This window comes from Plecotus auritus (genome assembly GCF_963455305.1).
Source record: "Plecotus auritus genome assembly, chromosome: 7".
In the NCBI taxonomy this organism is placed as follows: Eukaryota; Metazoa; Chordata; class Mammalia; order Chiroptera; family Vespertilionidae; genus Plecotus; species Plecotus auritus.
The window spans coordinates 90695361-90766197 of NC_137774.1; the positions used below are offsets into that span (position 1 = coordinate 90695361).

At 46.1% G+C, this 70837-nt stretch overlaps 3 protein-coding genes across 5 annotated transcripts in view; 1 reads left to right on the forward strand and 2 right to left on the reverse strand.

Annotated features, from left to right (window-relative positions):
* Nucleotides 1-6750: 6750 nt before the first annotated feature.
* RFC2 (replication factor C subunit 2) lies at nt 6751-26688 on the forward strand. The gene is made up of 11 exons (XM_080677307.1): nt 6751-6887; nt 9251-9320; nt 12907-12948; nt 13168-13274; nt 16403-16504; nt 17524-17624; nt 20533-20690; nt 20931-20996; nt 22467-22547; nt 24012-24125; nt 25517-26688. Exons 1-11 carry the CDS (start codon nt 6784-6786, stop codon nt 25625-25627), a joined length of 1056 nt encoding a protein of 351 aa, XP_080533433.1. The 5' UTR covers nt 6751-6783; the 3' UTR covers nt 25628-26688.
* Nucleotides 26689-27495: 807 nt separating this feature from the next.
* Nucleotides 27496-41376, reverse strand: LAT2 (linker for activation of T cells family member 2). Of its 2 annotated transcripts, none has more exons than XM_080679121.1 (13): nt 41272-41376; nt 36961-37083; nt 36486-36525; nt 34128-34171; nt 33921-33954; nt 33608-33645; nt 33315-33350; nt 33205-33235; nt 32601-32656; nt 31416-31478; nt 31030-31092; nt 30351-30471; nt 27496-28349 (listed from the first exon to the last, which is right to left on the reverse strand). In XM_080679121.1, the coding sequence occupies exons 2-12, from the start codon at nt 37052-37054 to the stop codon at nt 30368-30370; spliced, it is 603 nt and encodes a 200-aa protein (XP_080535247.1). In that variant the 5' UTR covers nt 37055-37083; nt 41272-41376; the 3' UTR covers nt 27496-28349; nt 30351-30367. The 2 variants fall into 2 exon arrangements, with proteins under 2 accessions (XP_080535247.1, XP_080535246.1); XM_080679120.1 differs by having other exon boundaries at nt 31030-31119.
* Nucleotides 41377-49492: 8116 nt separating this feature from the next.
* The window catches only part of EIF4H (eukaryotic translation initiation factor 4H), a 30890-nt gene continuing 9545 nt past the window's right edge, over nt 49493-70837 (reverse strand). The window contains exons 2-7 of one of the 2 annotated variants that reach the window (XM_080678061.1): nt 61659-61846; nt 57155-57219; nt 56970-57066; nt 56616-56675; nt 51795-51932; nt 49493-51530 (exon numbers count right to left, since the gene is read on the reverse strand). In XM_080678061.1, the coding sequence (XP_080534187.1) occupies nt 51391-51530; nt 51795-51932; nt 56616-56675; nt 56970-57066; nt 57155-57219; nt 61659-61846 (688 nt within the window). In that variant the 3' untranslated portion in view covers nt 49493-51390. The remainder of the gene's footprint in view (nt 51531-51794; nt 51933-56615; nt 56676-56969; nt 57067-57154; nt 57220-61658; nt 61847-70837) is intronic. The other variant, XM_080678062.1, reaches the window with a different exon arrangement.

The following is a 70837-nucleotide window of genomic DNA, read 5'->3' on the forward strand; positions in this document are numbered from 1 at the left end:
CATGCTAGCCGAAACCGGTTTGGCTCAGTGGATAGAGCCTCGGCTTGCGGACTGAAGGGTCCCGGGTTCGATTCCGGTCAAGGGCATGTACCTTGGTTGCGGGCACATCCCCATTGGGAGGTGCGCAGGAGGCAGCTGATCGATGTTTCTCTCTCATCGATGTTTCTAGCTCTCTATCCCTCTCCCTTCCTCTCTGTAAAAAATCAATAAAATATATATTTTTTTAAAAAAATAAACATCATGCTAAGTGGGTAAAAATAAATTGGAAGTTATTCATAGAAGGATTCAATTTATGGAAATTTTGAAACCCACCCAACAATAGTACATCATGTTAACAAATAATGTATGTCTCATCAAAGTACAAAAGTACATGAAACATATAGGTCCTGCCGAAACCGGTTTGGCTCAGTGGATAGAGCGTCGGCCTGCGGACTGAAGGGTTTCGGGTTCGATTCCGGTCAAGGGCATGTACCTTGGTTGCGGGCACATCCCCAGTGGGAGGTGTGCAGGAGGCAGCTGAATCGATGTTTCTCTCTCATCGATGTTTCTAGCTCTCTATCCCTCTCCCTTCCTCTCTGTAAAATATCAATAAAATATATTAAAAAAAAAAAAAAAAAAAACATATAGGTCCTGGGCTCAGACCACCTCGTCTAGATACAGAGTCTACTTCCTACTCACCAAGACACCCTGGGGACCACAGCTTGACCTCTTTGTGCCTCAGTCTCCTCTTCTGTAAAGTGAGAGTGAAAAGGGGAAGAGAAAAGAACATGGTGTTTGTTTATAAAAGGAGGCAAAATTTAACAGCTGTCTTGACTGTGAGCACATGACTGTTGACATTATTTTCAATATGTTTTAAATGTTTTAAAATTTAAAATTTAGAGATTAAAAGATCATAAAACAACCCTAGCTGGTTTTGCTCAGTGGATAGGGCGTTGCCTGTGGAGTGAAGGGTCCCAGGTTCGATTCCGGTCAAGAGCACATTCCCAGGTTGTGGGCTCAATCCCCAGTAGGGGGTGTGCAGGAGGCACCCGATCAATGATTCTCTCTCATCATTAATGTTTCTATCTCTCTCTCCCTCTCCCTTCCTCTCTGAAATCAATATATATATCATAAAACAAAACCAAACACTTCTACACACCTTTCCTCCACATGCACCCTTGTCTCCTCCAGACTACTTGCCACTTGGCAACCAGAGTGACCTAAAATGTAAACTAGGTCATTTAGCTTTTACCTGGCCTTCTCCAGGGGCTCATTGCCTTGTCCTGTACTAGGCTCATCTCTCTCCAACCTGACTCCCACTCATCCAGATCCATCTGGCTACTGGGTGCCCCTTCAGAACATATGGTGCACCAATTCTGGGCCAGCCATATAGGCAACAGGGTACCATGGTGACCAGGACAGAGACAGTTCCTGTTCTCAAAGAACTGCTATTCTGGAGGGGTGGGGGGGGGGTGGGGAGGAAGACAATAAACAGGGCAATAAACCGAGATAATTATAGATTGTAGGCAAGTACTAAAGAAATAAACAAGGCCATAGAGGAGAGAGCAGCAGAGACAAGGAGGTTGTTAGGAGTTGCCTTCCAGGCAAAGCCCACAGATGTTCAGATCTCAGGTTCAGGGTTCAGATCTTGGGTCAAATGCCTGTCCCCAGCAAAGCCCTTTCAGATCTCCTAGGTGGGGTGATATCCGATTGCTGATATCCTAATAACCAATCAGTGCCTTTCCTAACACATCATAAGTATAATAAGTAAACGTATGATTGGCTGCTTGGTATCCGTTTCCTTCCCTACAATGTAAGTTTCTTGAGGGCCAGAAGCTTACCCTGTTCATGCATCCTGTGCCTATCACAGTGGCTGTAGGCACTAAATCAATATTTGTTAAAGACAGAAATCAAGAGTCAGGCTAAATGATTACTAGCTTCCAAATTCTCCAAACCTATTCAGAGTGATTTTTAAGGACAAATATTACCCAAATGACAAACATTTATACCATAGATATACTTAGGAAATATGCTTTTTTCACTACATAATGAAACTTTTAATATTGAAAATGGAAATGTCAGCCCGGCTGGGGTGGCTTAGTGGTTGAGCATTGACCTATGAACCAGGTTCGATCCCAGGTCAGGGTACATGGCTGGGTTGTGGGCTCCATCCCCAGTGGGAAGTATGCAGGAGGCAGCCAATCAATGATTCTCCCTCATCATTGATGTTTCTATCTCTCCCTCTCTCTTCCTCTCTGAAATCAATAAAAATATATTAAATAAGAAAAAAAGAAAATGGGAATGTCAGAAAAACTCTCATGGTGATGGAACACTGCTGTGTCTGAGAGAAAACAATTATTTCAATAATAGTATCACCTTTGAAAATAGCTAAAATTAATAAAGAAATCCACTGGGAAACAAGCGAATTTTTAAAAATTCAATGTCAACAAGGCAAACAGCATCAAGCAGGCTCAACATTCTGTGCTAATGGGTGGGTGGAAGCAGGGGTATCCAATAGTCCTGCTCTTGAGATGCCACCAGATTTTCAACCCCATCCAGCAGCAGGGGAAGTGGGCTATCATCTATTGGTAAAAGCCAAGGTGTTGTTTTGTTGTTGTTGCTAATCCACACCCGAGGATATTATTTTCCCATTGATTTTTTAGAGAGAATGAAAGAAGAGAGAGAGAGAGAGAGAGAGAGAGAGAGAGAGACAGAGAGAGACAGAGAGAGACAGAGAGAGACAGAGAGAAACATCGATGTGAGAGTGACACATCCATCGGTTGCCTCTCGCATGTGCCCTGACTGGGGCTGGGGATCAAACCTGCAACCCAGGTATGTGCCCTTGCCCAGGAATGAAACCCACAACCCTTCCACCTGGGGGTCAACAGTCTAACCACTTAGTAGCACCAGCCAGGAGAAGGTGTCATTTTAACCAAGATTTATTGCCTGTCTCATGTGATAATTTTACTGGAAGGCTCTGGCTTTAGATAAGGATTTTTGTTTTCTATTTTATCTCCTTTCCAATCTTTCCTCTTTTGTATAACGAATTGCCCTCTTGTGTGAAAATAATCTGGAAGTTTAGCCTGGTGGTGAATTCAATATCCTGGGATTTCACAAATCTTTGGTGGTAAGAGTAGTAATTGACTTTGGCTCATCTTTGCTCTTTCACAAGAGCCTGCGGATTCCCCAACACTCCCTGGCTGCTGTGTGGCCCTAGAGGGTGCTGTGTGATGCTAGGGGGTGCTATGTGGCCCTAGAGCTATGGTTGGCAAACTGCGGCTCACGAGCCACATGCAGCTCTTTGGCCCCTTGAGTGTGGCTCTTCCACAAAATACCACGGCCTGGGCGAGTCTACTTTGAAGAAGTGGCATTAGAAGAATTTTAAGTTTAAAAAATTTGGCTCTCAAAAGAAATTTCAATCGTGTACTGTTGATATTTGGCTCTGTTGACTAATGAGTTTGCCGACCACTGCCCTACAGGATGCTATGTGGCCCTAGAGCAGCTGTGGGCAAACTACGGCCCGCGGGCCGGATCCGGATCTGGCCCGTTCGGCTGTTCTATCCGGCCCGCGGAGCCGAAAGAGCAGAGGGTTCTCTTGCTCTCCCCTCCGCTTCTTTACTTTGAATTTATATTAGTTCACACAAACACTCCATCCATGCTTTTGTTCCGGCCCTCCGGTCCAGTTTAAGAACCCATTGTGGCCCTCGATTCAAAAAGTTTGCCCACCCCTGCCCTAGAGGGTGCTGTGTGGCCCTAGAGGGTGCTGTGTGGCCTACGGGAGGCTAAAGTTCTGAAGCTCTTAGCTCTGTCTGGGCCTAAGTCCAACAAGTCACAGAAGGCTCAGTATAGGGAAGAGAAAAATGTCCTGATAGTGCAGTTCTGCCCCAAAGGTCACCTCCTTCTCTGATCCTCCTGGTATTCCAAGCACATCATTGAAAGCAGAGTGCCAACAGGCCTTTTGTAGACAGGGGTTTGTAGAAAAGAACCATAAAGGGGAAAAGAATTGTGAACTGTTTTCTACATTTTTTGAATATGTTTAGTTTCTGCCCTAACCAGTTTGGCTCAGTGGATAGAGCATCAGCCTGCGTACTGAAGGGTCCCAGGTTCGATTCCGGTCAAGGGCATGTACCTTGGTTGCGGGCACATCCCCAGTAGGGGGTGTGCAGGAGGCAGCTGATTGATGTTTCTCTCTCATCAATGTTTCTAACTCTCTCTCCCTCTCCCTTCCTCTCCGTAAAAAATCAATAAAATATATTTTTTTAAAAAGAATATGTTTAGTTTCAAATCACAAACATCCAGTGTATGTGGTGGAGGTGTGTGTATGTCATAGCTGACTATAAGGAAAATACGAATATTATTACCAAATGGGAACAATCTCAAGAGAAAAATATAGAGACATTTCAAGAAAAGTTTATTTCAATAACAATTTGTATTTTCTCCTTCAGAGACATAAAGGACCTGTGAATAGTGGTTTTACAAATATGCAAGATGGCCTGGCTGGTGTGGTTCAGTGGTTGAATGAACGTTGACCCATGCACTAGGACACTGGTCGGCAAACTCATTAGTCAACAGAGCGGCAAACTGCGGTTTGCCAACCACTGCACTAGGAGGTCAGAGTTCAATTTCCGGTTGGGGCACATACTGGGGTTGGGGGCTAGATCCCCAGTGAGGGGGTGTGCAGGAGGCAGCCAATCAATGATTCTCATCATTAATGTGTCTCTCTCTCCCTCTCCCTCTCTAAAATCAATGAAAAATATGTTTTTTAAAAATATGCAAGATGGTTCTATCAGTTTAAAGAGGAACGGGAGAGAGACAGCTAACCTCAAGAATTTTTTCCAAATCATATATAAGGAAGAAGAAAAACACCAAGTAAGTTCTGAACCTGGAAACTTTAATAATTACCATCATGAAAATAAACTGCTTCAGAGTTTGAGTCATTTGAGGTTCCTGCCAATTGGCAATCACTTGAAAAGAACGAGGAAGCACATGTTCTGGTCCCATCTCAGAACACAATTGTGAATTGTGCCTGCTGCTGGGACCTTGCTGGCCTGGCTGTATAACTGGAAGGAGCAATCGGCAGACATCAGCTCCACGCCCACTACCCTACTGCACGTACAAGGGAAGAAACTAGGGGGTAGGTACTATATCCTCAAGGAGAGAAACACTCAGGTTGGAAAGATGGATCACAGAATTTACAGATGAAAAATAAATATAACAGCAATATTGTCTTTCCCAATAAATTTCCACAATGGACAGGGCTTTGGGGGGGTAAGGAAAACGAAAATGTTAAGGATAAAAATAGAAAAACAATCGCTCTGGCCAGTGTGGCTCAGTTGGAGCGTTGTTCCATACACCAAAGGGTTGCTGCGGGTTTGGTCCTGGTCTGGGTGTGTAGGGGAGGCAACTGGCCCAAGTTTCTCTCTTGCATTAGAGTTTCTCCCTCTCTTTCTCTCTCCCTTCCTCCCTCTCTATAACCAATGAATATACCTGGGGTGAGGATTTAAAAAATAAAAAAAATAGAAAAACAATCACCTACAATATAGATTCTGGAGCCCATATTTATTTGAATGACTGCTCAATCACCTAGAAGGCAAAGTCTACATGTTATATATTGTGGACAAAAAAGGGGCCATATACTAGACCTGACAAGTCATGGCAGGCCTTACCAACATAAATTCCTAACTAATGTGGGTCATGGTGGGTAGTCACATCCAAGGCCTGTAGCTTCCTTGATAAAGATCAGTCTTTAAGTGAGCCTGTCTATCGTCTTTTTGCATCTAGGGTAACATTTAAAATGCCAGAGTAATCTTCTTTTCCAGACCCCTCAGGGCACAACTGCTGGCATCAGCGCAGGAGACCACAGAACCCTTGTTATCTCATTGCCCCAATACTACCTCTATGTGCTGTAAATGTTAATGATTAACTGTCCACCAATGGAAAAGAAGTATGTTTCTTTATTTTCCCTTTTTACCCAATCCGACAGATTTCTCCGCTTTGCTTTCTCCTGCCCCCTTAATCTACCACCAAGAGATTTCAAGTAATAGTAAATTATATTATTCATATTTTTATTATTCATCATTATTATAACACGAGCTATGGGAGGAAAGATTAGTAAAATAGCTAGAAAATCAGCCTAAAAGAATGCTCAAATCAGTTGTGAATAAGAAGTACCTGTTTCTCTGAAAAGAAATTGAGTCACATCTTACAAAAGGACAGCTCCCACCCGGCAGTATTAATAAATGTCAAGTTCCAGGGCGCGCAGAGGAGCCCACCCAATGGGTGCTGGTATTGCATCGGAACATCCTGAGCAATCGGGAAAACTGGGTGCCGGCGGGATCCAGACGTCGGCTTTCTGCCACCCAGCACCACTGGACGTCAGTCCTAGTCCGTCCGCCGCCGGCTCCTGCATTTGGATGGACTCTCCACGGGCCCCTGCTCTCTGCACGGGCAGCATGCTCCTTCCCACCTTGGCGAAGCTGTTCTACTGGTCGCGCGGAGAGGGCCTCCCAACAAGTCACACGAAGACGAAAACCGCCGAACGTCCCTTCCTGGAGCGACCTGCTTTCTCGGAAGGCAAAGCGCTCGGGTCTCGCTTTCCTCTCTCTCCCAGGCCGGACCCCAGGTCTCCCAGAGCAACCGCGGCCTTGCGCAACCGGACTCCGGCCGGTGCCATCTGCGCAGGCGCAGAAAGAGAAGGCCAGACAGCTTCCGCTCGCCCCCGCGTTCCTCGCGTTTCCAGGGGCGGGGCTTGCGTGATGGCATCATGGGGCGGGGCCTCGGGCGGCGGGAAGAGGCGGCAGGAGAATGGAGGTGGAGAGCTACAGTGGGGCGGCCGAGCACGGGGCCCAGGACCCTTCCTCTGCCCCCAGCAAGGCCCCCGGCAGTGCCGGCCACTACGAGCTGCCGTGGTGAGGGCCCAGGCCATAAATAATGGGTTCTCTGGGAGCGTAGGTGGGCGAGAGGCGGGTCGTGTCCGGGGGAACCCAGGAGCGGGAGATCGTGGGGGGCAGGGGGACCTGAGCGGAGCTGGAGCCTCCAGGGTGGTATCCAGGAGATTCTGTGAAGAGGGGGAGGGACATGGGTCGCTTAGCCCACCCGGAGTGGAGGGTGGCGGGTCTGACCCCTGGAAACGCAGTGTTGGTCAGAACATTGCTTATTAGAGGAAGAGGAGGGGAGAGAGAAACATCGGTTGGTTGATTGGTTGCCTTCTGAAGGTGCCCAACTCTATGGACTGTCAACCTTTTCTGTGCACAGGAAGACGCTCAACCAACCGAGACACTCTGGCCAGGCCCACCCCTCTTCATGATGAGAGCAGATACCTAAATGGAGTGCAGTATAATTTATTGGAATATCTACAGCTGCGTTATGTAGCCCCCAGCCACTAGCCACATGAGTCTGTTGAGCCCTGGAAATGAGGCTAGTCAGAATTGAGATGGTCTATAAGTGTACAACATACATCTGGCTTTTGAGGGCTTAGTATTAAGAAAAACTCATTAGTAATTTTTATGTTGCTACATGTTGAGAATGACAACATTTTAAATATATTAGGTTCAATAAATAATATTAGTAAAATTAACTTCATCTGTTTTCTTTTACCTTTCATAATATGGCTATCAGAAAGTTTAAAATTATCCATGTGGCTGGCATATTTTTCATGCACAACACTACATGCTTAGGCTACTTCAGTATACAAAACAAACTTCGCTCTCATGGAGCTTACATTTGATAGAGAAAGACAAAGTAAAAAAGCAAGTGCTGTGGGAGTAAAGAAACAGCTATGGTGTTCAGGGAAGGCCTTTGATGAGATGACATTTGAGCAAAGACCGGAACTCAGGGAGTAAGGCATGTGACTGGAGAAACTTCTCAGGTAGATGGAGCAGCTATGAAGGCCCTGAAAAAAGAGCATCTTTGCCTTGTTCAAAGTCCAGCACAAATTTCAGCTCCTAACATTCCCAGGTGGTGATTCCCTCCTCAGCGTCTGCAGCCCTTGGTTTCTGTAACAAGTTTAGCACTGTAGTGGGTCTTGCTAAGCTCTTATCTCCCTGCCATTTGGAAAGCCCTTCAGAGCAATAACCATCTCTTCCTTATTTCTGTATCTTCTGCTTTCCTCCCCTTGAGATCTCTGCCTCCTTTCACAGTGCTTGGCACCTGGAAGGGACTGAGTATGAAGAATAAATGAATAGGAAGAAGCATGCTTCATCTGCTGGTCTTGGAGGGGAACTGTCTGTTTACTGTAGTATGTGACAAACAGGCTTCTTTGCATGCAGCTGTTTCTGGAGCACAACTAGTACCTGCATAATAAATCAGGGAGAGTTGTAAAGGACTGAGGAAGTCCTGATGGTTAAATCATTGTATATCTTCCCCTTCTAGTCTCACTGAAGAAATTCATTTTCTCTCTAGCATAGTTTGCTTATTTATTTAAAAGATAAGCATTGCCTGGCCAGTGTGGCTTAGTGATTGAGTGTTGACCCATGAACCAAGAGATTACTGGTTCAATTCCTAGTCAGGGTATATACCCAGTTTACAGGCTTGATCCCCGGGGAAGTGGTGGGAGGGGTTGTGCAGGAGGCAGCCAATCAATGATGTTTCTCATCTATGTTTCTATTTCTCTATCCCTTTTCCTTCCTCTCTAAAAATCAAGAGAGAATTACTGGTCTGACTAGGCCACTAGCCTGTCCACTCCACATAGCCTAATAGGGTCACAAGATAGGCCTGTGGTTTCTGTCTAGCCAACCCTGCTGTGCGCACCTTGCCAAGTCTGCAGAAACTGGCAGGTAAACCATGAGGAGGCTCGGTTACATCCATATCTGTCAGATCAAATGATGTCAGTGCTGTGCTCGCTTCGGCAGCACATATACTAAAAATTGGAACGATACAGAGGAGATTAGCATGGCCCGTGCGCAGGATGACACACAAATTCGTGAAGCATTTAAAAAAAAAATGTCAGTGCTGTGTGTGCTGGATCTCTGTTGTGACGGCCAGACTGTTGCTGCACATAGGTCCAGATGGCCCACTCTGGCCCTTTTCCAGCAACAACAGGTATTTCTTTGCTGTGGTGAGTTTGGAGCTTCTGGTGTGTAATTCTCATGCACTTAACTTTTCAAATGGCACTTGGGCACCCCCTTAAATTTAAAACCTGCCACCATTTGGTGTATTTTTTTTTTAATGTATATCACCTGACAAAGCTGAGGATTGCTGCTCTTTAGTGCTTCCTTTTGTGTAGCATGAAAATAGTTATGTCAACATCTTTTATGCATTTTCTTAAAAACAGGGTTGAGAAATATAGACCAGTGAAGTTGAATGAAGTAGTCGGGAATGAAGACACTGTGAGCAGGCTGGAGGTGGGTGTGTTTTTTTTTAAATTTATATATATATATATATATATATATATATATATACATATATATATGTAAATGCTGTCTTACGGCATTTGGAGTAAGACAGCCAAGGTGGGGGATGGGGTTAAGCCATGGATCCAGAAGAGTTGAGGGAATAGGAAACATTCAGTTTGGAGATGCCTAGAAGTGGTGGGTAACTTCAGATGTTTGAAGGGCTGGCTTATTGGAGAGGAGTTATCAGACAAGAGCAAGGTTGGCAAACTTTCTGTAAAGGCAATTTAATAGATACCATAGGCTTTTTGTAAATATCTATATATATAAAAGGCTAATATGCTAAGTCTCCGACTGTCCAACTGGTCACTATGACATGCACTGACCACCAGGGGGCAGATGCTCAACGCAGGAGCTGCTGTGACGCACACTGGCCATTTACAGAGAAATGGCACCATGGACCTGGCGCCCACAAAGCAACACTCGGCTTCCCCCAAGTGGGACACAGGCCCTGCTTCCACCCTAGAGCGACAGCCCACCAAATCGCAGCCAATGCTGCCGAGACCCCATGGCACAAAATGCGGCCCACAGCCCAATCCGGAAATGGTCTCTGTGGGCACCAGGTAATGACATCACGTAGCAATGCCTGGCTTCCTCTCCCTAGCGACTAGCCTCTTTGGAGTTTCTTCAGCCCAGGAACACTACTTGCTTTATAGCCAGGTGCAAACATTTTACACTTTAACCAAATGTCTGTGAAGCATTTTCCCATGCCTCATCTCATTTGATCCTCATAGAAGTCCTGGAATAGGTAGATAGGAGACTCAGTGGAATCCTATTTTCTTTTCATTAGCCAGAAAAAGGAGATTTAGAAAGCTTAGAAACTTGACCCGACTGAAAAGAAGTAAGAAATGGTGGACCTTGAAAATGACTTCAGGTTTTCTCACTGAGCAGAATATAGTCAAACACTGCTGCAGTTAAATATTTTACCCTTTGTTCTCGCTGTGTGATCTACAATAGTAATCTGCTTCATATTGTGAGAATAAACAAGTCATCTTTTCTATCAAAGAACAGTTTAGACGGCCACCATTTTTGGACTGCGTGACTTGGCAGCCGCCATGTTGGCCGCATGGCTTGCAGCTCCCCTGGGAGCTGCCATCTTGAAACAGCAAAGGCCAACCCCTCCCTTTGAATTAGCCAGTCGTGAAAGATCCCGCCTGAGCTCCAATCAAGAGCAAAGGACAGGTCACATGCATAAGGGATTATAAACCCAAGCAGCCCGCCTGCTTGGTGTGCATGTGCTTCCAGACCATGTGTGTGCACCCTTCTACGTAGAAGTAAATATGTTTGCCTTGTTGCCTGGCTCCCAAGTGTTTTGTATTCTACCAGAACCCCTGACTTGGGAGGCTCGCCTTATTTCTAGCAATGTTGATATTTACTGCTGTGTTGCTGACAATTACCTGAAAGAGAAGTTGGAGTGCTTCACTGGGCTGGAAAAAATTTAGCTAAATCAGAAAGCAGGTCTAATTAAGCAAGTTTATCTATATATATAAAGCTCTTGCTGGTGCCAATCACATGTGTCTATTTTGATTTGTCATTGTTGATAGTGAATTTGGTTGATACTTCTATTATAGAGAAAGGGCAGATAGTGATATTAAAATATTTCTTCTAATTAATTTCCTTTCAATGTGCATGAATTCCTGCACCAGGCCACTAGTATAACTATATTTGACAAATATTCTGTTTATTTTTTCAACAATCCTTTAAAAATGTGAAAGCCATTTTTAGCTAGGGGTATCATAAAAACAGGCCTCAGGCTAGATTACCTCCACTCCCCTCATGCCCTTCCCACCACAGTCTGCCAGCCTCTGCCTAGAGGAACTAAGTGACAAGGCAGCTGGCTTCAAAATGGGCAGGCAGAAATGTTTAGCAGTAAAGCAAGCTTTGAATTCCAAGCCATCTTTAGGCAGAATCTGGAAGTCCAACTATTTGAGTCATGACAAAGACAATCTCTGTAGTAATCAGTGCTTACACTCTTAATAGCTAACAAGGTATTTATTTATTAAAATGCATTCATTTTACAAATATTTGAGTATGTTTTCTGGGACAGCTATGGTGCAGTGTTAGGAATTATTGATATAAATAGATATGATTCCTGCCCGAGTAAGATTTTTAGTCTAATGGGGTAGCATTAAAGTCAGCAGGCGACGTGATAAGCACTCTGCTAGAGGAGGACAGGGTGCTGTGGGAGCACATGGGAAGAGTTCAGGGAAGAGTTAACCCTCACAATATCTTTATTCCCAAGTGGAAGAAGTGATACCAAAGCTTGAGTGGGAGTTAGCCAGACTTGGAGGGGAGGAGTGAGAGAGAAGAGGTAGCAGGAATAGCAGGTGCAAAGGCCCCCAGGTGAGAAAGCTTGGCTTATTCTTGGGTGGGATGCCATCTGATTGGAATAGTGCTTTCCAGACATTAATAGGCATTTGAATTGCCTGGGGATTTTGTTAAAAGCAGATTCTGGTGCAGTAGTTCTGGAGATGAGGCCAGATTCTGCATTTCTAACACGCTCCCAGGGGATGCTGATGCTTCTGGTCCATGAGCCCCTGATAGCAAGGCTGTAGAGTACATGTATTGGGGTGTGTGAGAAATGAGGCAGATTGCGCAGGGCCTCATGAGCCATGTTTGAGAGTTTGGGCTTTATGAAGCCAGCCTAGACATGCCTTAATTTACACTGGAAAATCCCCAGCTCCCTTCATCTTTTTTCTCCCAGCCCCACAACACACCTCCTCTCTGACAGCTGTCAGTCTGTTCTCTGTCTGTGGGTCTGTTTCTATTTCGTTGATTTATTTTTTCCATGAGATTCCACATATGAATGAAATCATAAAGGTGAAAGGATTAAGCAAACAGACAAAACCAAAACATAGACACGGTGATTACCAGAGGGGAAGAAGGGGAGGAGGAGGTAGAAGAGGGTATAGGGGATAAATGGTGATTGAAGGAGACTTGACTTGGGGTGACGAACACACAGAATAGTATACAGGTGAAGTATTTTAGAATTGAACACCTGAAACCTATATAATTTTATTAACCAATGTCATCCCAATAAATTCAATAAAAATAAATAAGAAAAAAAGAGTTTGGGCTTCATGATGAGAGCATTAAAGAGTCATACAAGGGTTTCAGTCAGGTAAAAATGTTATAATTAGATGTATGTTTGAGAAAATTGGCTGTGGTTACTGTATGGGAAATGGGTTGGGGTGATTAGTGGCAAGGAGACTAGGAATGTCTGAGCCTTTGTAATTAAGGTGCTGTGTGGGGTGAGGAGGAAGGCCCTGTTAACAGTGACAGTGACCTCCAGGTTCCTGGCTTGGGTGGTAGTGTTGATGGCATTGACAGTCCATGGAAGGGGAAATGTGGGTGGGGCCTCAGGTTTGTAGGGGAAAATGATGAATTCAGTTTAGAATATGCTGAGGTGAGTGTTCCATGGGGCATCCATATGCAGAAGTTTGTAGCCATGTTTACTACACAGGCCTATGAGGCTGGGGAGGCTTGGCTCCTTATGGTTTACAGGTTAACCAGTTTTAATGAACATTTTTTCTTTCAGGTCTTTGCACGAGAAGGGAATGTGCCCAATATTATCATTGCTGTGAGTACTTAGTCCTGGCCCTGGTGATGTCTTGAAGTCTCATTTTCACTTCTCTCTTGAGTGCTTTCTTGTGCACAGAGCTCCTTGGTCAGGAGGCTTGTGGGTTGGGGTGGTGGGTTCGAGGGGGAGGTGAATGTGAAAAGTGGTGAACAGTCCATCAGGAGATATGATAAGGTCATTCTGCTGGCTTGGAGCACTTATTGGAGATCTCATTCCTAGGGCCCCCCAGGAACTGGCAAAACTACAAGCATCCTGTGTTTGGCCCGAGCCCTTCTGGGCCCAGCTCTCAAGGATGCTGTTTTGGAACTCAATGCCTCAAATGACAGGTACGTCTGTGAGTTAGGACTGAAGGGCAGCGAGTGTTTTACATTTTGAATTGTTATAGAAATGGCCTTTTTTTCGTTCTATGTTGTATGTGGAGCTTGCCTAGCCAGCTTTATGTTTTCCTTTAATCCTTCCCAGTGAAATAGAATGGGAATTGCTGGCTCATCAAGGTGGCATCATAGGCACTAGACTTGATGGCTTAACTTTGTTAATGGGAATTTTAAATATCATTTTTTTAAAAATATATTTTACTGATTTTTTACAGAGAGGAAGGAGAGGGATAGAGAGCTAGAAACATCGATGAGAGAGAAACATCGATCAGCTGCCTCCTGCACACCCCCTACTGGGGATGTGCCCGCAACCAAGGTACATGCCCTTGACCGGAATCGAACCTGGGACCCTTCAATCCGCAGGCCGACGCTCTATCCACTGAGCCAAACCGGCCAGGGCTAAATATCATTTTTAATTGTAGTAAAATACACAATATAAAATTTACCATCTTGCTCATTTTATTTTTAATCCTCCCCCATATTTTCATTGATTTTTAGAGAGAGAGGAGGAAGGGAGAGAGAGAAAAAAACATCACTGTGAGAGAGAAACATTGATTGGTTGCCTCTCATATGCGCCCTGATCAGGGATCGAACCTGAAACCTAGGTATGTGCCCTGAATGGGAATCGATCCCGCAGCCATTTGGTGTATGGGGTAACGCTTCAATTAATTGAGCGACCAGGCCAGGGCCAGCTTACTCATTTTTAAGTGTACAGTTCATTAGTTTTAAATATATTCACATCGTTGTATAGCCGATGATCTCCAGAACTTTTTTGTCTTCCAGAACTAAAACTCTGTACCCATCCCCCTCCCTCTGCCCCTGGCAACCACCATTCTACTTTCTGTATCTATGAACTTGATTTTATTGTAGATGCCTCATATAAGTGGTTTCATACAGTATTTGTCTTTCTGAGGCTGGCTTATTTCACTTAGCTTATGTCCTCACGATTCATCCACGGAGCCAAAGTGTAGCATCTGTCAGTCTTTCCTTTTTAAGGCTGAATAATATCCCTTTGTAAGGATAGTCCACCACATTTTGCTTATTCATTCATCCATTGATGGATGCTTGGGTTGCTTTCATCTTTGGGACATTTGTGAATTGTGAAAATGCTGCTATGACATGGGTGTATAAATATCTCTTTAAGACCCTGCTTTTAATTCTTTTGGATATATACTTAGAATTGCTAGATTATATTTGGTAATTCTGTGTTTAATTTTTGGGGAACCTCCATGATGTTTTTCATAGTGGCTGCACCCTTTTACATTCCCACCAACAGTGTTCAAGGGTTCCAATTTCTCCACATCCTCGCCGACACTTATTTTTTGGTTTGTTGTTGTTAGTAGCCATCCTAATGGTATGAAGTGCTGGTTTACTTTTCAGACATGAAATAGAGTATTATGAAATGAGGACTTGTTAAATAAAAAGTCTGCAAAGTCTATCTTTGGTTATTCCTTGAGGATGCAGATCTCAGCTCTTCAATATTATCCTAATCTTGAAGATCTCTGTAGACTTGAAACAGGCAAATGTCCTTGGAATGCAACTAACTGCTCGTCAGCTGTCATGAATGAGCCTGTAATCAATCTATTTTGTCAATGCTGATTCTTACTACCTCTTGTTCTTCTCACACTTGCATCATCAAACTCATTATTTTTGAAAACTTTAGTGACTCATAATTTTGTTGAAGAAAGAATAGCCCATAATTATAAAATATTTTTAATTTTAGATTTATAAAAACCTATTTGAATGATCAATACAGTGACTTTTTTGCATTTCTATGTCACCTTTGTATACAAACCTGCTGTCAGCTTTTGATCACTTACAAACTGTACCCTATAAATGTTGGTATACAAACATAAAAGATGAAAGAGTGCTGTCATATGTTCTTTTATCAAAACAGAAGGTCCAAATTCTTATCAGAGGATATTGGGGAATGAAGTTCTTCCTGTTAAGTGACTAGCTAGATGAAAATATATTTAGTGTTTGTCCTTATTTAACATTTATACACCTAATGGAGTGATCACCGTGGTAAGTCTAGTAACCATCTGACACTGTACAGTATTATTGACTATATTCCCTATGCTGTACATCACATCCCCATGACTTACTGATTTTTAAAATACGGGACATTTCACAAATTTGCATGTCATCCTTGTGTAGGAGCCATGCTAATCTTCTCTGTGTCATCCAGCTTTCACATGTGTTGCCAAAGCGAGCACACGCCTTGATTCTTAAGTTTGAGAAAATTCACCTAGGATTTTGGCATCTGAGGAAGCATGGTCTGAGATGTTGCTTATGTGATCAGTTTCACCATCATTAGAGTCTAGAGTGCTATTCGCTTCTCTGCAGTCATTTTCTGATTTGTCTAATAATTATGAAACGTCTTCCTGTCAATTTTTTTCTCTTTGACATTGTGCATGGAAAATGAAAAGTTTTGATTTTTTTTTAGTTGTGGTCAGTGAAAACTTTAAAAAAGATAGCAAGGACAGAGTATCTGAACTTCTTTTATGCCTTCTAGAAAGACAATATAGTACCTCTCTGAACTTCTTTTATGCCTTCTAGAAAGACAATATAGTACCTCAAGAACACACAAAAAATGAAGTATGAGACAATAGTAATAGTATTTTTCTCCCACTATTACATTATTCTTTTAGGCAATTCCATCATTCTTTCATTTTCTTATTATTTTAGTTGTTTTTAGCATAGTTGGGAATAATTGATGAGTAACGATGAAATAATTACTAGGATGATGAAATACCAAACAGTTTTAAGATACAGGAAGAATAAGATTACTAAGACTTTAAAATAAATCTGAGATTGTAAAATAATTCAGTGGACCCATAGGTAATTGCAAAATAAAATGAATCTCATTCTATTTTAAGTAGCAAATTTTTCCTTTGTTCTGAAAACCTTCAGAAAGGAATAAAAATAATGAAATTTCAATTCTTGAAAATAGAATTGCTCAAAAAGGAAACTTAAAAACTAAAATTGGGTCTATGATGATGAATGAGGGTTGAAGTTCCCATGAAGGTAACTGATTTTGCCTCAGAAGGTGACAGTTAAATTCTGGCTTGTTGTTTCAGGGGCATTGATGTTGTGAGAAACAAAATCAAAATGTTTGCCCAACAGAAAGTCACCCTTCCCAAAGGACGACATAAGATCATCATCCTGGATGAAGCAGACAGGTAGAGTGCTTTGCCAAACGTTTGACCTTGATCTCTAAATCTCTTATCTGGCTTTATTAAATCCAGAGAAAAAGCTTTGCCTTTGCACTTTTGTGGTATATTTGCTTATCTTCAAAAGCAATTTAATAGGAGCCTGAGCCCTAAAGTCAACTTAATTAACTTACAAACATTTGTCTAAGACAGTCAGCTAATATGTTTGTCCCAACATCACTTATGTGATGAATAATTCAAATGTTTTTTTATTGTGGTGAAATACACATAACATAAAACTTACCATTTTTAATCATTTTAGTCTATAATTCGGTGACATTTAGTACATTCACAGTGTTAGCCATTACCGGTATAAATGAAAAGTTTTAAATGACATTTTAAAAAAAGTAATTCATATTCTTTGAAGAAAATTTAGAAAATATTGTTAATATTTTGCTTTATTTTCTTTTTCTACGCTATATATTTTTACATGGTTGAGATCATAATATATGTAATTTTTGTGTCCTGTTTTTTCCCTTTACTATAAAAAGCAGTGCTCCACATTATTATAATCTTGTTTGGAACATTGTAATTGCCATGTTATAGTACATAGTTTATTACACCTTAACCTATTTTACTATAACATTATAGCAATAATAACCAACATTTATTGAGCACTTATATGTAAGCATTACATTATCCCAGGTACTCTACATGTTATTATCTCACTTAATTGTCATCAACAACCCTTTGACGTAGGCAGTATCATTATCTCCTTGTAGGTGAGGACACTGAGGCTCAGATAATGTACCTGTGGTCCCCAAACTAGCAGATGAAAGAGTTTCAAGGTGAGCCAGGCAGCCTGGCCGCAGAGCCTCTGCTCTATGCCCACGTGCAGCCTGCCTGTGGAAGACCCAGACAGGCTCATGAGGAGAGGCTGAGCATGCCCAGTCAGGAGGTCAGGGTTCCCAGTCTCTGTAGGGAGGGATTTGTGTCCCGCGGGCCCCAGGTCACAGTTGCCAACTGCACTCTTATATTTTTCTTCTCAGCATGACTGATGGAGCCCAGCAAGCCTTGAGGAGAACCATGGAAATCTACTCCAAAACGACTCGCTTTGCTCTTGCTTGTAACGCTTCAGATAAAATCATAGGTGAGGGTCAGCTCTGGGTGTCTTGCGGTCTGCATGGGGCTCATTTGGCTCTTTAGCAACAGAAGAGTAGGGACTTTTTGATTGCCTGTCGTGAATGAAGCACTATGCTGTGTAATCAACTTTTTCATTTAATCTTATATAATTATTTGCAGAGGTATTATCAGCTCCACATTAGAGATGAAAAACTGGAGCTCAGAGAGGTTGAGTAATTTGCCCAAGGTCACATAGCAAGTGGAGGAGCTGAGGTTGGAACCCCACATCTTTCTGCCTCTTGCTCCATCACAAGCACACGTGACATTTTGATATCCTATGCACAGTGTCATAGTCACTGCCTCTCTCCAGACATGTTCCTGCACTTTCTGTGTGTCTGAGTACTGCACATGCACTGCGTCTGCACACCGGACTTGGTTATTGCCAGCAATTGCTTCACCTGTGAAGCCTTACATGTTAGTCTTCTCTCTGACCTGGCATTTGTTCTTCCAGTCCCCGCTCCATCAGTTTGTTTCCTCACGATTTTATCCCTCCTCCCTCCCTTTCAGCATCTCAGCTTCCTGGTGGTTTCACATCCTTCTCTTTCTTTTTTTTGTTTTGTTTTGTTAATCCTCTTCCCAGGATATTTTCCATTGATTTTTTTAGAGAGAGTGGAGCATGGAAGGGATGAGTGTGGAGAGAGAAAGAGAGAGAGAGAGAGAGAGAGAGAGAGAGAGAGAGAGAGAGAGAGAGAGAAACATCAATGTGAGAGAGATACATCAACACATCATTTGGTTGCCTCCCGCACAAGTTCAGACTGGGGCTGGGGTTTGAACCTGCACCCCTGTACATATCCACAACCAGTCATGGCTCATATCCTTTCCTTTCTGATGCAGACTTCGGCACAGTCCAGCTTTCTCTGTCCCACCATTTCTCACAGCTCTTTTGTCCCGCTGTCCTTGCCTCACATCTGCCCACTAAACCCCACCCTGTGTGAGCTCAGCCATCTGACTCTCCCTTCTCTCCCTCCCCCGCCCCCACAGCCCACATCTCCCAGGGCCATTGTGCACTGTTGCAAACAAGCTGGTTATCAATCATGAGGCCCCCACAAAGTTGGTGGGCTCTTTGTGTTACCAGGAATCCTTTATGTCCTTTTACTCTATCTAGATAGTCATTATTTGTTTATTAATTTATTCAGCTATTCACTCAATAAGCATTTACTCTGGTCTCAGTAGGTGGCGGGTACCATCAATGCAGGTCATATAGCGTTTAATGAGAAACATTCTCTACCTTCAAGACATCAGTGGTGTGGTGGAGGAAACTGCGGAAAGTTTTTGACTGATGGATGTGTATGGAGCTTGTCTCCGTAGCCGTGGTAATCTGTGAGGGCAGGGGCACTGTTATACTTAGAGGCCTCCCCCAGTGCGTTTTGCTCAGGGCTGTGTGATCTGAAACTGCACGTGTTGGTGGAGACAGCTCTGGCCTTCACTTTTCATGAAAGTAATTTTTGTGATACATACAGCATTTGGATGAACTTTAATTTTTAAAGGGATGTAGCAAACAAATGAAATCTCTAAAGGAATTTATTTCTCAGCGTTAGAGGAAATGGTTTATGATCAAATTGCTGCAGAGCTAACTTGTGAAACTTAGTAGCCCAGTCTCTCTTTGGTTCCTGGAGCCATGCGTTAAGAGATAGGTGTACTTTGAGGAAGGCCACGCTGCCTTATTCTGACATGTATTTAAATTCTGTGAATTCAGCTTTTGGAATGTCTCAAAAGATAAAAATTGACTAAAGGAACCTTCTATTGTAGTTAGAATATTAATTGCTAATTGCTCTTTCTCTTATCTGTGCTGATAAATCAAATATGCTAATAAGGTTCAGTTGTGATGCTTCCTGCTTTCAGATAAGTCAGCAATTTTCATCGGGTGTGTAAGACTTTTTAAAACATGCAATACCTAGTTAGTCAGGGACACTGACCTCTTTCCCTCGATTGTCAAATAAAAAAATGACAACCCAGCTGGTGTGGCTCAGTGGTTGGGTGTCGACTCATGCACCAAGACGCTGCTAGTTAGATTTCTGTTCAGGGCGTATGTCCGGATTGCGGGCTCGATCCCCCAGTAGAGGGTGTGCAGAAGGCAGCCGATCAGTGTTCCTCTCTCATTGATGTTTCTGTCTCTCTACCTCTCCCTTCCCTCTCTCTCTCTGAAAAATCAATAAAAACTTTTTTAAAAGTGACAACAGCCAACACAGCAATAGCCATCCGGTATGAATGAATCAGAATTACACCTTTTTTTTTTTTTTTTTTTTTTTTGTCGGATCAGCAAAAGAATATATTTTTGGTGTGCCGCAGAACTTTAGAATTAGTTTATGTGTGCCATGAAATGAAACAGGTTGAAAATCGCTGAGATAAGTTGAGGTGGACTAACGCTTAGGAAAGCTGCTCTTTGAAGCCTCATCCACTTGACAGATGTGTACACAGCATCTACTCTGCACAAGGCATAGTGGAGGCTACAGATCTGTGTGAGGCTCTGTCCTGCCCTCTAGGAGCTCATGCTTGGATAGGGGAGGGGCCCCCCAAACAGCAAGCCATGACCCACCCAGCACACAGTGATTTGGGGGCCACCTGGGCCAGCACTGGCTCACTGCTGGCTGTGGCATGTGGATGTCTCTATCTTAAAGGATCTTTCCCTTCTGGAAGCCATGGCCAGCCCCGGTCATCCCAGGCAGTACTGGCTGAGGCCTCTCTTGTTGCTTATTGGTTAATATTTTGAAATTTAGTTCTAAATACTCAGTCACTGGTGAGCACCTGCTGGGTAGAGAGTGGTGCCTGCACGGCTGGGCTGTGCAGGTTGTGCAGCTGCTTCCGAGTAACTAAAGAACCAGCAGGGCGATGCCATCCTTGGCCAGGGGGCCTCACTTTCTTCCTGTCTCATGCAGAGCCCATTCAGTCCAGGTGCGCAGTCCTCCGCTACACAAAGCTGACCGATGCCCAGGTCCTCACCAGGTTAATGAACGTGATCGAGAAGGAGAATGTGCCGTACACTGACGATGGTCTTGAAGCCATTATCTTCACTGCCCAGGGAGACATGCGGCAGGTGTGTGCGGTTGCTGCCCGAGGCGGGGACCTCCTGGGCTTGCCATGCCCCTTATTTTAGGGGGAAGAAGGAAGTGACGGCTGTGCAGAGTCGAGCATAGACAGAGTGGGGAGTGTTGATCCAACACACTGATGGGACCTTGGGCTGATTGACAGCAGGCTTGCAAGGAGGGTGCTCAGTTAAAGAGGTGGGGAAGGGCCAAGACAGAAAATCACCCTGGTCGTTTTTGTTCCTCAACAGGCATTGAACAACTTGCAGTCTACTTTCTCAGGATTCGGCTTCATTAACAGTGAGAATGTGTTCAAGGTACAAAAGCTGGCTTGGGCATCACAATCTTCAAAAACTGTATTTATCTGCGGGGCCAGTGGAGTGGAGGTGGGAAGGTGCTGGAAGGAAGGGGATGGACATGGTGCTGCCGTTGGGGCTCACCCTCGGAGGGGGGGTGCTTGCCTGCCTCCCTTGTGTCCCCCTGACTCCCTCACTGGAGAGTCGGGAAGAACTTTGGGATGCCACCAGGGTGCGATCAATGCAAGTGCTGCCACTGCTGCCTCAGGCTGGTGCTGGGTGCTTTCCCGAGTGCTCTGTTCCACACAGCACCCCTGCACATGTGCGTTCTCGTCAGCATTTTGTGGCCGAGGAAACAGGCCCAGGCAGCCTGTCTGAGACCATCCAGCTGCTGGGGCCAGGAGGGAGCACAGCGCTTTCCCCTCTGCGGGCCTGGCTGCCACCTGAGACTTCCCCTCCGCACTGCCTGTGCCTGGTGTGGGTATCAGAGCTCTTTAAGGTCGAGCCAGAAGATTCTCACTCTCCCACATTTCCTTTTGGGAATACGTCTGAAAACTGATTGCCACATCCAACAGCTCAGTGTCTGATTTCTCCCTAATTTGGGGGTAAAAATTGGGTAGGGCTGTCCATGCGTTTCTTCTGTTGCTTTTTCTTACCAAGTTTGGGATAAAGAAAGCTGTGCTAAAAGCCTCTGCCTAGACCTTGGCAGTGATGTATTTTCAAGGGCACTGAGGGGAACTTGCTTAGTCACCTGTCATGACAGTTAAGGTCTCATTTCCTCCTGGAGCAAAGCATTGAGGGCTCTGCAAACCAGGATTCTGAGGGAAGTTCATTGAACTGGGAAGAGAAGGCTAAGGGCAGGTATATGCACTACCTGGAGATATCAGAAGGCTGTCATTTAGATTTACATGTTGACCTGCGGTAGAGGGTGGAATCTAAGGCCAGTGGAGGGAGTGGCAGGAGGCAGCCTTTGGGCTCAGGGAGAGTTGCACCGGCACTCAACAGGCTGCTATTCAGGTCACGAGAGGCTGGGACCCTGTCCCAGGAAAAACAATTGCGATTCCAGTGGGAGACCGGCCCAAAAGACCTCCCAAGTCTTAGTGGGTTCTAAGTGGTTCTGGGCAAGTGATCACCCAAGGGCTCTGAAATGTGACTTATAATGGCTTTAATGCTGCCCCTGAGTGGAGATTCTTCAGTGGCCCTTGTTAATTCATCTCTTGTTGGAGAAATTGATAACAGAATTGGTGTCAGAAGCCTTCCTCACTACAGTAGGTCGACATCATATTCTTTTTACTTGGTGACTTGTTTGGTGGTGAAGGGCTTTCCTCCACCTGGTTCTGTTACTGGAGAATTCAATGGAAAAAAAACAAAAACAAAAAAACCCCCACGATTTGAGAGGTTGGTTACATAGATCGCCCAGAAGTCAGTGTGTCAGGGTCCTCCTCAGATGGTCCCCTCAGCGCTGACTCACCTTCTTTTCGGTTTGGTCAGGTCTGCGATGAGCCGCACCCCCTGCTGGTGAAGGAGATGATCCAGCACTGTGTGAATGCCAATATCGACGAAGCCTACAAGGTTTGCTTCCTTCCGCCTCTCCTGAAACCAGAGGGACCTTTCTCTTCTTGAGTAGGGCTGAGGGAGTTCCCTATGCTAGGGGCTTACATGCATTGCTCCCCTGAATTCTTAAAACGATGCTAGGAGTTGGTACACCCTACAGATGAGAAAACCATGACAGAGGCTAAATTCCGTTCTCTATATCAACTCTTTAAAAGTAGTAGACCTGGAATTCAAAATTATGTCTTTGTACTATAATTATATTCTCTGCATCAGGAATTTGTTCACCGTCCTAACACATGAGGGAAGACCAGCCCAACTCCTTGCTTTGCAGTGACGCTGTCTTTCTCTGTTAAGGGGAGGTTTTCCCTCCATCCTCCCGAGGAACATGGGAGTGAGCATACTGGGACCCAGCAGTCCCCAGTCAGCCAGGAGAGGAGAACCCAGGGGGTTTCGGGCCTAATTGTAGAGTCATGTGAGCAGGTTCCAGTGGGCACCATGTGGTTCAGGTGACCTCAAGTCACATGGGTGGCAATGGTGTGATCTGAGGTCATTGGACTGATCACAGCCAGTTTCCCTGCTCCCACTAAATTAGGCTAGAAGTTGATTGAGTTTAGGGCTGAGTTAGACCTAAGGTGAAATGAGTGCAGGGCAGGGAGACTGAGGCAGAGACCCAGGTACCCGGATTGGGTCACCGAGTGGGCCTGAAGGAAGCCTTCAGATTTAGGCACATAGAGCTTCCCTGCCCCCTGAGTTTATCCCAGGATGCTGAAGCAAAGGCAAAAACAAGTGATTCCAGACCCTGCAGTCCAGGTGGCATGGAGTGGGGGTGTTGAGAAGGCAGGAGGCCGAGACCACTGCTGTAATCCCTGCCCTGGCCAGGATGTTCAGGGCTGCTCCTGCAGGGGGTGGGTTAGGACTCTAGCTGGGAAAGCACAGCAGATACTACAGGGATGGGGAACCTTTTTCTGCCAAGGGCCATTTGGATATTTATAACATCATTCATGGGCCATACAAAGTTATCAACTTAAAAATTAGCCTGCTATATTTGGTCAAACATTTAATTAACTCACCCCTGCTGCCGTGGCAGGGCCAGACCAAATGATATCGTGGGCCTTATACAGGCTGCAGGCCGGACGTTCCCCACCCTAACAGGGTTCTCCTGCTTCTGCTCTGGGGTATACTGGGATGATTAATAAAGTGCTTAAGAGGCTCGGGGACAGTAGTAGACCTTGCAATACATTTAAAAACATTTAGTATTTGCAGTATTATCTGTGTGCTGGAAAAATCAGTCGAATTATCTCCATGTGATCTATAGGGCGTGGCCCACCAGCTCCATGGTGCTCAGCTGATTCTCAGAATCGCTTGGGTTTTCTAGGATGAGCAATGTGACCCGCCCGAGATTTGTGTGGCTTTAACCTCATTTCCCAAGTATCCTTGTCGTGTACGGAGTTCAGCAGCCTCAGCATGTTCTCTTTTATGTAGATTCTCGCTCACCTGTGGCATCTTGGCTACTCACCAGAAGACATCATTGGCAACATTTTTCGAGTGTGTAAAACCTTCCAAATGGCAGAATACTTGAAACTGGAGTTCATTAAGGTCAGTAAGGGTGTAGCCGGGCCTCTCTCCTCAAGGGTTCCGGCCACGCTGTGGCTCCCTTTGTTTCACTCACAGGCCTGGCATCAGGAAGGTGCTCTGTAGTGTCCCCAGCTCCGATGGAGGCGGGCAGCTGCCTGTCCTGGGGCTGGGAGTTTGTTTAAGCCCATTCTACCAATCAGTGACCTCCTGGTCCTTAGGATGACTCTTCATTAGAGATTTGTGTGTTTATTCATCTTTAAGGTCAGATTGATTGAGGTATAGTTTACACAGAGGAAAATTCAGCCTCTTTAGATGCATTCTGTTGACAGAAGCATTCAATCGTGTAAACACAACTCTCTAACCCCCCAACTTTACATGCCCCTTTCCTCTATCACCTGGAAACCACTGATCTGCTTTCTCTTTGGGGGACAGAATTTTCCAGAATATTATACAAATGGAATCAAGCAGAAACATAGTCTTTTGAACCTGGCTTTTTCACTTAGCTGAATGGACTTTGTATTTGTTCATATGTTTGCTGCGAGGGTCAGTGGGTTATTCCTTTTTATTACTGAGTAGTATTCCAGTGTATGGAGGTGAGGTTGCTTGGTCGGATGATAAGTCTAAGTTTAACTTGATAAGAAACTGCCAAACTTTTCCAGAGTGGCTATAGCATTTTGCATTCTGTCAACAGTGATGAGCATTTCAGCTGATCCACATCCCAGCCAGCACTTGGAATGCTCAGTTGGATTTTTAGTCATTGCCATAGGTTTGTAGAGGCTTTCATTTGCATTTCCCAGTAGCTAATGATGTCGAGTACTTTTTCATGTGCTTATGGGCCATCCCCAATCTTTGATGAAGTATCTGTTCAAATCTCCCCAGTTTTTAATTGGGTTTGTTTTCTCATTACTGAGTTTTGTTGTTTTTTTTATCCTCACCCAAGGATATTTTTCCATTGATTTTTAGAGTGGAAGGGAGAGGGAGAGACAGAGAGAAACATTGATGTGAGAGAGACACATCAGTTGGTTGCCTTCTGCGACCAAGGTATATGCCTTGACCAGAATCGAACCCAGGACCCTTCAGTCTGTGGGCCAGTGCTCTATCCACTGAGGCCAAACCGGCTAGGGCTCATTACTTAGTTTTGAGTGTTCCTAATGTATAATCAGATATGTGTTATATAAATATTTTAATATTGCCTTTTTTTATTTCCTTAACAGTATCTTACAAAGAAATACCAATATCCTTTTAGGTTTAAATTGAATTTAGTTAAACATAGTCCATGACAACTTAGAGTTCATTTTCTAGTTGGAGTTAGAATTCATTGCATCAATTTTGAGTAAACCATTAGTACAGATTTAAAAAAAATAAATCTATTCCTCACTTACTAACCAGATTTAAATTTCATTTGTTTTTAGGAAATTGGATACACTCATATGAAGATAGCCGAAGGTGTGAACTCTCTTCTGCAGATGGCAGGGCTCCTGGCCAGGCTGTGTCAGAAGACAATGGCCCCGGTGGCCAGTTAGAGCGGAGGACTCATTACAAGAGTCCCTGAGAGACAGGACTCACAGCCTTCTGCTTTGGGGGAAAATGCTGCCCAGATTGGCAGTGGGACTCGCCTTTTAGTAACACGCTGTGGCCTTCCCCGTGCATCTACACACATCTCCAGAAGCGTTTGCATTCAGCCCCAGGCTCTGGGATGTGGTGATGGGGAAAGGCCGCAGAGAATGTCCAGGGCACGGCACCCAGTCTGGGTGTGTGTTGGCATTTTAGCTAATAAAACTAAAATTTTGTCAGCAATAATATGGCAGTGCAAGTCCGCAAAGAGAGCCAGCTTCCTGTCTCTGCATGCTTCCTGCATCCTTGCAAGGAGAAAAGGTGATTTAGATGACAGACAGGACAAGCTAATCTCAATTTTTCTAGAAGCCTGGAGGACAGTTCCCCGGGGTGAGGGCAGGGTTGGTTGTAATTTACTGACTATTTAGAAAAATACTCAGAACAGCTCGGGGCCATGAGCTCTTTAGAAAGGACTTAAGGTGTCGCTGAGGAAAATGGTGCATGGAAAACCGCCCTGTCGCCCTGTCTGTGCAGTGCTTGTTAATTGGAATTTCCCAGTAAACTTTGTATTCACCTGTAGAATTGCTTTTTTTTTTTTTTTTTTTGTAAGATACTATTTTTTTAAATTATGAAAAATATCAGTTGTGCATAAAACATTGAATGATATTCATGTATTCATCACCCATCCTAACAGTTATACCAATACATGGCCTATCTTGTTTCCTCTGTATTCCTACCACCCCACTGAAGCAAATCCCAGATGCCATTTTAGAATAGCATTGTTTGTGTGTTTAATTGATTTTGGAGAGAAAGGAAGGGAGAGAGAGAAACCAGGGATCGAGTCCACAACCTGGGTATGTGCCCTGATGGAATCAAACCAGTAACCCTTCAGTGCACAGGACAGCACTCCCACCGACTGAGCCATACCAGACAGGGCTAGAATGTTGTTTTTAAGGGAGTGGGGGTGGGAGTCACTCATCCTGTGATTAGTGGTCCCGTGAGAGTCTTTGATTAAAAACACTGTGTGACATGCTGGTTCTTCCTGCCCTGCGGGTTCCCTGACGGAGGGCCACAGCACTGTGTCCATGTGTGCCCGTGCTTCACATGGTGCTGGAACAGCTGGGTGAGCCCATCTGCTTTCTCTCTGCCCAAGCTCGGCTCAAGCGGCTCTAGTGCCCCATCCAGCCTGATCCTCTGCAGCAGGAGGAAGCAGGAAGGGGAGGGCCTGGTGGCACTTCTACTTAGTGCCGTCCCTCCCAGGCTGGTGCAGTCACTTGCCCAGACCACATCGTTGGGTAGTGACACTGAAGAGACACGGAAAGGGCTCTGAGATGACTGGCTTTCTGGGTTCGGTTTTCAATTAAGAGGAAAAGATAAGGTCCTCAAAAACAGCAAGGTGAAGTTTTACAAAATACACATACTTCCTCAATCTTATTTTTTGTCTGGAGCTACAGGATCTGTCAGGGGAAGGAATGATTGTGCCCAGCTTGCAGGTGAGGGGCCCGAGAGACACCAGGGTTTCCACACCTGTAACCTAGGAGAGGCTCCTCCCACCTGGAGCCTTCCCTTGGCCCCGCCACACCCCCCGCTCAGGCCTAACTGGCCTTCTGAGCTTGTGAGGTCAGGGCTGCAGGGTGTGGAGTGACAAATGCCACAGCTGTGTTCTAGGTGTTTTTTCTAGTTCCCTAACATGGCATTAATTCTCAGGGAAAGGATCTTGTGCCATCCTGGAAAGAGCTGCCCTTGGGGCCCAGGCCTCAGGGTCCCTTTCTGTGAAACAAGAGGCAGAGTCACTCCCTTGGTTTTACATGAAGCAGAGAAAGCAGACATGAGGATTGCTGCCCTTAAACTAAAAAGGTTTATTGAGGTTTTGAAAGGAGGAGGCATTTTTCCCTGAGTGGCTTTTCTGACTCAAGGTCCCACTGGGCCTCTGCCCTTCCCATGAGACAGTCATGCCGCCCAATCAGGGACCTGGAGCAGAGGAGGCATTCAGGGCACCCGAGAGATACCACTGCTCCCCTGCCCGCCCCCTCCACTGCTCCAATGCCCGCCCCCTCGGCAGAACTGACGCACTTTGTCCACAGGAAATGCCCACTGATAGCCAGTGGGTGGCTGTGGCCTCCTCTCTTCCTCAGTGAACTGAGACCCGAAGAAAGGAGTGCCAGGGCTCCCCAAGTGCCTGCTGAAGTTAGAACATGTAATGCTTAGAAGAGACAAGCTAGACAAAATCTACCCTGGAACGTAGAATATTAAATATGGCTCCACCTATATATATATAAATTAATTACACAAGCTTATTGATCACACACAAAAAATCCCAGCCACTGACATTAGTAAGCAATTTGGGATCCAAATCCAAAGCAAAAAGGACACGAATGCCAGTATTGTACGGCGTTTTAGATGTGGGGATGGGGTGCCACTTGCCCTAAGTGCTGGGCATTCAGTTACGGCAGGGGCTGCAGTGCCCTCGGCGCCAAGCTCCTGCCCAGCTCCCGGGAAGCTGGTTCCACGTGTAACTTGCTGGTCCCGCGTGGCCAGAGGGATGGGCCGTGGGGCATGTAGGTGCACCTCCCGTGAGTAGCGTGGTGGGTCCAGAAGTCCAGCTGCTCTGGAGAAGTGATGGTGGGAGACGGTAATATTCCTGTGAGCTTTGGGTTCCTTGGCTCCTTCGGTGAAGATGAAAATGGTTGGCTAAAAGGAAAAGGTGTGCTTTGGCTAGCACTTGGTTCCCTTGGCACGGGAGTGACTGGTTTTGAGAGGAGAGGGACGCACAGTGATGGTCAGCATTCAGCTGCCCTCCCGGGGCTGAGGAGAGAGCCACCCATCAAGCTGAGTCGCTTCCAAGAGCTTCCACTTTTCTCTGAAATCCTGACTGTGCTCTTTGGTCCTGGCCAAGGTCTTCAGGTCCATCTCCAGCCCGACTTCCCGACTCCGGGCACAGGTGCCCGCCCCCTGATGGGCCTCTCCAATAAACAGGCCCAGAAATAAACTGGCCTTGCCCACAAAACCCGCTCTGCCTATAGCCTCCCAGATCTTAGGCAAAACCCTGCAATCCCCTTCAATGCCTCTCCCTCGCACCCACACACAGGGCACCCACACCAAGGGCACCAGCAAGTCCTATTGACTCCGCAAAACATTCCGTACCTACCTCTCCCACTGCCTCCCTGGGCCAAGGTGGCACCTTTTTTCTGGACTCTTAACTCACTTGCCTCCCTGTTCCCACCGCCGTCCCCCTGTATAGCCGTCTCGTGGTTTCCTCAGGGGCTTGATTCCAGGATGGCACCCCCAACTCCACCAGATGCCCACCCCGGAGGATGCTAAAGCTCCGTATGTAAGTGGTGTGTTTGCAGGCTGTGCCTACACATCATTTGCATGGATTCAGTGTACTGCTCTGTGCGGCAAATTCAGGTTTTGCTTTTTGGAACTTTCTGAGATTCACACCCCTCCCCCCCCCAATATTTTCCATCTGAGGTTGGTTGAATCCCTGGATTCAGAGGGCTGACTGTATTCATTACTCAGTAGCCAGAGATCCTTTAGAAATATTAAGTCACTCTTGTGTTTCAAACCTTCCCATGTTCCCTCTTCCCACCCCCAAAGCTCACAAAGAACCCAGGGGCTGGCCCTACCTGATTGGCCTCCTCCTTCTTCCTCCACGTCCACACTCCCCCGTCACCCCGCCTCCCGCTGCTGTCAGAGCCTCTGAGCATGCCTCTGCTAGTCCCTCTGCTGGGTGTCCCTCCCCAGAGGGGTAAGGAGGGCTCCAAAAGGCTTCCCTGGCCTCCCTACTGAACTGCCCACCTTACTGCCTGTCTCTTCCCTGCCGGGTTTGCCTCCACAGGACTTATCACCACGTAGACTTCCTCTCTTTCTCTTATCTCACGGGATCTGCTGTGTCTCTCCCACCACCACGGCAGGCATCTTGTGCATTGTGTTTACTACCGTGTCCCCAGCACCAAAGGCAGGCCTTGCCTCTGGCAGGTGTGGTAAATACTAAGTGAATGAGTGAACAGTGGGCCTTGGGCTCAAACTTCTGTGGCAGGCTCCGGACCAGCCCAGGCCCGCCCCCCACTGAGAGGACTGTGGGGTGGATCCTGCCCCCCGCGCCCCCAACACACACTTATTCTAAGTGTGACCTTGGGCAGATGGCTTAGTGCCAGCCAGATGCCTTTGAGGTGGCAAGTGATGGTGTGTGTGTGAGCACTTGACTCCATGCTGGCCGGCAAAGTGGCTGCTTAACACAGTTCAGCCACTACTGCTGTCAGCACCATCATCCCTCAGACCTGCCCTTTGCCCCCGAGTCCAACCCTGGCCAAGCCCTGCTGGGCTCATGCTTTAAGTGCAGTGTGTTGTCTAAGACACAGGTCCTACTGGCTCCATTTTGCAAGTGAGGAAACAGATCTGGGGAGGCTGCAGAGACCCACCCAGAGCCCACTTCACCCAACACCTCACCAACTTCCCTGCCTGACAACCTCATGCTTGCCATGAATCTGTCACCTCACCAAGCCTGCCTTGGGAGTTGGGGGCAGGGACTGCTTACGAGGCCCAACACCCTGCAGATCCACCCCATTTCAGCACCCATGGGTGCTATCCCTTGGCCCTCACCACGGCTCCTCCAGCCCAAGCTTCCACCTTTTCCCAGGGGATGGGGCCCCTGGCCAGTGAGACCACCACCCTGCACCAAAGCAGCTGTACCTTCTCCCAGGTCTGCCCTAGGCTTCCGTGGCTGCCACGTCCCCATTTACATAATCGGGCTCTCCATCGTCGTCATCGGGGCTTCCCGCAGGGGAGAGAGGTGCTTCTCTCAGGACTTGCCCTGTGGACCAGCAGGCAAACTGTCAGTGGTTCACATGGACACACCCAGACCTGTTCCTGGAGCCAGAACGCCCACCCAGGGCTGGAGCCCCAGAGGCCACACACAGCCTGAAGGAAAAGGCTGCCCTGCACGGAGTGTCTATCCCAGTTCTGGGATTTGCCAGATTTTTATTTGTCTGCCCGGGAAGCAGAGTCAGTGGGGCTCCATCCACGCAGGTGACGGCAGCCTGCACAGGAGGCCCCGACCTCAGGAGGCCATGGTTCAAGGCCTGTGCAGCCGCTGATGTGCTGCAGCCTTCAGCTTCACTGTGAAATTAGCTGACCTGCTGCAGGGGAGTCCACCCAAGCCTGGCTCTGCCAGGCCAGACCCCCCTGACTCCCACTACCCTTCCCCCCAGCCTCCCTGGCCAGACCCCCCTGACTCCCACTACCCTTCCCCCCAGCCTCCCTGGCCAGGACCCCCTGACTCCCACTACCCTTCCCCCCAGCCTCCCTGGCCAGGACCCCCTGAGCCCACTGAAGTTGTCCACTCAGGAGCCCCTGCTCTCTGGCCACATACCTACAACCCTTCTGGACTCCTGCCACTTCTGGATGGAAGCAGAGTTCTGATAATCCTCATCGCCTGCAGAAGGAGAACCAGGGAGAGAGCCTGCAGGGAGGAAGGGGAAGCCACCATGACTAGTCCTCAGGTCATCGAGGTGCCACGGCCCCTCCAGAGAGGCATCTTGTGCCCTTGTGTGGGCAGCCCCTCAGGTTGGAAGGGCTCCCCAAAGAGCATTCCCACTGAGGCTGAGGATGATGGAGCCTCCTCCCAGGACAGGAGGCAGTGCTTGACCCAAAGGCATTGGAGGTGTTGGTGAACTTTTGGGCTTCAAGGAGGGCTATGCCTCTGTGGGGACTTTAGATCTCACCAGTCCCTCCCCAGCTCCAGGCTGGTAGCCTCACCTGAGTCGGGCTCTTTCTGCTTGCAGATGAGCACATTCTCATAGGAATTAGCATCCTCGTCATCTGTTGGGGAGAGGGGAGAGGGGAGAAGGGAGAGGAGAGAGGAGAGGGGAGAGGAGAGGGGAGAGGGGAGAGGGGAGATGGGAGAGGGCAGAGGGGAGAGGGGAGAGGGCAGAGGGCAGAGGGCAGAGGGCTTTGTTATGGTGGGCCCTGTTCATCAAGCCTGGCTCTTCCTCTCTCCTTATGTCCCGCCCTCCTATAGCAGATGACCTATCCTGCTAAGGCCCCAGTCCTCTGGGTCCCCCAGGGCCTCGAACAATTTCCTGGACAAGCTTCTTAATGGGCACTGGCCTGTCTCAGCAGCTGCCACTCTGAGCTCCTTCTCTGTCCTCCAAGGTTACCCCTGAATGCACTGGGAAGGGGAGGTCAGGGGATGGGGCTGCATTCAGGCCCAGGATGGATATTTGAATGGAGGGAGGCCCATCTCTATCAGGCAGTGAGAACCACTCGGGGCCCAGGAGAGACAGCCAGGTCGAAGCTTACCTGGAAGCAGACCCTTCAGTTCAGTGGGTCTTTGTCCAGGGGCTTAGGCTGGGTGTGGCATGCTCCCCCTCCCCCCCACTCCAACTGGAAGCCGAGCTCCAACAACTCACCCATCATCCATTTACATCAGGGGCTCTGAGAAACAAGGGCCCCACCCCAATTTGGAAGCTGCAGGGGGAAAGAAGAAGACCCACTCCCTGCCCTACGGTGCCTCACTCCCCACCCCAGCATGGCCCGGGCAGGAGCACTGCCTACCCTCAGTCCTCAGTTTCTCTTTCTGTAAAGCAAAGGTGTTGAGGGCCTAGAGTTCCAGCATCCATCAGTAAGTCTGCCCCATCCTGGGCCTTCCTCTGAGGTCCCATATGTGCCCAGCCCTGAATGGGACCTGGATGACGAGGGACCCAGCAATCCTTCTCTTGCTTGCTCACCCCTGTGGCCCACCCCTGACTCCCACACATATCTTCTCTCCTCTGCACCTAGGCTCCTGCCCGAGGTGCCAGCTCCTTCATCTGCCCCTCACTCCCCAATCCATCCAAACCAAGGCTCAGGCTCCTCCTCCGAGTCCTCCCAAATGCCTCTGGTCCCACCAGTGAAGCTGATCTCCATGCTTCTCCCTATGCCCCTCCTTCCTCTCTGCCTCACCTTCCTGCTGCTTCTGGGACCACTCCCAGTTGTAACACTCCATGATGATGGGGTCTCTGGCAAGAAAACACAAACACAACACCAGTTGCTGGGCAGGCCCGTTGGGCGGGGTGGGGGAGCTTCATGGGAGAGGGGTGCAGTGAGGCAAGGACCTCTCCTGCCATCACTCCCCCAGGGGTCCATGGGGGCTGGGCCAGGGTCTCCCCCCTCTCCCCATCCCGCTTCCCTGGACCCCTGAGCCATCCTGGGGCTGAGGGGGAGACAGTCTGGCAATAGCCACCTTGCCATGTGACCCTAAACAAGTCTCTACCTGTCCTGGGCCTCAGTTTGCCCATCTGTGAGATGAGATATCTGAGGGCCCTTCCTCTCAGGGACTCCAGGTGCCCCTGTGACTTGTATCTGACTGGATGATGCAGGATGATCCCTCCACACAGGCCCTTCTCAGAGTAGGACCATGTCCCTGCCACTGTCCCCATACCCACGGAGCCACCTGAAGAGAAACAATGCTACCGAGCGCCTGCCTGCACCTGGGCTGGCAGGTTCTAGGGCAGGAGGCCTTCCTGAATAAGGAAGTTCAGGGCAGGGCTGGGAGAAGGCCACTCACATGTAGGCTGCATCTGATCCGTGTCTGCTTCCTGCAGGAGGAGGCGGAATTAGGCCCAAGCTCCTGGAGATGGCCCCCACTGCAGCCCCCAATCCCCAGAGCCCACCTACCTTTGCTGAAGTTCTGGTACCTTGGTGATGCAGAATCTGGAAGGAAAGCCAAGGGTTTCTTACCTTCACACCTTTGCACCTGCTCTTTCCCTTCCCCCACTAGGCCAATCCCATCAGGCCTCCCAGCCTGGTGTATATGTCTCCTGCAAAGCCCTTCCTGTCAGGCCTGGCTCCCCTGCCTCCCCTCCCCAACACCTCCCCTGCACGTCTGCACAGTACCTGTCCCACCAGGTACTCACCTGTCCCAGTCCCACCTCACCCCTGCCCTACTTCTGTGTATGAAGCTTACTCACCCTCGAGGCTGGGGGAGAACTGCAGCAGCTTATCCTTCCTGCAGGGGAGGGGGAGGTAGGGGCTGAGGAGGAGCCATGGGGGGTGGAGGTGGGAGGGGAATGGCTCTAGGGTTTTGGGGGATTTGAAGGCCACAGCCCTCCAGCCTCCTGGAGGGAGGGAGGCCCATCTCTATCAGGCACTGGAACTCTGAGGTCTGAAGAGGAAGTAAGGTCTTGGCCTGGGCTCAGTCAAGTGGGGACCCCAGGGTCCTCCTCATCACTTCCTGTGGGGGCTGTGACCGCTCTGGGTCCAGGACAAGGGGCTCATTCCTACCTTGTTGGTGCTGTGTCCATCAGGGGCCTGGCCACTGCAAAGGACGAGGAGGTGTTAGCTGGACCCCAATGCCAGCTTGCCAGTGTCGCTCCCTCACCCCTTCACCCTACCAGATTAGGCATGGCCACTACTTCAGGGTAAAGGGTCTTTGATATGAACCTCCCCAATCCTGAGCCCAGCCCCTGAACCCTTCTGTTTGGGACTCACAGGAATAGGTCCGGGCCACTGCAAAGTTCTGTTGATTCTCTTGCCTGCGAACACATGGGACTGTTTTGAGCTAGGGCCTGGCCTCCACAGCCCAAGGGACAGAGAGACAGGAGAGATGGTCAGAGGGGAACAAGGAACAAAGAGGAGGCACATAGTAGGGCAAGAGTGAGGAGAAGGAGCTGCCTGCCACCCCTCCAGGTCTCAGAGCCAGAGCCCGCCCCTGATGCCCTCATTTTCTGGACTGCTCCCTGACCCTGCCCACTGGGTGCCCACCCTTTTCACATGGCCCTAGCCTGGAGTCAGCTGCCAGAAAGACCCATTTCTCAACATGGGGTACCCAGGAAACCCCAGAGATGGCCAGGAGGGTCTGTGGGCAGGTATCCAGTCACTGTCCAGTGTCCCTTCTTCCTTTGAAGCACAACCCTGACTTTTGTTTAGCCAGCAGCACGCCCATCTAAAAGCCTGTATACCGCAGCCTCCCTTGCACCTACATGTGGCCACGTGATAAAGCTCTGGTCAATGAAATGCAAGCCAAGGTTGTTGGGAGTTCCAGGAAAGCTCCTTAAAGGAGTCACTGACAGCTGGGGTACAGCCTTTTTGTCCTTCTCCTTCATTGTTACTACGACCTGGAATGCAGAGATAAGGGCTGAAGCCCTCGCTGCCATTTTGGACCATGAAGTGCCCTTGAGAATGGAAGCCACCACTAAGGATGGTGAACAGATTAGCTAATCATTAAAGCATTTTGGGCATCTCCCCTGGATTAATATGGGTACCTGGTCCAGCCTTCTAGGAGCTCCTGGGGAGGGAGAGGTAGGGGAGCAGGGTGACGTGATTTAGGATGGATGCTCTGTCTAAATCCACAGGAGAGAACCAGGCATGGCTTCCCGGAGGAAGTGATGCAGGAGCTGGGCCTGGCACACATAGGCTGGCAGGACTGAACCCCAGTGAGGTGGGGAGAACCCAAGCCTCTCCTCCTACCTCCTCCCACCAGGGCCCCATTTCCCCACCCACTACATGAGGAGGTTGAGTCTACAGTTCTAAGATCAACCAGGGGCCTTGAGTGGGCAGGGGCTGGAAGGGGAGAGCAGAGGAAAGATTCTGAGGAGGCCTGCCTGGGGCAGGAGAGGAAGGGCACCCAGGAGCCCAGCCCATTGCTGTGGAGGTTGTGGGCCAGTCTTCTAGACAGCCAAGTGGCCACAGATGCCTGGAGAGACCCAGTCCTGCCCGGGGTGGGCCTGGATGGGGAAATTCTATTTTCAAATCTCATTGTGGTTTTTCAGTTGCAAAAGGAAATGAGAAAGGGCGTGTGTGCCCATTTGTGCCTGAGTAGCCACCCGAATGTGCATACAGTGCTGCATGTGTGAGAAGTGCACGCATGAGCAAGTGTGCAGGGAGTGTGTGGGTGTGTGTAGGCGTTCACACGCAGGCCCTTCATCAAGTCACCCTCCTACTCAATGTAAGGATGCCAATGGCCGCTGCCCCCTGCCTGGGGCTGTCCTAGCGTGGTCCCTGGTTTGCAATGTCTGGCACAGCTGACCCTCCCAGCACTCACAGAGCGGCCCACCTGCCCTCAAAGTGCCTGGAGCTCCATCACCCAGCCCCACCACTCCGCTGGGTTCACTGACCCTATTGCATCTCTGCCCCACCTCCCTCCTTCCTGCTGCACATGAGCCCCTGCTTCCAGCTCTTCTGTGGGCCCCTTGGTCCTTAGAACGAAGGCCAAGGCCTCTCCCTCATCCAGCTCATCTCCCCCGAGACACATGGTACCTGCCATCTCATCCCTGCAAGACAGTGTCCACTCGGTCCTATGTCAGCGACTGCCCACACTGTTCTCTCTCCCTCTAGAATATCCCCTTTTGCCTCTTTTTCTCTTAAAATCTTTCCCACCTCCTCCATCAGGCCTTCCTTAACCCCCCCAGGGACATGCCCACATCCTCCCTGGCTCCTTTAGCATTTTCCAAGGAAGACACAGCTCACACTTTGCTCTGTGCCCAGTGTCTGCCCCACACCCCCAGCCCCTCATTGCACCAAGAGGCCGAATTCCTCTGTGGACACCCGCCCCCACCCGCACAGCAGGTGCCCTGGGCTGGGTTCACAGGGAGGCTCTCTGCAGATGCTCTCGGGCCAGCGGGCCAGTGGGAACGTGACAGCCCCGTCTCCTGAAGCCCTTGCTGCCTGGGCTGGGGCAGGGCCCGGGCAGCCCCTGGGTGCCCCCTCTCCTTCCCTGACTGCTCGCGACCCACTGGAGCGCAGCCTGGAGGAGGTGGAGTAAAGGGGCGAGGCACAGCACGCAGGATGCCTGAGGGGATGCCCACAGCCCAGGCACACAGTCACTGGGCCAGGGACTGAGGCACTCACAGGTTCCTCTGCTCATAAATTTTCTCGGGTCGCTTCGCACCTGCAAAAACGGGACCAGATTAGCAAGTGTCCAGAGCCAGGGTGGAACTGACACCCAAGGCCCCCTCATCCTGTCTGCCTGTGCCCTGTCCTAGGACAGGACACGGGGGCCCGCCGACCACTGAGGGCCACCTGACATTGACATGGTGTTTCTTGCGTAGGGAAGGCGGATGCCCCAGGCAGCCAGCCCAGCCTTTCCTCCCTTGCCCAGAGCAAACCCCCGCCCCAGACATACCCCTTGACCCAGCACTGTGTTCAGGTGCAGCTTGGGGCCAGCCCTTGGGGGAGTCACCCCCGTCTTGTGAGGCTTATCTGACTGCCCCTCCCAAACACAGCCAGGTCTGGCCTGTGAGAGTTTGGGGGTATACCGTCTTCTCCTCCACTGTGCCCATGAGTTCCCCTCCCCAGCCCCTCCCTGTCATAGTCCCGCCTTTACCTGAGCGGGAGCAGCGTACACACAGGCTGGCCACCGCCCCCAGCAGCAGCAGGAGGGCCACCCCGGGCCACAGCAGCTCCGTCTCTGCGCTCATATCGGCTCCTGTGCACTTTTCCTGCAACGCTACAACGTGAACCGGGTGGGAGGGCTAGAGGCTACCCCTTCAGGAGCCCGCCTAGCCCCACACTCTCAGGCCTCTTACCCCCACGGGCCCCTGACAGCCTCACAGCTGAGTCCAGGCTGAGGAGCACCCTTCCCACCCTGCTGGAGGGCCAGGGCAGGACCACACCTATTCCTCCATCTGACCCCAGACCTGTACTCGTGACCCCCCAAGGCCAGCATCAACACGTGTTAAGTGCTGGAAGGTTCTGGGGACCCACCAGGCAGCACCATGTGCATGTACACACTCCTGCATACACCCTCACTTAATCCACACAATTGCCCTTTGAGGGAGGGGCTTGCTCTGTTTCACAGATAAAGAAACTGAGGCCAGACATCTCCCAATTGCTAAGTGGAAAGACAGGATTCAAGTTCCAGCATCCAGACCCTAACTCTGGCTTTGCCCACTGCATCTCCTCCCTCCTATAAATCCAGCTTTACTCCACAAGCTTGGAGTCTGTGGAGCCTTCTGCATGGGACCTCCCAGCAGCCCTCACCCAACCTTGGGCACTTCTCCATCCCATCCATGGCCGCCTGGGGAAGCTGGGAGCAGGATTTCCATTCATTAAAAATCCATGCACCCAGATTCCTCCTGCCCTGGGAGCTGGGAGGAGGGAGATCAGGGAAGGCTTCTTGAAGGAGGTGGGCTTAGGAGCTTGGAACAAGCGAGCTCAGAGGAACCTGGCGTATGGCACATGGTGGCTAGTGGTGGGATGTGGGGCTGGAGGAGAGAGGCTACAGGGCAAGGAGGCCCTGAATCCCTGCCTTCTGGCTGCTGTCTCAGTGGCTGGTCCTAGCCACAGCCTCAGGGCCACACTGATTATCTGGTCTTGGTGATCAAATCTACACACCAGGGTCTGGTGAAGGCAAGTTCAGCCCCCTTGAGGGGGTTTCCAAGGAGAATCATTGAAACTATAAAGGGACTCAGCCATCTCGAAATAGCCGGGTCACAGCTGAGGGCTGCAGGGGCTCTCTGAGGGGCTGGTGCCCCAGGTGGTACACGGAGCCCCCACACTGAGCACCCACTCTGTACACACCTGTGCATCCTGCATCAGGCACCTGGGAGGAGGGCTTTCCCCTCTTTACAGCTGGGGTGGGTGAGGCTTAGGGAGAAGATGGACTTTGTACTGCCCACCTCCTGCTTCGGGCTCCCCTGAGGCCTGTGTGCCCCCGGCTGTCCCCTCACTTCTTTGAGCTTTGAGCTTCCCGAATCTGGGGCAAAGTCAACAAGACATCTACATGCAGGGCAGAGCCTCATCAGGGTCCCGTCCCAAAGAAGCCACCTCTCCTTCCCCAGAACGTGGAGTTTCAAGGGAGTCAGTGGGAACACGGGAATTCCCAAATCTTATGACAGAGCAGCCTCCACGTGAGGAGAAAGACTGGCCCCTGTCACACACGATGCTGTTTGAGGGGATCTGCTCCCCCTCCTCTCAGAGGCTGGGCACTGTCCTCCTGGTCTGCACAGCTTGCCCTGCCTCCTGAGGCCACCCAGGGTGGACTCCCAAGTTCCCTCAGGCTGTTGGAAGTTGGGAACACCTGCCTTAGAGGGAGGACTCCTGGGGTCAAATCTTGTCTGTGCCTCAGCATCTCTTGGCCTCAGTTTTCTCATCTGTAAAATGGGGGTCAATCACATCCAGCCAGGCTCACGGCTGGGGCTTCCTGAAGAGAAATCCCCTGAGCCCTGACTGGTTTGGCTCAGTGGATAGAGTGTCAGCCTGGGGACTGAAGGGTCCCAGGTTCGATTCCGGTCAAGGGCATGTACCTTGATTGCGGGCACATCCCCAGTAGGGAGTGTGCAGGAGGCAGCTGGTTGATGTTTCTGACTATCCCGCCCCTTCCTCTCTGTAAAAAGTCAATAAAACATATTAATAAAATTAAAAAGAGAGAGAGAGAGAGAGAGAAACCCACTGAAGGTCTTATTCCTGGCTGGCTAGTTTGGACAGCTCTCTCAGGATCTGGATGCTCGACAACTTTGTCCTTTGGTTAGCACGGTGACTCTTTCTGTCCCGAAAGGAGATTTGGGCACAGACACATGGGGTGGGTCGCACACATGCCCGCTGCGAGAGCTGGGACATGAGTCCACCCCCGGCCACCCCCAGGGGCTGTTTAAGACTCCAGAAGTGAGTCCACACTCTTGACCTGGCACTTGGAGCCCTGGCATGACCTGCTGACCTCTGGGGAAGGGTGGCCCTCCACCCCAGAGGACCCTGACTATCGGAGAGCCTTTTGCTTCCTGAGGTGAAGCACACTCAGGGGTGGCCCTGGTCCATCTGCACCCCCTTGGCACTGGGGGAGGCTGGGGAGGGGAGCAGGAGAATGCAAATTCTGCCAGGAACAAAAATTGGATCCCAGTATCACAGGCCTTTGGTTGCCCCTTTGTTAAATGGGGGAAAGAATGACACTCTTCCTGTGGGTTTGTCACATGAGACCTGGCATCGAGATGATGCATGGAAGGTGCTGGGGCAGGTGGGGCACAGTTGGCCGTCACTGTCATGACTGCCCATCATCTGGCTCCGGGGCAGGGGCAGCTGCAGCCTGTTGGGGCGAGAGCTGCCTTTGGGCCTGCAGTGGACAGTATGGAGCAGGTCTCTCCAGAGCCTTCTCTGCCTGCTCCCCAGACAGGCAGGCCTGAGCCTCCCTCTCCTGCCTCACGTGGGCCTTGTGCTGGGCGCTGAGAGGGGCTGGGATCGGAAGAGAGCACGGGTCTTGCCCAGCCCCTCAGCTAGCTGTCACAGACACCCACAGCACCATGTGGAGACACCAGGCCCAGAGGGGAGTACTCTGTCCAAGCTCACACAGCTAGCTGGCCAGTCACGGAAGCAGGATCAAAGCCCGGGCACGCTGCCTATGAAGGCCACACTCCTTTACCTTTTTCTTTATTATATTTTTAAGAATCATGAAATATTTTTTAAAAGAGACTAATTTGAGTAAAACTCCTATGCCCTCAATCCTCCTCCCCACCGAATAAAACGGCCCTCTCTCGTCACTTTACACCCATGTTGAGAGCAGATGGGGTGGGTAGGGTGGAGGGAGAGAGGCTGGGCCCCAGGAGAGGCCCCAAGAAGCCACGCAGGGCTGGGTGGGGGAGGGAGGGCGGCTGTTACAGCCGGTGGCTCTGCAGGCCAAAATAGCACAAAGGGAAGTGGGCAGTTTTCATATGAACAAGGTTTGCAACAAGCTATGTGGGAAAGCCCTCAGTGCTGCGCTGTGTGGGCCTCAGCGTCTGAGCCTCCCGCCCAGAGAGGCCCTTGGAAATGATCCTGCCCATTCTCCCAGCACCTGTCATGCTGTAGATGGGGGAACGGAGGCCCACCAGGGCTGCAGGGCTGCAGGGGGTGGAGAGAGAGGCCCTGGTCTTTGCCCCCAAAAGGCTTTAACCACTGGGCTCTGCTCTGGGGTCTGTTTCGTTTTCCCAGATAACCTTGGCCTTCAGATGAGGCCATCCCAGGGGCTTCTAATGGAGGCTCTCAGTGCTCAGGTGACTGGTGCAGGGCCTGGGCTGCCCTTGTCCCAGGGTAGGAGGGGAGGACGGTGAAGGTCAGGGCCACCTGTTGACAGAGTTGGGCACAGGGAGCTCTCCAGGGCTTACATCTAAGGCCCCAGCAGAGAGAGCTGGCCGGCCGGACTGGGGACTGGGTGGGACAGCAGGGACAGATGCTTCCATCTGGCCTGGTCAGGACCTAGGCACGCTTGCCTTAGAGTCTCACCCATTCTCCCATGCGTAGCCCTGTGTCTGAGATATCACAGTTCCATTTTACAGATGAAGAAACCTAAGCTCATGGGCATGGACTGGGGGCCACTGTCCTGGCCCCTCACAGTCTCTGGAAGTGAGGGGACCACCCCAGAGGCCTCGTAGGACTGCAGACTGGGCAGGGAAAGGTGAGGGCAGGGAAGTGGCTGGAACCCCAGAACCAGGCTGCCTCTCTGAGTGCCGCAGGGTCCAGGGTGAGGGCTCCCTAATCAGGGGTACCAGGGCAGGAGTGGGGCCAAAGGAGGGGGTGTCAGGCATCCCGACATCTTCCCACTTCTCCCAGCAGGCCGCCAAGTGCTCAAGAGAGGCCACTCCAACCCCATGGGGTGTCGGAGGTCGGGGGCAGCCTCAGGACCCCTGCCCTCAGGGCCAGGCTCCAGGCACTCCTGGGAAAGGCTTACCTGAGAGTTGGGGGCTCTTCACTGCGGCCACCTCATCTTGAGCCCACACACCTGCAGGAGCTGACTCCAACACCACAGACACTTGCGGGCAGCAAGCAAGGCGGCCGGCTTCCTGTCAGCCACTGAATCATCCCTCACACATCCGCTGCCCTGCCGGACAGGCTCTGGTGTGAACACAGAGACACATGCACCAGAGAGAGTGGTAGAGAGAGAGAGAGAGAGAGAACAGAAAACCATGGACACACACTAAACACACATGTGTAAACACAAATCACACAGAGTAAGATACACAGAGGGGCAGGGAGGAAGAATGAAATGGAAGTGCACACAGGGACACACACACAGACAGCGAGAGTAGGAAGACACGGAGAAGCACGCACTAAAGAACACATATACACACTAACACCAAAACACGCACACACAACCTCAGAGACAGAATCGAGGAGAGAGACAGAGAAGAAGATAAACAGGCAGGAAGAGAATGAGAAAGAGAAGCACACGCACTACATACAGAGACACGGAGAGGGACAGAAAGAGACAGGCAGCGACTAAGCGTGAGATCAACCAATAGTTTCAGACTCAGAGGGAGAGGGAGACACAGGAAGACAGAGAGACACAGAGACAGAGGGACCGATAGTCAGAGACGCAGAGTGAGGGCCAGAGGCTGATACTCAGAGAGCAAGAGTCCCAAAAATGAGGTGTACAGTACACACACACACACACACACACACACACACACACATGCACACACACACACACACAGAACATGAGACAGGGGTGGACAGAGAAGACAGAACAAACGGCTGGAGACAAGGCAGCTGACAGAGGAACGGACAGCCACAGGCATTAGAGGGAGCAAGAGAGGCAGTCACACTGAAGGACAGGAGGACAATCCCGGCTTCTCCTGTCCTGGGAGCCACATCTCATCACCCCCGTTTTGCAGATGAGGCCGGGTGAGGGCAGAGCAGGGTGAGAGCACTGGCAGTGTGACCACAGCCCACGCGGTCCAGCTGCGGCCCCGTGCCAGCCCTTAGCTCCGCTGTGAAAGGTGTGAGGGGAGGTCTGGAAGGCACCGGCTCACTGGGAGAGATTGGCTCCAGTGTTCATGTCACAGGTCATTAGTAACTTGCCCAAAGCCATGGAACTACGGTATTAGTGGCACCCCAACTGCCAGAGATCACAGAGAAGCCCCCGAGGGTCCCCAACACCCCATCAGTCTGGCACTTCAGAGCCTGGTCTCCCCAGCTCTAGGCTGGGACTGGGTGTCTCTTGTGGCCCTAGCCGGGGTGGCCAAGACCTCCTGCAGTCCAGGTCCAGCCAAGGCTGGCAAGGGGCCAAGTGCACACAAGGAGGCTCAGCCTGAACGGAAACAGAAACTGAGGGCTGGGCCCACTGCTGCCACCCCGTGGAAGAGAAGGGGGGTGCACAGACTAGAGCTCATTTTGGGAGACACCCTGCGCCATTACTGCCCGGAGCTTGTCCCCATCCCTGTACGTGGTGGGACTAGGACTAGAACCTCATCTGACTCCCAAACCTATGCCAGTGCAATCACTACCACCACACGCCCTTATTTCATGAGGGTGTGGCTACATTTAAAAAGAAATATATATATATATATATATATATATATATATATATATACACACACACACACACACACACACACACACACACACATACATATTATTGATTTCAGAGAGGAAGGGAGAGGGAGAGAAATAGAAACATCAATGATGAAAAAGAATTGATCGGCTGCCTCCTGCACACCCCCAACTGGAGACTGAGCCCGCAACAGGTCCATGTATCCTGACCAGGAATCGAACTGTGACCTCCTGGTTCATAGGTTGATGCTCAACCACTGAGCCATGCCAGCTGGGCTACATTTAATCTCCATGGTCACTTTTGCTGGCTGAATGTTTCTTACACAGGTGAGAACACGTTGCCTCAGAGACTAATTGGATTTGAATCCAGACCACCAAAGCGTCCAGAGCCCGTTATCTTTCCACCACCTGAGAACAGGGACATCCGTGGGTGAAAGCCAGCAGCACTCCTCCCTGGGCTGCCTGCCTGGCCCCTCCTCACACAAGTGGGCAAACCTGGTAGGCTTTCATCTGTCCCAGGACCACGTGCCTTCCTGGGGTTTCCTGCCTGCAGAGATGGTCAGAAGCTCCAACTCATCTAATGGGAACAGAGTTCTGTTTTACATTCCCGACTTCTGCCTCGGCTCGGGCCTTAGCAATGGCAGGTGCTGGAGAAGTAACCTCTGACCACTGGCAAAATCTCCAGGTTTGACCAGTGTGACCAGGAGCTCTATTGTACCCTCTCTGAGCCCATCTTCCAGCATAAAAACAAGGGCCTGTCAACCCAAAGACTCTTTTTGGACCTGAGTGGGAGGAGCTTGCCCCCTTTCTAGGCACTTGTCAAATTTATCCAAGTTCTATTATATTTATAAACTATTCAATTGTGAATTAGAAAATAAGCTTTAAAAAGTAGACAATTCACGTCCAGTTGTATAAATTCTAGTGCACTTTGTTTTGTTTACAGTTCAATGGGCTTTGGTATATTGCATTACCTATACTAATGAAAGAGAAAGATGCAAATTGACCATCACTTTGCAATGCCCACCAGCCAATCAGGAGTATGCAAATTAACCTGACAAAGATGGAAGATTAATTTGCATATGCAGGCACAAAGCAGCTGGGGGCGGGGCGGGAACATCCCCTACAGCGAGTGAGCAGACAGCAGGGCCCTGCTTGCCCCTGGCCCCAGCGGCAAAGGGCAAGCAGGCCCCCACAGAGAGCAGACACCAGGGCCTGCAGTGGCGTCAAGCAGGCAGGTCCGCAGAGAGCAGAGAACCATGGGGAGCAGGCCTAAGCCATCAGTAGGACATCCTCTAAGGGCTCCCAGATTGGAGAGGGTGCAGTTTGGGCTGAGGGACTCCCCCCGGCCCTCCCCCTTCCGGGAGCATGAATTTCGTGCACTGGGCTCCTAGTCTATAATAATAAAAGGGTAATATGCTAATTAGATCAGACGTCCTTCCGGACATCCTTCCAGATGACCTCTGGATGAAGCTGGGGCTGCGACGGAAGCCCAGGTCCCGGGTGCCGGAGGGAAGCCAGTGCCGGCAGCTGGAGGAAGGCCTACTTTTCCACGAATTTTGTGCATCGGGCCTCTAGTATATAAAATTTGCCATCTTAACTGTGTGAGTCAGTGGCATTAATTATACTCAAATATTGTACAACCATAACTACTTCCAAACTTTTTCATCACTCCAAACAGGGCTATTTAGCTTTCCAGTTCACAGCTGATTCAGTTGTGTGCACACTTGTTATAGAAGCAAAATGCCTAGGTAGTAATGCAACAGCTCTACAGACGCTACACTGTTCTAAGGATGAGAATATCCTGGCGTCACACACATCCTAAGTTAATGGGAAGGTACGGATTTTCGTCAGAAAAAATGCACCCTAAGAAGTACATACAACATTCTAGAAGCCCCTGGAGCCCACCAGGAAGTTGTCTTGCCACCCCCAACTCTCAAGGTACAAATGAGCATTACTCCCACTCCTGGTCCCGTCATTCATATTTCTCTCTGATAATTAACTCACTACCCAATGGAACCTAGAATATTCCATTCTTCTGCCTCACCCTACCTAACTACTTTTATAAAAATTGTTTTTGTCATGTTATTTCGAAAGTTCATCTTACGTATAAGTGTCATTCTGTCTGTAAGCATTTGGGACAAACTTTCTGTTACCATAACCGTGACTCACCCACATCGTTGCAAGTGGCTACCATTCATTCCTTTAAGGAGACTTCTGTACAACATTCCATCATCTGAATATAGGTTTTGCCACTATGAATCTTCTCTTGGATATATACCTGGAGGGGAACCACTGGGTATGGAGTATGGGAACATTCAATGTTCAAGTTCATTCCCAAAGTGGTTACACCCGTTTATATGCATCTGTAAGGGAGAAGAGACCCACAAACTCTCTAGCGACTCGTTTGTCAGGCTTCCTGGCTCGCCATTTTAAATGGGTGTAAAATAGTATTTTCTTTCTTTAGTCTCGATTTACAATTCCTTGATTGCAAATGAGTTGAGTATCATTTGGGGGCCATTATTTCCTCTTCTGTGAAATAACCGTTAACATATTTTGCTTAGTTTCCTATTGGGTTTTTTACCAATTTGCTGGAATTCTTCATATATCCTTCATTGTTTTAGTTACATGCCTTTTCCTTTTTTTTGTTTTGATAAAGTACTTTAAAAAAATCTAATGAGTATGTTCTTTTTTAAAATATATTTTTATTGCCCTGACCGGTTTGGCTCAGTGGATAGAGCATCAGCCTGCGGACTGAAGGGTCCCAGGTTCGATTCCGGCCAAGGGCATGTACCTGGGTTGCGGGCACATCCCCGGTGGGGGGCGTGCAGGAGGCAGCTGATCGATGTCTCTCTCTCATCGATGTTTCTAACTCTCTAAAAAATCAATAAAATATATTAAAAAATATATATATTTTTATTGATTTCAGAGAGGGAAACATTAGTGACAAGAATCATTGATGAGCTGCCTCCTGCATGTCCCCTACTGAGGATCGAGCCTGCAACCTGGGCACGTGCCCTTGACTAGAATCAAACCCGGGACCCTTCAGTCTGCAGGCCGATGTTCTATCCACTGAGCCAAACTGTCTAGGACCTAATGAGTACATTCTTAATTTCAAGAGTATAATCTGAAAAAGAATTCTACCCATTCCAAGGAATCTTGGTGCTATTTACAGAAACTCTGGGCTATTTAAAAAGCTTCTCTGGCCCAGCCAGCGTGGCTGTGGTTGAGTGTCAACCTATGAATCAGGAGGTTGCAGTTCAATTCTGGGTCAGAGCACATGCCCAGTTGTGGACTCAATCCCCAGTGGGGGTCGTGCAGGAGGCAGCTGGTCAATGATTCTCTCATTGATATTTCTATTTCTCTTTCCCTCTCCTTCTCTGAAATCAATAAAAATATATTTTAAAAATTGATGGTGCTATTACAATTCAAGTTATTTTTAAAAAAGCTTCTCTGATTCCCTCCCTCCTAATCCTGTTTAGATAAGCTTCTAGGCCAGTAATGATTTTTGTTTATTAATCCTCACCCAAGGATATTTTTTCCATTGATTTTTAGAGAAAGTAGGAGGAGGGGGATAGAAACATTGATGTGAGAAACATTAACCGATTCCCTCCCACATGAGCCCTGACCCGCGCCAGGGATCGAGCCTGCATGCCCTTGACTAGAACTGAACCCAAGAGCCTTCAGTCCACAGGCCGATGCTCTAACCACTGAGCAACCGGCTAGGCCTAGCCCAGTAATGATTTTAACATTTACCTTGTCCCCTGCAATGAACAGAACAGGTATAAGAAACAAATTCTCTCTAGTGTCCAAAATGAATACCAAAGAGCCTGTTGCTGTGAAATAGTTTGCTTTATTTGTATATTTACTATTTTACAATAAGAGGGTGGTTACAGGTGGGGGAGAGATTAGTAGGTTATAATTAAGTACATGGTCTTCATCATCATTTTGATTCATTTTCATGACAAAAAAACTTGCAAAGACTTTAAGATACCAGACTTTAAGATGCTTATAAGCCTGTTAACCTCACACTAATGAGAAAGTAACTCATCATCTCAATGATCTAAAACAATGGCCAAGAAAATATGAAAAATAGAGCAAAGCTCCTCACCAAAAAAGGTCACACGTGGCCAGACCCAGGCCAGCCACTCTCTTAAGTATGAGGAGCCCGGGCAATAGCCACCTGTGGCACACAGCATGGACTGCTGTCCTGTACTAAAGATCCTTTAGAAAGTCTGAAATGTGACATCCTATCCTTCTCTCCTCCCCATTTCCCTGAAAGAGCACTGGTGAGAAGTCCCACTGGGCAGATAGCAAGCAGCTGAACAGAAAATGGGCTGCCCACCCCATTCTCCACCAGATCAAGAAGCACCATGGACTACACCAGGCCCTGTCAGGTCCTACTGCAGTTGACAGTCCAGAGTGAACCTTATCAGTGGCAGTGACTCTGCATGACCTCAACAGCCAATGGAATTTGAAGACCGAGGGGAAAGAACGAAAGTGTGAAGTACAACTTGTGAAAAGAGCAGATTATAAGGCTGTTTAAAAACCAGCCTCCTCACACTGCAAAGAAATGCTGTTTCTATGCCTGGCCAGCATGGCTCAGTGGTTGAGCGTCAACCTAAGAACCAGGAAGTCATGGTTCGATTCCCGGTCAGGGCACATGCCCAGGCTCAATCCCGTGTGGGGTGTGGAGACAGGCGATGAATGATTCTTCCTCATCATTGATGTTTCTCTCTCCCCCACTCTCTGAAATAAAAAATAAAAATAAAAATAAATGCTGTTTCTACTGAGTCTCAAGACAGAGTGGCTTTACAAATTGATGTTAATTAGCTCTTCTGGCTCTAGACTTAAGCTCTACCAAGTAATCTCCTTCATTGAGAAAACCAGGCTAATCCTTAAAAATCCCAAGTTGAAAGTGGACAGTAGGTAAAATTGCAACACCTCCCTCCTTTCCCCAAATGTCCACTTCCAACTTCTTCCTTCTTTATGCCTCCTGCTCCCTAAGACCTCCCTGAAGAAATGGGACATTTGAGTCATGAAAGGAAACCCAGGCTCTGGAAGTCTGCTGTGGCAACAATTCCTTTCCTAGGACCTGGAGAAACAATCTGGCCGCTGGAAGGCGCTATGCTCACCACTATACCACCAACGCTGCACCAATCTGGCCTCTGACAATGGATTCCAAGGTAAGAACATTCGTAGAAACCTGAAACCTATTAATAAAGGGACTCCATTTGTAATTTCATTAAATGTTGTTTCTCTGAAGCCAGCTCAATAGCACAGAGAAATCAAGCATCACCTGTTTTAAACCTATCTTTGGAATTTTCACATAGTAGGTACAAACATTTAGGAAACAGAGCCTATTTATTTAGGTGCTTCTTTGGGGAAAGATGTACCCTTCTCTCTTCATTCAGTTAACTTATGGATGGGAGGTAGATACTAAAATGCTTTCTGTAATATTTAATATTACAGAACTATTACATACCATGGAGGTGCTTATGAGAAGCAACTGCTGTAAAGTTATAGCAATATAAGGGGGGAGGCAGGAAGACAGCTGCACAGGAGTTTCATTTCAACTATAAAGAAACCTCTGGCCCTGGCCAGGGTGGCTCAGTTGGTTGAGTGTTCTGTGCACCAAACGGTCGCCGGTTTGATTCCCGGCCAGAGCACATACCCTGGTTGTGGGTTTGATCTCTGGTAGGAGCGCGTACCTCAAGAACAAAAAAATTTTTAAAATCTCTGAATTCCTGGGAAGCCTAGCTGATTCTTTCAAGGGTTTGAACATTCTACAGGTCCTCCAAAGATGGAATCTAACAGCACCTTTGGAAAGAAGCCTCAGAGTTGGATTTCAAGCTTCTGGCCATTAGAAAATCCATCCAGGAGACAGGTCTCCCCCTTAAAGAAAACATCAATAGGCAGCAAGTCCTTTCCTCCATGTTCTTGGCTGGGTAGCAGTTGAAGTAAACAGTCACTCATGCACTCACCAGAACAGCTCCTACCGCCCCCCACCTTATTTCTCCAGGTCAAGCTGCCATCAAGGCTCTCACCTTTAGGCAAGCAAACTGCACCATGCCAGGTCCTCAACCATCACTCTCCAGTGCCAGCCTGGCCTCTCCCAAACAACTCAAAGCCCTGTACCTTGACCACTGAGTCATAAAACCATCAACTACACAGCAGTTCTTCCCCAAACATGATCTGCTTGCTTTGGAGTAGCACCCATCACTGTCATGAAGAGTACCTAGAATTTCTTCTAAAAACAAGCGGTTAAAAAAAAGGCAGGTGTAAAAAACAAATGAAAAAAGAAGAAAAAGCAAGTGCACATTGTGCAAGTATTTGATTTTTTCCATATTGGGAAAAACTATAGCCACACCATGTAAGGTTGCTATATGTTAGGAAATTACATTTTTAGAAAATGGAGGGGGGGCGGGGGACGGAATCTGGCATCCTATTTCTAATCATTAGCTCTTAAGATAATTTCACTAATCCTGTAACTTCCAAAAGTAAGCAGCTTTTCTCTCTTAAATTACAGTATTCTACTAAATTTGGATATTGCTTCCCAAATTAAAAATGGTTAATTTTATAAGCAGCTAAAAATAACTCAAAATAAAGACAAGCATTAAATATTACGTAAGGTTTTCTTTTATTTAAAAGATCATTCACAAAATACCATATCCATAGATTTACTTTCTGTCATATAGTTGAATGTGTTAAGTGTTTGGAATTCCATTCTTACATTTAAAAGTCAACTGGATTGCCCAGAAGTGTAGATGAATTTGTTTTTTCTTAATCTTTTCCACATTGAAGATATAAGTAGGTCATCTGAAAGCATCAGGTTTGGTTACAACCACATAATGCATGTCTTTCTTAAGTTAAGTATTGGTGTTACACAAATGGTTCTTATTTCAGAAGCAAAGATGACAGGTGGAAGGAAAGAAGGGAGAGTTCTGTAAACGGCTGAGACCTTGTAACAAGACAGAGTAGACGCCAAGGACGCCAGCTAGGGACTAACTACTATCTAAGCACACTGCACTGCATAGGCCAGGATTCCCCTCAGCCCTCCAGCATGCTGGCGAGGGCCTCTTTTCTCTACCGCTCTAGCTGCTGGCTGACCCTGAATTTCTCCCAATAAAACGAGTGGGACTCGGGTGCTAATGAATTTAATTTGTCCACACATGGGTGTTCAAGCTCAAAAGCTATTGCCTAGACCCCTAGCCCTGGGTAGATGCTGAACACTGTATGTGGGAACAATGAACTCTGTCCCAAAGATGAGACCTAGGAACTTACAGCCACCTACCATTTATTTTAAGGTTCTTGATAGCTATGCATAGTAAAATTCTCAATTCATCAAGTGAAACAGAGTAAAGTGCCAGATTCTAGGCCCATTTTAATTTTCATTATAAAAGTAAAGGATGGTGGGAAGCACAGTATCTCATTGTTAAACTAGGGAACAGATAAATGCAAGGGAGAGATGCAGAATACACAGATAACAGGGATTTGGAAAAAGCAATGTTCACACTATAAAGTGAGCCCAGCACAGCTCTACCACCCCCCCACCCCTACCCTTTAGTCCCCCAAAGCACCTGTGCCCAGTAGAAAGGAAACCAGCAGCAGGCAGTTTGATACATTCAGCCAGCCAGAGGAGCCTCTCATACAGCTGGTGAAAGGAGGGAACCAGTTTGGACAGTGTTGAAAAAGCAGTAATAAAACATGTGAATACAGTAGTGCATTCAACTGATCCTCCCATGTAAACTCCCTACGAACACCTCACATTACTCTTTAGGTTTCACTGTCAAAATCTGAACCTATTCTGCTCAAATAATCCACCTGGGGAGGGGGCCATAGAGACAGGACTACCTATAAATAGGATGAAGGAAATTTGTAAGAATCAACAGACATTTTATCCTTGTTTTGAAAACAAGGTGTTTCAAAATCTGTATGTTGATCAAAGCTGAATAAAAACAGAATGCTATCCAATTTGTGACTTCTTTTCTGTGTGTGTGTTTTTTTTTTAATTTTTTATTTTGTCTATGTGTATGTGAAAGCCACAGAAATACAGAACTCAACATGCAGGTCGGAAGAGAAGCACTAAAAAAAAATCAAAGGAAGTGACTGGAGTCTGGCCAGTGTGTTTAAAGTAAAAAGAGAAAGCGAAGGAGAAAAATGAAACAGCACCTCAATTCAAAGAGCTCCCCACATGGTGGCTGCCTTTGTCCCTTTAGAGAAACTCATGTGCTGGAAGGAAACAAGGAACAAGAAGGAAAAAGGACAGAAGGAAATGGGGAAAGGAGTGGCAGAAAAAAAAAGCACGAAACAGGCACTAGATACAGCAAAGCCAAGAATGTACTAAAAACCACTTGTTAACTGCTGACATGCACTCACAAGCTCTGTGTTTCCTTTGTAAGAAAGGAGGACAAAGGTCAGGCGCAGGAATGGTAACTGCAGGACTGCCGGTCCAGGGGGCTAGCCAGGCTTCGGTCTTGCTCTAACTGCCCCCATAACCCATTCCCTCCCAACCACCAGCTCATTCTTGCTCCTTGTGAACAACTTCCTCTCTGGGCCGGGCTCCCCCGAAGATAGCAGAGTTGGGATTGGCTACTTGGTTGAGGGGTGTTGCAACTGTTCGAGGTTTAAGCTGGAGCCGTGGTCTCTGTGCTCTTTCCTCTGGGAGGGAAAAAACAAGGTTTAAAAAGAATGGATCCCATTCCCCACCGGGTAAAATGATCTCTACAGCCCAGCCCAATTTCTAAAAATTAACAGCTTTGAAGAACTATTCTATTCCTAGATACACAATAAAGATAAACTTACTATTTAAGACCAAGGGTAGGTCTACAGTAACTGTGCATGGCTTAAGAAGGCAAATGTCTATGAGGTACAAAATATCATGAAAAGGTACCCTCCAAGTACCTTTACAAGTTGTCGCCATACCTTCTGTTGGTTCTCTGAAATCCATATTGGACCCTCGGAGGGGAGGGCCATCTCTGAAACGACTCCCCATTGGGGGGCCTGTTCGCCGATCACCTGGGCGACTCCCTCCCCTGCCTCCTAAGAAGTCGTCCCTGAAGCCTGAAGAGAAAGATGACACTGAATTACTTTTGAAACTACTGTCTCAAAGCTGACTACATAGCTTGAGTAAATTGTTTCCAATTTTAGAATTTTAAGTTCTTTAGTTTGTCCAGCATCTGAAGTTTTTCCAAAGTACAATGCATTGAAAATGAGTCCAAATATGAAAGTGTTCAATAATTTCAATGCAAATAGTCTTTTTAAATAAAAAAGAATCTTGGGAGAGAAAAATAAAATAAGCTGATTAAATTCTTAGCCTGCAGGAAAAGAGGAAAACACCGTATGAGACTATATTCTAATACGACTTAAAACAATATGAAAATCCTCACATTTTATTCTGTTTTCTATTATAAATCTATAGTTATTAAAAAGATAAACCTGAAATTTAGAAGTGACAATTTAGAATGTAAAAATAACAACAACAACAAAAAAAATACAAAGACAAAACAAAAATACGAAGTCACCTCTGGGTGACACTCCCCATTTTCCTGTTCCTGCTGCGTTTCAGGATGGATCATTCTAAAAGCAAAGCACCTGTGTGGTAAACAAAGCAGTTATCCGAGTAAGGCCCACTCCCTAAGGGGGCAACGCTGAAGAGCAGAGCACCTCACACCCAACCTGTACCTCACCTCCTCTACTTGCAAAGGGGTTTCCCTCATTCATTTGTGTATCTGCTAAAACAATTATCAACATAAGTAAAATGCATCTCATTTACAAATGTTAAGAGTAAGTTACAATTCTCATCAGTGTGTAGAACAAAGAGTATTTTCTCAATGGACTTTAGGGTTTTATTTAGTTTTGTATTTAAGTGCAAGTCCTTCAGTTATTGGAGTTTAAGCTAATTAACTTTTTAACATTGAAATCAAGAGTTAACTTCCGCCGAAACCGGTTTGGCTCAGTGGATAGAGCGTCAGCCTGTGGACTGAAGGGTCCCAGGTTTGATTCCGGTCAAGGGCATGTACCTTGGTTGCGGGCACATCCCCAGTAGGGGGTGTGCAGGAGGCGGCTGATCGATGTTTCTCTCTCATCGATGTTTCTAACTCTCTATCCCTCTCTCCATTTCCTCTCTGTAAAAAATCAATAAAATATATTAAAAAAAAAAAAAGTTAACTTCCAGTAAAAATATAGCTAATAAGATTGTAATTGAACAAATATGCTTGCCCCCTTTGTTTAAGCTCCCAAAGATAACTACTTTTACTCACTCTAAGGATGGTGCCATTGTTCAAAGCTTTATAGGAATGTATCGTTGAGAAGAATCCTGAGCTTGAGACCTTCTTCTATACTAGAGGCCTGGTGCACAAAATTCGTGTGGGGGGTGGGAGGGAGTCCCCTCAGCCCAGCCTGCACCCTCTCCAATCTGGGACCACTGGCTCCTAAGTGCTCACCTGCCTGCCTGCCTGGTCACCCCCAACTCCTCCCCCCAGCCGACCTGATTGCACCTAACTCCTCCCCCCGCCCCCTGTGCTGGCCTGGTCGCCCCTTACTGCCCCCCTGCTGGCCTGGTTGCCCCCAACTGCCCCCCCCTACGCCAGCCTTGTCGCCCCTCACTGTCCCCCCCCTGCCGGCCTTGTCAACCCTAACTGCTGCCCCTGCCAGCCTGGTCGCCCCACACAGCCTGCTGTTCGGTCATTTGGTCACTCCTCACTGTCCCCCCCGCCCCCGCTGGCCTGGTCACCCCACACAGCCTGCTGCTCAGTCATTTGGTCATCCCTCACTAAGCCCCCTGCCGGCCTGGTCACCCCACGCAGCCTGTTCAGTCGTCCATTCGTTTGTTTTGGTTGTGATGGTCGCTTAGGCTTTTATATATATAGATTCTTGATCCCCTTTATTCATAGATTTTGTATTTGCAAATTCATCTACTTGCTAAATTTACCTGTAACCCCCAAATTGATACTTGCAGTGTTTTCACTGCCATTCAGACATGCAAACAGCAGTGAAAGACTTGAGTCACCTGACTAGTGTTCTCAGTTGAGGTGGAACAAGATATACTCTGCCTTGTTTCAGCTCATACTGTAAATAGATTCTTTTCATGACCTATTTAGTGCAAAGTTTTTTTGCTCTTGTTTTTTGTTGGTAATTTTTGTTTATAATGGCCTCCAAATAGTGCTGAAGAGCCGTCTAGTGTTTCTAAGCATAAGAAGGCTGTGATGTGTCTTAGGGAGAAAATACATGCTAGATAAGCTTCATTCATGGAGTTACAGTGCTGCTGGCAAGTTCAATATTAATGAATCAACAATATATAGAAAATAAGGTGTCTTTAAATAGAAACACACATAAAGCAAGTTTACGCATACAGCTGCTGACAAAATGCTATGATCAGAGGCTCAAAGAATCCTAACCTTGTTATTTCCCCTAGAAGATTATCAGTATTTGTTAATTCGATATTCTCGTTGCTTCTATAGAACCTAAATTCTGCACACATGGAGAATAACTCTATCTGTAATGATGGTACTTTTCCTGTTCTTTAAGGGTGGCAAGGATTTTGGAAATAGATCAAGTTATTTAAAATCCAGTTCAGAGACCGAGTTGAACAATACCCATTTTAACAAAGCAAGCAATAAAAATAATTCTAAAAAAGATTTAGACCAAATCAGAGCACTGCTTTGGGGGAAAACACGTTGGGATGCACATAGTCAAATATAAGATTCTTCAGTCTTTTGACCTGACACTTTCTCCAAACTAATCTAAACTGTAAAGTGTCCCTTTCCATGTGAGTATGAAAGTAAAGTTACTTTCCCTTTAATAATGTTAAATGATTTTTTGCTGCCAGTGTTTAGTAAAACATATCAACTCACACCCACATTGATGAGACAGGTAAACACAACTGCTACTTTGTCCAGGAGGATGCGACAAAGTATAGGAGAAAAAAACCAGTGTACATTATCAGTGACAGCTTCATTGCAAAATATCCTATGATACGAGCACTGGAAAGATTATGAGAAAAGCAAGGCCGACATTAACAAATATCGTTTAATCAATTTGATGAGATTTCCAGGAGGCACACTATGCATGAGAATCTTCTGAGTTTTCTTTACAAAGTTTAGTTTAACACACTGGCTATTTCCGGTAGTGGGACACTTTAATTTTTATTTGATGCTTAAAAAATTTTTTTTTTTAGCAGCACATAGCATTAAAAAATAGCATCCTACTTTTAAAGAATAACATAGATCTGCTTTCATAAATAATGTATTTAGGCATTACTCTACCATGTGGCACTTCACCAAAACATTGCAGTTTACACTGAAACTGGTTAGTGGCAAGGTAGTTTCTCTGGCTAAGCTCACTATATGTCTCTGCTTCAGAGTTAAAGCCCAAGCTAAGTCAATAGTAGAAAGGCACCAGTTGGTTAACTTTCACAGTTCCAGAGCTATGAGCTCCCTGTGCTCTTTCCATAGTACCAGGAATGCACAACTGGCAGGTCAAAGACCACCACTCACTGAGCAACTAACTGCTGCACCTGGATTGGCTTTAAGACTTTAAACATTTGTTGCATGTTTCAATCAGAGACTAGCTTATACATAAAATTACAGGTTTACTGGATTATACTGTACTTTTATGAATAAGCTCATTTCTAATTGGCTATAGGACTTTTTAAAAATAAATTATTCAACAGATATAGTCACCTGTTTAGCTAAAGCAGTATTGGAAATAAATTTGAAAACTTTTTAGACTCATAAGACACCTTGTACCAATTTCCCCATACTTACCCATTACTTTATATTGAGTTTTGTTTTGATGGGGGGCGGGTGATAGCTGGGTGGGTGGGGGTGTTGATGTTCTCATATATTGGAAGAGTACAGAAATAACCTCAAGTTTATAGGAAAGAAAACACTTATTTTTAATTTTCTACTTTTGTTACAGTTGACATTTTTACTACACATATGAATTACTTAAAAAAAAAAAAAAAAGGTAACGAGATGAAGAAATGTTTAAGAGATCTTTCAAAGCAGAGGCCTGGCATGCAAACTGGCCTCTTGAGTTGAGGCTAGGAGGCACCTATTGGCGTGCCTTGGTAAATTAAGAAAAGGAATGGTAGGCCCTGGTCAGGTAGCTCTGTTGGTTAGAGCATCGTCCCAATACTCCAAGATTGCGGGTTCGATCTCCGGTCAGGGCACATATAAGAATCAACCAATGACTGAATAAAATAAATGGAATAACAAATTGATGTTTCTTTCTCTCCCTTCCTCTCTCACTCTAAAGAAAAAATAGGAATGGTAAAGTGGATCATGCCCATCATTAAGGCATGAGTTCTGCACCCCTCAAGAAAAAGGTCACAAGGACTCTTTTACCACCTTAGAGGGAGCCACCAGGAATCACAGTTAAAAGGCTTCTGTAAGTTTCTAGAACCTCCATACTATATTTCTAGAAGTAACAAACAGTATTCTATTTGTGCGATACACACGAACAAGAGCCACCAAGTAGTTTCCTTGGGCTAGACACTGTGAGAATGAACAGCTGGCTAAGGAAAGGTAACAAACAAAACAAGGTGGATCAGTCTAACAGGCCCTACCCCAAATATTTAGGTTCTAATAGAGGCTTATTGCATGTCTGGGTACCTTTTGGGAAAGTTTCATTTGTCAAAGGCATTAAAGAAGTAGTCCGGCCAGGCCGGCTACTCACAAGAAATGTACAACAGCAGCAAGGCCATTGAAAAAGGTTAAGTGGTGATACTTTAAATACTGATACCGGAATTGAAGTCATCCCGGGACTCCCATGCACCTCTAGATTCTCGAGAGCCACCCATTCCTGAGGATACACAAAAAAGATAAAGTTGAGGTCGGATCATTACCTTGCTGCACACACATGGAAAAATTCACTGGGACGATGTACAACTTGTGATGGGAAGTTCAACAAAATTAAAGAGTTTTTGCTGCCAACAGGAAAAACAACCCCAGGCTTGCAGAAGCATCATCTATTCTAAGATTTTATGTTTATAAAAGCTCACAAAAATCTATCAGACCTACAAGACAGAGTTCTACTAGTAACCTTCCAGAGTTGTAATCAGTAAGTTGTATGTTCAGTTTTAGAAGAACCAATCACCTCTGTCATCTGGTCCACCTTTCCTGAATCCAAAGCCACCTTTATCTTGTTTTCTGCCTTCTGCAATGTCCACACGAAGTGACCGATCACCCAACAGCTAATGATAAGGGGAAAACAGTGTAAGTATTAGCAAGAAAAAAACTCAACTACTAACAACATGACAGAGAAAACCTGAACATACTTACTGCACCATCGTATGTCAAAGCTTCCTTAAGGGAATCCACCTCGTCAAATTCTACATAGCAGAATCCTGTAAGAGAGAAAACATTCCATTTCCTCAAGAAATTATGGGTTAAAACTATGATGGGATCCCTATTTTGTACAACTTGCCCACATACGAACTACCACTTTTGTTGCATTTAGATGACTACAGACTAGTAGAGCCTGAAAGAACATTTTTACTTTTCAATAAATAGAGCTTGTCCACCAGCGTGGCTCAGTTGTTGAGCACTGACCTATGAACCAGGATGTCATGGTTCGATTCCCGGTCAGGGCATATGCCCGGGTTATGGGCTTGATCCCCAATAGAGGGTGTGCAGGAGGCAGCTGATCATGATTCTCTCATCATTGATGTTTCTATCTCTCCCTCCCTCTCTGAAATCAATAAAAATATATTTAAATAAATAGAACTTGATTGGTATTCCTCCCTCTCAGTTATATTTTCTCAGAAAGTACTAATCAAACAGGCACTAAAATAGCAGCTGTGTTTGTTTTTTTTAAAATAAATCTTTATTCAGATTATTACAATTATTTCTCCTTTTTCCCCCCATAGCTCCCCTCCATCCAGTTCCCACCCCACCTTCTGCCCTTACCTCCCCCGCACTGTCCTTATCCATAGGTGTATGATTTTTGTCCAGTCAATTCATGAACTCCCCCATACCCCTTTCCCCCTGAGAATTATCAGTCCACTCCCTTTCTATGCCCCTGATTCTATTATATTCACCAGATTATTCTGTTCCTCAGGTTTTTAATTCACTTGATTTTTAGGTACACTTGTTGATAGATATGTATTTGTTGTTCATAATTTTTCTCTTTACTTTTTTCTTCTTCCTCTTCTTTAAGAATACCTTTCAGCATTTCATATAATACTGGGTTGGTGGTGATGAACTCCTTCAGCTTTTTCTTATCTGTGAAGCTCTTTATCTTCCCTTCAATTCTGAATGATAGCTTTGCTGGGTAGAGTAATCTTGGTTGTAGGTTCTTGCTATTCATCACATTGAAAATTTCTTGCCACTCCCGTCTGGCCTGCATAGTTTCTGTTGAGAAATCAGCTGACAGTCGTATGGGTGCTCCCTTGTAGGTAATTAACTGTTTTTCTCTTGCTGCTTTTAATATTCTCTCTTTGTCTTTTGCTCTTGGCATTTTAATTATAATGTGTCTTGGTGTGGTCCTCTTTGGATTCCTTTTGTTTGGGGTTCTGTGGGCTTCCTGGACTTGTAAGTCTATTTCTTTCACCAGGTGGGGGAAGTTTTCGGTCATTATTTCTTCAAATAGGTTTTCAGTATCTTGCTCTCTCTCTTCTTCTGGCACCCCCATAATTCTGATGTTGGTACGCTTGAAGTTGTCCCAGAGTCTTCTTACACTATCTTCAACTTTTTGGATTTTTTTTTTGCTTTTTGCTTTTTCGGTTGAGTGTTTTTTGCTTCTTTGTGTTTCAATTCTTTGACTTGATTTTTGTGTTCCTCTTGTCTGTTTTTGGGTCTCTGTATAATATTTTTTATTTCAGTCAGTGTATGTTTAATTTCTAGTTGGTCCTTTTTCATATCTTCGAGGGTCTCGTTATATTTATCGGCCTTTTCTAGGATATTCTTAAAAAGCCTTATAACCGTGGTTTTGAATTCTATATCCAGTCGTTTGTTTTCCTCCATTTCTTTCGTTTGTGATCTGATTCTTTGACGCCGCATTTTCACTCTTCCCTGAGTTGGTAAGGTAGATTTGTGTGCTAGGTTTCCAATATGGCCCAGTGGGTCTGCCTCCCCAGTTAACCTGAGGTGGACACTCTTGGTGCACCCCTTTGTGGACTGTGTGTACAGCCTTGTTGTAATTAAGTCTTGATTGTTGTTGGTATCACTGGGAAGAATTGACCTCCAGGCCAGTTGGCTGTAAGGATCAGCTGTGTCTATGCTGGGAGAAGTTCGGTGCTGGAGACAGCCTTATAGGATTAGACTTGCCAAATTGCAATAGCCTCTGTGCTCAGCTTGGATGGAGTGGAGTCTCAGTCTTGGCTTCCTGTCAGCCTTACCCTTGCGCACACGTGCGCGCCTTCAGACCTCCACCTTCCCTGGCTCCTGAGTCTCTGCCCGAGAGTCCAGACTCCCCCCACAAAAGCGTGGGTCCCCAGGGGCTCGCCTGGAACCGGGGTTCAGTGCAGTCAGGAACCTCCGACTCCCTTCCACTAGGGAAAGCCTGTGGCAACCTCCGCAGCCTTTGTGCGCACTGGTGCGCGCGCGCGCTTTCAGTCCTCCGCCTTCCCCGGCTCCGGAGTCTCCGCCCGAGAGTCCAGACTCCCCCCACAAGAGCGTGGGTCCCCAGGGGCTCGCCTGGAACCGGGGTTCAGTGCAGTCAGAACTGGGGCCCAGTGGAGTCAGGAATCTCCGACTCCCTTCCACTAGGGAAAGCCTGTGGCAACCTCCGCAGCCTTTGTGCGCACTGGCGTGTGCGCGCTTTCAGTCCTCCGCCTTCCCCGGCTCCAGAGTCTCCGCCCGAGAGTCCAGACTCCCCCCACAAGAGCGTGGGTCCCCAGGGGCTCGCCTGGAACTGGGGTTCACTGCAGTCAGAACTGGGGCTCAGTACATTCAGGAGCCTCTGACTCCCTTCCACTAGGGAAAGCCTGTGGCAACCTCTGCAGCCTTTGTGCGCACTGGCGCGTGCGCTCTCATATGTTTTCACCATAATATTAAAACCTTTCTTGGATCACAGCAGAGTTGTTGGTTCTGACTTCTGAATGACTTTGATATACCGTAATTGGGGTTTTGAGACAGATTTCAAAGTCGGTATTTTTTAAAAAAATATATTTTAGTGCTTTTTTACAGAGAGGAAGGGAGAGGTATAGAGAGTTAGAAACATCGATCGGCTGCCTCCTGCACACCCCCTACTGGGGATGTGCCTGCAACCAAGGTACATGCCCTTGACCGGAATCGAACCTGGGACCTTTCAATCCGCAGGCCGACACTCTATCCACTGAGCCAAACCGGTTAGGGCAAAGTCGATATTGATATGCTCTGAAGGAGAGGCTGAAGGTGCCTACTACTACTAGGTAGTTGGTATAAAAACCTCTGAATAAGCCTTTCTTTTTACGTGCAACATTTATTTGTTCCTTCCTTGCCACCCGGGGACTACATCTGGGTTAAGTACTTTCCCTGCTGTAATATGCTCACACGGTACCCTGCACACCCCCACTCCTGCCAGAGTATCCTTATCCTGTGTGATGACTACACTTTACCTTCAAATACCACTAGGCTGCAAGTGCTTTGAAGGCCTGGGTCCAAACTATTCCTGTTCTCCATTTGCTCAGTAAGTACTTACACAAAGAATGTACTGCTTGGCTGGAAAGTATCCCCTGCCCTCCCACCTTCTTCCCTAAATAGCTTCAATGTTTAGAGAAATTGAGAAAACCACTCCAAAGTTCAAAGAGGCAACCCCAGCCCAGTCCCACATCTCACACCCTAGAGCTGTTGAAATGGAAGATGATTTGCTATGAGATAGTACCTGCTGTTGCTACTGACTCATCCCAAAGGCTGGCTTCACCTACACATTTTTTACCTTAACTCTGAATTCCTAAATGCTTTTTAGCAAGCAAACTAGGTGGGACTTACAGAAGATTAATCAATATATTTGTTTTCAGTGTTTAATCACTCGGTAACAAAGTTTCAGGTTCTAAAGTCAAAAAGCTTTCAAAAAGTTAAAAAAAAAATACCACTACATACAGAATCACTCAGATGAGCAACACCTCTGCTTCTTGTACAGCTCCCCACTGTAAGTCACCACAGTGACTCTACTTTTCATGGACATACTTCTGGATAAATAATGTAAACCAAATGCCTTTATACCTTGCACCAGGCATTTAACTACTGGGCACGTTTCCCTTCAGGCAACCTTGAAAGCTAGATGATGATGATGTCATTTGATTCTTCATTCTTACTCCTCTGCTCAATTGCCCTTAAGATATTAATCTATAGACACTAACTGTATCTGAAATTTGACTCAACCCTCTCCCAAACACATACTCTGAAGTCACAAATGTACAGTGATAATAACACTTATTAGGTTATCTTTTGGAATTTATAATAAATAACTGAATTATAGGAAAGCTACCAAGAAAAATGCACGAGTTGGCTAAGGTGAAATACACCGGAAAAATCCTTAGATTTATTTGTTCACTTCTCTTCATTAACTCCTTTAGTGTCAGACAAGACTGCTACATAGGTCAGGCAAAGAAATAGTAGATTTACTTGGATATATGCCACATATTTCTACAAACTAGACGATGTATAAAACATTTCCCCCCAAGTAGAACTGAAGGCCTATGAGTCAAAGTGCTATGTTTATTGCAGCTACTTGGACCAAGCAAACATTTAGAACACTTTCATAATTAGAGCCCTGTGGTTCACTAAAACATTCTGGTTTAGACCCCCCACGGCCCACCTCCCCGCTTACAATAATGTAAAATAAGAATTCCCCCAAACTCACCTTTGAATTTGTCTGTGTCTTTGTCTCTGACTAGTCGTACGCTCCTTATGCTGAGGTCCTTAAAGATAGCATCTATGTCGCCCTGAACCGTATTAAAAGGTAGATTTCCTACATATGCTGTGTAGGGGGGCTCTGTGGGCAGCTCCTTCTGGGTACGGGAACCATGGCCACCAGCAGTGCCGCGAGACCTAGGAGGGGAAACAGACAGCATTCAAATCTGTCCATGTATTCCTGTCCCAGATCAAGAAAAATAAAAATGCCATCCAGCCAGCTACACATTCCACTCTAATGTACAATTACATCACCTGGAAATTTATTATAAGAGTATTCCAAATATAAAAAGGTGCCTGTTTCAGAGTGACAGAAATATCCTCAGAATCACAGCATCTACATAAACATACATTTCTCTGGAAAAATCAAATTCAAATAGAACATATGCTCCTATGGTTCTCTCATATTCACTTAGAATCAGTATCTGCAAAATGTTTATCTCCTAAAACCTAAGCAAATGCCCTCCCTCACACCCAATACTAATAAATACATACTAAAAGTAGACTGTCCAGAGTCATTGTATTGAACTGAAGCTGCTGAAGTTTAATGCATTTACGATATAATTCTTGCTATTGTCTAGTTTTGAATAACATTCTAGTAAAAATTTTAGATTTTGTGCAAAGAAATCTATGTACATATACTCTCCACTCCCCATGCTTTACTTCACTGGGTCCTCAAATGTGTGTTGCATATTACTTAGCCATTTACATTTGTTATTTTTTCAAAGTTATTGAAAAAATAACAAATGTAAGGTGCTTAAAATTAAAACCCTGCCTAACGCACAGTATATATGAATAGAGTAACAAGTACCATTATCACCACCACCTACAACCTGAGATTAATAATGATTTACAGGTAATATAAAAATAAGTGAGGTCATAGACCCCAAATAGCCACAGCAATCCTGAGAAAGAAGAACAAAGTATGTGGGATCTCAATACCAGATTTCAAGCTGTATTACAAAGCCACTGTTCTTAAAACTGCCTGGTACTGGCACAAGAACAGACATATAGATCAATGGAATAGAATAGAGAACCCAGAAATCGACCCAAATCACTATGCTCAATTAATGTTTGACAAAGGAGGCATGAACATACAATGGAGTCAAGACAGTCTCTTCAATAAATGGTGTTGGGAAAATTGGACAGATACATGCAAAAAAATGAAACTAGAACACCAACTTACACCATACACAAAAATAAACTCTAAATGGATCAAGGACTTAAACATACGATGAGAAACCATAAAAATACTAGAGGAATCCACAGCCAGAAAAATCTCTGACATATGCCGAAGCAATTTCTTCACTGATACTGCTCTTAGGGTAATGGAAACTAAAGAGAAAATAAACAAATGGGACTACATCAAAATAAAAAAGCTTTTGCACAGCAAAGGAGACCATCAATAAAACAACAAGAAAGCCCACTGAATGGGAGAACATATTTGCCAATGATATCAACGATAAGGGTTTAATCTCCAACATTTACAGGGAACTCATGCAGCTTAACAAAAAGAAGATAAACAACCCAATCAAAAAATGGGCAACTGATCTAAATAGACACTTTTCGAAAGAAGACAGAAGGAAGGCCAAGAGACATATGAAAACCTGCTCAAAGTCACTAATCATCAGAGAGATGCAAATCAAAACAACAATGCGGTACCATCTTACACCTGTCAGAATGGCTATTATCAGCAAGTCAACAAATGACAAGTGCTGGCGAGGATGCAGAGAAAAAGGAACCCTTGTGCCCTGCTGGTGGGAATGCAGACTGGTGCAGCCACTGTGGAGAACAGTATGGAGTTTCCTCAAAACACTAAAAATGGAACTCCCATTTGACCCAGTGATCCCACTTCTAGGAATATATCCCAAGAAACTAGAAACACGAATCAGAAAGGACATATGCACCCCTATGTTCATAGCAGCACAATTCACCATAGAGCTAAGTTTTGGAAACAGCCTAAGTGCCCATCAGTAGATGAGTGGATTAAAAAACTGTGGTACATCTACACAATGGAATACTACACTGCAGTAAAAAAGGAGTTCTTACCATTTGCAACAACATGGATGGAGATGAGAGCATTATGCTAAGTGAAATAAGCCAGGCAGAGAAAGATAAATATCACATGATGTCACTCATTTGTGGAATATAATGAACAACATAAACTGATGAACAAAAATAGATCCAGAGACAGAGAAACATCAATCAGAATGTCAAACCTCAGGGAAGGTAGGGGAGGGTGGGGGTAAGGGGGAGAGATTAACCAAAGGACTTATATGCATGCATATAAGCCTAATCAATGGACACAGACAACAGGGTGGTGGGGTCATGAATGGGAGGTGGGGGGTAATGGGGGAATAAGGACACATATGTAATACCTTAATCAATAAAGAAATTTAAAAAACCCAGCCTAAAGAAAGTGACTGTGAAACTCTACCAGGCTGGGCTTTGATTCAAAGGAAGGACAGATGAGAAAACAAAAACGTGAAAACCCTGTGTCGTGTTTTCCAGATGACTTTTCGTTTCTGTTATTAGTAGGGCCCATCTTTCAATGTTGCTTGATTTTTTGTAGACTAGGAGCCATAAATTGAGGATGGGAGATGGGAGTATTTGGGTCACTGGTAGATGCCTGATTATAACAGTGAATAAATGAATGCTATCCACTCTTAAAAAAAAAAAATAAGTGAGGTCATTAAACATTTGTCCAAACCCATAGAATGTACAACACTAAAAGTGAACCCTAATGTAACTGGACTTTGGGTGATAATGACATGATGAATGTAGATAATGACGTTATAAATGTAGAAGTTCATTGATTGTAACAAATGTACTACTATTCTGCAAACAGGGGAGGCTGTGCATGTGCAAGGGCAGGGTTTATATAGGAACTGTGTAATTTCTGTTCAATCTTGCCATGAACCCAAAATTGCTCTTAAAAGTAGTCTATTAAAATGGAAGAATGAATGAATGAACAGGAAGGGGAACTATTCTTTATATCAATAAGAATGTCAGCTAATAAATGTAAAAGGAATCACATAATTAGAAAATCATTACTCTGCAATGTAGTTAGTAGTAACAGATTCAGGCCAGGCTCATCAATGGATGCCTAACCACTGATAAACTGGTTTTTAGGGAACAAGATATTCACATGATCTCAAATTATCACCCTATAGATCATTAATCTCAAGGGGGGGGAAAGTTTCTTCTTAAATGGAAAAATCTGGCACTCACCACCTTAACTAGGTAATTGAACTTAGTATCCTATATAATAAAAGGGTAATATGCAAATAGACCAAATGGTGGAACGACCAGTTGCTATGATGTGCACTGACCACCAGGCGGCGGATGCTCAACGCAAGAGCTGCCCCCTGGTGGTCAGTGCGCTCTCACAGGGGGAGTGCTGCTCAGCCAGAAGCCCTGAGCCAGGCTCATGACTGGCAAGCAAAGCTGCAGTGGCGGAAGCCTCTCCCGCCTCCATGGCAGTGCTAAGGAGCAGCGAGCTGAGCTGTAAGGAGCAGAGAGCAGGCGGGCTGTAAGGAGTGAGGGCTCCCAGACTGCGAGAGAGTGTAGGCCGCTGGGCTGAGAAACCCCACGAGTGCATGAATTTTCAGGCACTGGGCTTCTAGTCACTAATAATGAAACAAGCTTATATTGTATGCCTTCTATATTGGCGGGGGTTCTTCAAATATGTCAGTCAGGAAAGACAAAAAAGACAGGAGACTAATGAAATATGACAACCAATGCTATGTGTGATCTTTGGATCCTGAAATGAATAGCTATAAAAGAAAAAGTAGATGGAGAAATTTGAATATGGCAAGTATAGATACTATTGCATCAATGTTAAATTTCTTACCAATGACAATTCTACTGTAGTCAGTCAGTAGAATGCCCTTGTTCTCAAGAGACTTAAAGTATTCAGGGTGATGTGTTGAGGCAGCCAACATTTATTTTCAAAGGGTTCAGCATAAAGGATATGTGTGCGTGCATGTATATATAGAGCAAATGTAAAACTTGTTAATAATCTATCAGAGTCCATTGTGTCGTTCTTTCAACTTTACTATAGATTTGAAAATTTTTCAAAATAAAATGTTCACAGAACGCAGGAGGAAAAAAATTAAAAGGGAGGTATTATTTCTTTTAAAATAAATATTTAAAACAAACAAGTCTCAACAACCAAAGATCTGCTCAAAGTTATCCTTTTTGCAGGGGAAATATGAATGTCAGTCCTGGAATGCAACCTCATTTCCATATATTGCTAGAAGTATCATGGAAGAAATTTCACACCTTCCCTTGAAATAAACTCCAGGTAAATATTTGGTAATAAATATAATTCTTTTAAAAAATGTCTTATTTATTGATTTTAGAGAGAGGGGAGGGAGGAAGGAAGAAAGGAAAGAGGGGAAGGGAGGCAGGGACAGAGGGAGGGAGGCAGAGAGACATCTATTTGTTGTTCCACTTATTTATGCATTCATTGGTTGCTTCTTGTATGTGCCCTTACTGGGGATCGAACCCGCAACCTTGACATATGGGGACGATGCTCTAACCCAGCGGTCGGCAAACTGCTCTAACCAACTGAGCTACCTGGCAGGGTTAAATATTCTTTAGGATGTTTTTTTCTGAAAAGAACTAAGACATGACAATTCTTAGTTGACTAAACATTTTAAGTTTAATAACGACTCAGAATTCTGCTACTTCCCAACAGGAATTATTAAGTACTAGAGTCCCGGTGCACAAAATTCGTGCACTCGGGGTGGGGTGTGTGTGGGGGTGTTCCCCCAGCCCAGCCTGCACCCTCTCACAGTCCAGGAGCCCTCGGGGGATGTCCAACTGCTGCAGAGGTGGGAGAGGCTCCCGCCCGCCATCGCTCCTGTGCTCGCCAGTTGTGAGCCCGGCTCAGGGCTTCTGGCTGAGCAGCGCTCCCCCTGTGGGAGCGCACTGACCACCAGGGAGCAGCTCCTGCGTTGAACGTCTGCCCACTGTTCGGTCGATTTGCGTATTAACCTTTTATTATATAGGGTTATTCTGTATTCTGTCCTAAGAACACCAGAAAAAAATAGGTTTATTAAGTGAATTGCATTCCACTGCCCCCTCTCCAAAGGTTAGCAAATGTTACTTATTTTGCATTTTTAACACTGTGGATAGTATACAACACAACTGTTATTATCTCAATACTATAAAACCTAAATTACTTTCAATAAGATACTCTTTAGAACTGGATACTGAATACATAAAATACAGTATGAACATACAGAAAAATGTCAAAATGGAGTATGAAAAATAAACACTTTAAATTCATTTATGCAACATTTATTAAATATCCGATGGAAAATAGTCCCTTGCCTTCAATCAGCTCACAACTGAGTAACACCTATAAAACACAAACAACTATATTTGCATACGTGAGTGTTTGTGTATATATTCTCTTATTGTTGATAGATTCTGGGACTTTAAGCAAAATAACATATAACAAAGTACCAGCCATACAGCTCATTTGGTTAGAGCATCATCCCCATATACCAAGGTTGTCGGTTTGATCTGTCAGGACACATACAAGAAGCAACCAATGAATACATAAATAAGTGGAACAACAAATTAGTGTTTCTCTCTCTCTAAAAAAAAAGAAAAAGAAATAATTAAATGTTAAAAACATATATAATAAAACAATTTTGGCATAGACTAATTAATATAAACCAAGAGTTTAAGTTCCTACAGCATCACACCAATGTTATTAAGATACTGCGTTGAGTCCTGACCAGTTTGGCTCAGTGGATAGAGCGTCGGCCTGCGGACTGAAAGGTCCCAGGTTCGATTCCGGTCAAGGGCATGTACCTTGGTTGAGGGCACATCCCCGGTGGGAGGTGTGCAGGAGGCAGCTGATCGATGTTTCTAACTCTCTATCCCTCTCCTTTCCTCTCTGTAAAAAATCAATAAAATATATTAAAAAAAAAAAAAAAAGATACTGCGTTGAATGAAATGATGTTATTTGAGGACCTGCTGTATATGTAAAAAAAGAAAAAAGCTACAATCATTTTTATTTAAATTTAAGGTGAAGGGGAGCATATAGAGATGATAAATTCCATGTGTATGTTTAATAAGTCAGGAAAATAGAGGGAGGGAGGCTTGCTGAAAGGGCATATTAAATGTTTACATGAGAACTTATGGAGTGTGTTCCATGTAGAACTGAAAAGATAGGATCAGATGACCTCGGATTGAATAGGGTGCCAGAAGAGCTTTGATAAGAACTGCTGCTGCCTCCATGAATGGTAATAAGACAATGGGGACACTAATAAGAATGTAGTAGGATAAGAAGCCAGCTTTGGGAAGATAGAACCACCCCATTTTAGGGAAGCAGTATTTTAAGCGCTAAAACTAAACTAACCCAAGTCCAACAACTTGCTCATTTCACCCTAGCCTCACAAAACCACCAGTGGCTTAATACTCTAGGGCAGTGGTCAGCAAACTGCAGCTCGCGAGCCGCGGTTTGCCACTCTGTTGACTAATGAGTTTGCTGACCACTGCGTAAGGCATTACCCTTACCAGAAGTTTTGACTTCAGGTTAAAGACATTAGTACATTATTAAAATGTTTTTTAAGTGTTTTTCCCTAAGGCAGTGGTTGGCAAACTCATTAGTCAACAGAGCAGCAAACAGCGGCTCGCGAGCCGCAGTTTGCCGAGACCACTGCGTCTAGACCAAGCATGTGAAACTCAAAGGCTAACACAGACCAAATAAACGAGGCATGTGGCCCATGGGATGAGAGCTTGACATGCTTGCTCTAGACCAGTGATTTTCCACCAGTGTGCAACAAAGAGGCACAATGGTGTGCTTCAAGAATTTTTAAAACATGCAATACTTGACTAGTTAGTCAGGGGCACTGACCTCTTTTCCCTTAGATTGTCCAATAAAAAAATAACAATAGCCAATGCAACAATAGCTGTCCAATATGAGTAAATAAAAATTATATCTATTTTTTTGGTCAGATCGGCAAAAAATATATTTTTCTGGTGTGCTGCAGGATTTTAGAAATTTATGTATGCCATGAAATGAACAGGGTGAAAATAACTGCTCTAGACACTTTCTTAAGAATTATTGAAGCAGTCTTAAATATTACCCTATCTGATGTAGGCAGTTCTACAGGATTTCAGTTTTTCTTAGCTTTCCACATCAAGCAGTTAGTTCCCTGAAGACACGACAGGGCAGTGGGGTTGGGGCCATCTAGGTAGACTTCAATTTATCCACTCTAACATTATGAAGCGTCTACAGTGTGCCAGCAACTTGAGAGACAATCCCAGAGAGTGCATATGCACACAATAAAATATATTGTTATCAACCAAATAAAAAAAATCAAATGTCAGAAATATTCTTTGAGCTAAAATTCCCATGAGATACTTTTGACACTAATTTAAAGTTAGAGGGACTATTAACTAAACAAATAAGCTGTGTTAGATAAAAGCACTTTCTGAAACAGGTTAAAAATAACATAGAGAAGACGCATTTGAGGCCTTAGCTAGTTTGGTATAGTACCTCTTCCAAATCACTTCTTTGCCTCAAGTTTCCTTGTTATATTTCAAAGCTTTATTTTATAATGAAGCTTAAAATTGACCATAAAAACACTTCATAAATAACAATTCTAAAGTGTTACAGGAAGACAATCCTCTCGAGTTTAATAAAAGTTTAATAACAATTTTAATAACAATTAAAAGTTTAATAACAATTCTAAAGTGTTACAGGAAGACAACCCTCTCGAGGTTACACTGTTCATGCAGAAGCAGGTGGACTAGCAATAGTGGATATAAATCAGGAAACAGATGATATAGGTGGCAGCCCAGGCAGACTCCTCCTCCCCGTTCCCATTAGACATCTGAAGGTCTGTGCTGCAAACTCCAGGCCATCCCATCCCACCACTGAACAATGATCCTTCCTGCTCATTACCACTTCTTACTGTCACTTGGGGACAGTCCATTGATTTTTAAAACAATATATGACAGTTTTTAAGGTAATAAATGACATCCTCAGTATTAGGAAATATGACTTTCAACTCCAAGTATGATCAAAATCCTCCACAGACAAATCATTTTTCTTCACTCAGATCAATATCTGAATGTCCATGAAGTATAGAGTAAGGAGGGCACAAATCTCTCAGTTTCTGCCCTCAAGGGAGCTGACAATTCAGCTGAAGGGGGTCCAGGCATTGTATTCCAAACAAAGGACTGCAGAAAATTCAGATGACAGCAATGAGAGCAGTCTCTGCAGAGTGGAGCAACAGGAAGTTGGATTCCACTTTCCAGATAGTAGATAGGGAGAGCACTGAACTCTTAACAAGATGATAATGTGTGAATAAAGAAAGATATATAGGACTGAAAGGAGACTAATGGGTAACCCTAAGAAAAAATATAAAGATTACAAATCATTAGGGCTGGGATTAGATACAATAAGTATATGAAAGAGAAAATTAAGTGTTCAAGACTTATTTCCAAAGTATAAAAGTTAATGAAAAATGAAGGACACATGCTGTTATTTCTGGGAAGATATTTTATGATTATTTCTAGGCCCATTAGAAACTATACACAATTTAAGCACTGTTGCTGTCGATCTTAAAACTTTAAGACCAATGGCAAGATACCAAGAAGTATTAACCTCTCACTTTGGTATTTGGACCATTAGGTGTTCTTCTATTACCTCTAGGTGATAACTGAGATTCATTTCATTAGGGTTGATGAACAAACTCTGGTCTTTCAGTTGCCATTAGAAACATTAGTACATATAATTTGGCATGTGGCATTGTGCTAGATCATACATAAAAACACAACAAGACTGTCTTTATAAGAGTAAAATACAAGTAAGCAACAAAGACAGAACCCATTGAGCATGCTTAAAGGAAAATAGTCAAAATGTGTAACCTATTTTCCAGACAATAAAAAAAGTTAAGCTCTCAAAAGTCAAGCCCTTATTTCACTTACACCATCTATTATTAATACCTTACATTAAATAAGATATTCTAGTTATAATCACTGAACCAATGTTGATACATTATTAACTAAGTTCAGTTTATTAATATTTCCTTAGTTTTTACCTAGTGTCCTTTTTTCTGTTCCAGAATCCCATCTAAGATGCCATACTAATTTTAATTG

What these genes read in the sequence shown, in the direction of transcription:
- RFC2 (XM_080677307.1), top strand. Translation starts at nt 6,784, where the DNA reads ATGGAGGTGGAGAGCTACAGTGGGGCGGCCGAGCACGGGGCCCAGGAC. An exon ending in ACACTGTGAGCAGGCTGGAG is followed by an intron (nt 9,321 to 12,906) that starts GTGGGTGTGTTT and finishes TTTTTCTTTCAG; the next exon opens with GTCTTTGCACGAGAAGGGAA. An exon ending in ACAGTGAGAATGTGTTCAAG is followed by an intron (nt 20,997 to 22,466) that starts GTACAAAAGCTG and finishes CGGTTTGGTCAG; the next exon opens with GTCTGCGATGAGCCGCACCC.
- LAT2 (XM_080679120.1), bottom strand. Translation starts at nt 37,054, where the DNA reads ATGAGCGCAGAGACGGAGCTGCTGTGGCCCGGGGTGGCCCTCCTGCTG. An exon ending in ATGGACACAGCACCAACAAG is followed by an intron (nt 33,646 to 33,920) that starts GTAGGAATGAGC and finishes CCTCCCCTGCAG; the next exon opens with GAAGGATAAGCTGCTGCAGT. An exon ending in GGAGTCCAGAAGGGTTGTAG is followed by an intron (nt 30,472 to 31,029) that starts GTATGTGGCCAG and finishes GCTGGTCCACAG; the next exon opens with GGCAAGTCCTGAGAGAAGCA.